Source organism: Castanea sativa, chromosome 4 (genome assembly GCF_040712315.1).
Source record: "Castanea sativa cultivar Marrone di Chiusa Pesio chromosome 4, ASM4071231v1".
Taxonomy (NCBI): domain Eukaryota; kingdom Viridiplantae; phylum Streptophyta; class Magnoliopsida; order Fagales; family Fagaceae; genus Castanea; species Castanea sativa.
In genome coordinates this window covers 50,140,593-50,200,306 of record NC_134016.1, presented here as the reverse complement: position 1 = coordinate 50,200,306, position 59,714 = coordinate 50,140,593, and the positions used below count along the sequence as shown (strand labels likewise).

The following is a 59,714-nucleotide window of genomic DNA, read 5'->3' as shown; positions in this document are numbered from 1 at the left end:
AATTATTTTTTATAAAAATTGTAATTTTTTTTTTTAATTTGATGGAGCAAACAATATCCAATTTAATTTATTCAATTGAATTTGCCAACTTGGCCAACTTACTTAGTTGAAACTATTTAAATTTTCATCCAACCCACCGAATTTATATATTGGTCGGCATCGAATTAGAATTTTCCAAATTCGTCATTGTCAATTTGGTTAAAAATAATGCCCTTTACCGGCTCAACCCAACTTGAGCACACCTAAACGACTAGCTATGTTCTATCCATAAAATGTGTAGTGAAAATGAGAATGTTAACGTGGATAACTGGGAATACACAAAGTAATTAAGTCAATGCAAGTTGAGAAAACAAAAAAAGTTAGAAACAAAAAAATAAATAAAATTAGTAGAAGTAATAAAATTTTTTTAAAAAAAAAGACATGTGAATTAATTATAAGTTAGTAATAGAAAGCATGACTTTAGATACCACAAAATGGGGAAAAGTAATTCATGTGACCAACTCAATCTAATTTGACAAGAATCTTTCGCCGCCCTAAATTTTAAGACTAAGCGTTTGTTTTTCATCTTCTTTTTTTTATTTATTATTTATTTTTATATAATAGCGTTTGTTTTGCTGGGAGTAAAATAAGGAAAATAAAAAATAGAAGAGCGAAAATTGATTTTATGGGTGTGGTTGGAAAGAAGAGGAGGATAGATAATTGTTAGGGCTTAGATGTTTTCTCCTCTAACGGCCTAACCCACCAAAATTATCTCCCCTAATTTAAGGAGAAAATAAAGGAGAACTGAATAGTTGCGCTTAGTAGGGAGAAAATAGAGCAAAGATGAATAGTTGCCATTAATAACTAAACTACTGCAGCACTGCTTCCTCCTTTTACGACGTGTTGGTTACCTTTTTCTTTTTCTTTTTTTGACTTATTGGTTGCCATTTTTTTCTCTTTCCTGGACCGTGGTTTTCTTTTGTTTTGGTTTTCTTCTTTTATTTATTTATTTTTTTTTATACCTGTTGGTTTTCTTTTTTTCTGTCTTTCCTGGGCCGTGGCTTTCTTTTGTTTTGGTTTTCTTCTTCTTCTTCTTTTTTTTTTTTTTTTTCCTTTCTTCTTTTCTTATTGCTTGATTTTTATTTTTTAATAAATTTAGGTGATTCCCTTTAGTTTTTATATTTATTTTTGTTGTTGTTTGCCCACTCTTTTTTTTTTTTTTTTAATTGGACATATTATACAAACTCATTTTTTCAATCTATCAACTTTTCCACTTCCAACAAGTACAAATGAGAGAAATTAAAATCTCTATTATCTACCTATTTTTTCATCTCTCCAACCAAACAGACCTTTAAGTCTTTGTTATTGTTATTGGTTGTTGGTGGGTTATACTCCGCCAAAGCCCAAGACTATTGACAATTTGATATCAATGGACAACACTAAACTATAGGAAATTGGGCCTCAGTCCACTTCAATTGTTTACCTTGGTTGAGTAAAATTTCTATGATAATAAGTGAATAACTCACCAATTCTTGAGCCAACACATTGTCAACTATGAATGCGTTTGGATAGGAGGCTGCGTCCACGTCTGGGCAGTTTTTTTTTTTTTTTTTTTTTTTTCCACGCGCATGTGTCACTGTTCATTGGCCATGAACAGTGATTTTAGGCCAATGAACAGTGATTTTAGGGATGAACAGTAATTTTTACACATTAAAAAATTATTTTTGTACAGTATTTTCAGTTTTCAGTTTTCAGTTTTCAGCAATAAGTTCTATCCAAACGGACTCTATATCTCTATTTCAACTTGTGAATGTGAAAACAGATTTGTTTGAATAAAACATTATTCTCTTGGCAATTGTTTGAGGCTTTTGTAATAATCTGTATAAGAGAAGGATGATATCAAGGAATTAGAATACATCAAAAATTCTTTAGGATGGATAACTTATCCTTATTAGGTGTTCTATCTTTGAGTAGAAGAAGCAGTTTGAATAGAAGACTTGTTATCCAAATCTGTAGCAGAGTTGGTCTTGGAATATGATTCTGCATAGATATCCTTAACAGTGAAGAACCAATCAACTCTCTCCCCCTAAACTCTCGTAGCTAGTGAGGAGGGCTGTGAGGTTGGAGAAGAGAAATGGACAGTGGAAAAAGAGAAGGAAAAAAAAAATAGTACGGAAGAAAGTAAAAAAAGAAGGAAAATAAATTGTATTATATAAATTATCATAAAAATAAAAATAAATAAATAAATAAAAACTAATGTGACTTAAATCGAGTCAAACCCACAACTCCTACGTAGTTAGGAAGCTTAAAAAAACTTAAAGACTGATAATCAATCATAATTTTAAGATCCCAAATAGTTTCATAATTTTTTTTTTTTGTCACAATTCTGACATAATAGAGAGGAAATAATTACTTACCACTTATACATTAACCTTCTTTTTTTTTTTTACTACTCACGCTAATCACAGTTGTGATAAAGAAATTGTAAAATAGTTCAAGTTCTATACTTTTTTTCTAATCATAAATGACAATATAATAGGAAAAAAAATGAAAAGAAGACCGATTGAAGTCCAAAAGTCTTGGTCATCCACTATGATTCCAGACTCTCTAGTCAGAGTTCCCTTTGGAAAAATGAAAAAGAAACCAAAGCTCTTTAAAACAATTTGACCCAAGCGGTCGAATCAGTGCGAAAAGCTGCACTTTCCGTACAGTCCTACGACCCTCTACTTTTCTCTCTCATCAACTTTGTTCTACTTCCTCGAGAAGTAAGCTAAGCTAGCTTCGTCACCCATATAGAGTTACATAAAGGGTTGTATTAGTATTACAAAATATGACACAATTTTATGCCACAATTTGTCATGTGTTGAGTTGTGATTAGTGAAAGAGTGTTTGTGGATTAAGTGGAGATACATCTTTACTAATTACAACTCGTCACGTGATAAGTTGTAGCACAAAATTGTGCCATTTTCGAGGAGCCTATCATTTTCCTCTTATATATATACACGTGTGTGCATTTCATACTCTCTCACACTTCTCTCTCTCTGAGGACGCAAAAGCAGAAATCTCTGGTTTTTCAGTTTTTTTGTGTATGTGTAGTTTTTAGGTACAGATATGGAGGCTGCAGCGAGAGAACACATTGAAGAGATACGCAGAACAAAGTTCTCCATTGGAGGGGAACAGAACCCATTAATAGAGGATCTTCACCAGGCTGTCAAGAACCTCTCTGCTGAGCTTTATGCCAAGGATGCACATTTTCTCATGGAACTCATTCAGGTTACTTTCTCAACTTCATTCATTCTTTCTTAATAGTGTATGCTTGTGTGTTTGTGTTTTTATTTTTGTTATTGGCTCTCAATGATGAATATGTTTGTGAATGTCAGAATGCCCATGTCATTGTTCTTCAAATTAAATGCTCAAATGGTTGAGTAATGGTTATCATACACTCGCTAAGGCACGCAATTATGTTTTCAAAAATACTATTTTTAAAAGAGTACTGTGTGCATGCACCATTAAGTTTATAACAAGATTTAACCTAAATGTTTGTTTTTACCAAAAAAATAAACCTAAATGTTTGTTAATACTTTCCACCACTTTTTTATATTTTACCATTTTTTCATAGACGTACGTGTCCGGAAGATTTTAGCTTCTGAGGTAGTATTTGGGTTGCGTTTCTCATGCGCTGCATTTGCATTTTTTCTCTTTTTGTTTAATTGAGAATTTGTTTAAATAAAGCTGAAAATTGAAAAATATTATAGCAAAATAATTTTTTAATGTATAAAAAATACTGTTCACTTCTAAAAAAATCACTGTTCATGGTCATGAACAGTGAGAGTAGCGCGTCCAGCAAAAAAAAATTTTGAGGCTGAAACATAGACGCTGGGCGTTTCAGCCCCATCCAAACATACACTGAGAAGCACGTGAACATGGGACAAAGACCTGCCAGTGGGTCCTATGCATTATGCACGGAACCCACTACCTCTTTGAACGTCCAAATTTTGCACTGAAATGTGTCACCTAATAGGTCCTGTGCACTGTTTACGAGATTCAAAAATATTTTTTTTCAACTTTTTTTCATTAAAAACTGGTCTCACGGCACTATGTACACATTTAAAAATTATTTTACTACAATATTTTAGTTTTCAATAAAATAAACGGTATCCAAATAGACCCTGATTATTATTTTTTTTTTCTTACTTTTTTTACTGAAGAAGTAACAAAATTAGTTCTCTTTTATTAATTTTTATATTTTGGACAAAACATAAGTACAGTAACTTAGGATATTTGGTTTCACTCAAACTCAATTCTCATGAGTCATAACTCATATCTTTAACTCTACTTTTTCACTCACTTCAGAAAATATTTGTTTGGTTTCATATTTTGGATGCATATCTCATTTCTAAAACTCAAATTTGTGCATAAAGTAGTGGGATCCATTGAAACACTTTACTCAAAATTTGGAAACATCTAAATTTTGTTTTCAATTTTCATAAATTAAAAAAAATCAACTAAAAAATCAATCCAAATAACTTCATTTTAAGTGAGGCTCATGTTTTTTTGAGTTTTCAGTTTTTATCAATCCAAACACTCTTATGTCTCCTCTTTTAAAAAATAAATTACTAGAAAATGTGGGATGTCAAGCTCACTCAAATGACAAATTATTATTTTTTCATGGGCCCACTAGGGGACACCACTTTGTTGAATGTTATTCACATATTTTATCTTAGAACTGTGTTTAGATGGAAGGGACATAGGATGTATTACATGTATTCGATGGGGCGTGCTACGATGTTTGTTTGTTTGGTTTTCTTTTTTCTTTTTTTTCTTTTTTTTTTCTTTTTTTTATGGATCTGCTGTTAGATAAAGACAAAAATATTTCCTTTAATTTTTTTTTAAAGGACTGGGTTTTATATTTTTTTCTTTTTTTGCATTTTTCTTTTTTGCATTTGCATTTTTATGGATCTGCTACTCTCACTGTTCATGTTTCTTTTTTTCTTTTTTTGGCTTTTATATTTTTTTTAAGATTTTAAATTTATAGTTTTTTTATACTCTTTAAAAGGAGGAAAATGTCAGAGTTATAAATCTTTTACAAATTGCTGATATGGTGAGTGATTATTGGTAAGTAAAAAATTAATATAAGTAAAAAATTAATTTAAGTAGTGGATCCAAATGCAAATCAATAAGAATTTGTTATATCAATAAATTGTAAAAAAGTTTATAGTTATAGCATTACTCTTAAAAGAACTAATGATATTGTTAAAGAGGGCATTAAAGTGTAATTTTATAGAATTGTCCCCAAGTCAAACTATGCCTTTGTGCCTGTGTACTCCATGTGAAATGGTGGATACATGTATTGGATACATGATAAATTTACTCAGGAGGGAAAGAGAAATAAAAGGAAGGGAATAGAGAAGGTTTAATTAATCTTTACTTCAAAATTAGAGAAAGTCTATGCTCACAAAATTTTCACAATAACCTTGATTTGAGTTGTGGTGGGTTTGGATGTAATCTTATTTTATATTATTTTATTCTGACTTACGCTAGACAGACACTTTGGCATGTGAAATTTTGTTGGGGCCATAGAAGAACTCTTAAAATTAGCAAAAGATAGTTATAATTGTTAATTTATATGATATTATTGTTTTCTCTCTTTCCAAATTAACATCCAAACAAAGTGGAGTACTTTTTTACTTAATTTTTAATTAAATGGGAAAAAATGCAACATTCTCTTGGCCTTCTCTCTCTCTCTCTCTCTCTCTCTCTCTCTCTCTCTCTCTCTCTCTCTCTCTCTCTCTCTCTCTCTCTCTCTCTCTCTCCAAACTTCTAAACATAGTTTCTGTGATAAAAGTTTCGTATATAAACTTAGTGTTAGATGTATTTATAGAGCAAAAGAATAGGGTTGACTTTTATTGACTTATGTATAATGTTGAATTGTTTTTGGTCAGAATGCTGAAGATAATAATTACTTGAAGGGAGTGGATCCATCCCTTGAGTTTGTAATCACTTCTGAGGACATTACAAACACAGGGGCTCCAGCAACATTGCTGATTTTCAACAATGAGAAAGGTTTCTCATCAAAAAACATTGATTCTATTTGTAGTGTTGGTCGGTCCACCAAGAAAGGCAACAGGAAACGTGGTTATATCGGAGAGAAAGGTACTTTACCTAGTTTCCTAGAATTACAGCTTATACTGGCCACTCTAGTCTAAGTATTGTTATGAGAACTAGTAACACTAAAAGTTGTTATATATGGTTTATTCAAAATGCTATTTTGTCAATAAGACTATTAATAATATTAATTGGGTTAACTTGGAAAGAAGTCAGGATAAGCATGACAGTTTTGATTTATTTGTTTAAGTCAAACATCAAAATTCTTGATCCACAATAAGAAGAAATTATTAGGTCATCTAGGAGAACCACTAAAGTGGTCCTCCCAACCAATGAGACGATGCCACCTATGGAAATGTGTGAGTGATCTTCTTAATCAGCACAATAAATAGAAAATAAAAAAGTACCAATTGATGTCACAATTGCATAAATAACAATATTTTATTGATTGGAAGGTTAGAGGGGCAGTCCTCCCTGTGGACTTAATAATTTCTCCACAAAAGAGCAACTTTCGCATATTATTCTCTTATGATAAATGCTAACTTAAGAGTCATATGAAATATGGGTTACAATAGTTGCTTGAATCAGGAATGAAATATTGTTGCCTTGGAAAGAGAGTTGAAAGCATAAAATCTAATAATCTATAAATAAATCTTCTTGCGTGATGAAATTTTGCAAAGTCAAAATATAGCTTATAGAAAACATGAACAAACAAATCAAGGTATGTAGGAATGTTAATATTCAACAATTTATTTTGATAGAGATAATGTGTATTAGTCTTTGGTATCTAAGCCAATGTATATTCTTAGTCACCAATAAGCTTTAGTTCAATTGACACTTTCTCGTGTAAAAATAGCTTCGTTCAATTTAGTCTTTCCGTTAGTCTTGTTAGAGTTTAGCTATTAAGGACCCCCCAATCCCTTCCCCCCCCCCCCAAAAAAAGAATGCAATTTTGTATTAAAAAAAGTTTTTTTTTTTAATAAAAAAACAAACAAAGTTGACAGAGATTAACTGGAGGACTGAATTGAACAAAATTGAAAGTTAGGGTATTGAATAAAGTGAAGTTAGAGGATTGAGATAAATTTTAGGCAAATTTAAAGTGTGTAATTTGTAATTTAGCCAAAAATTTTCCAAGACAATTGTTTGTTTTCCGGTATTTGGTTGTGTTTTTTAAAACTCTTTTCTATATTTTTATATAGATATTAACAACTTTAAATCACAACTTTTAAAATATTAATCAAAACAACTAAAATCAAACTTAAAAATAAGCATGAACAAAATAAAATTATTGAAAATTACACTAATAAGCTCAACTATTATCTAAGCTTACACATTCAAATCATAATTAAAAACATTTGAAACCTCCAAATTGACTTTAAATTTGTTTTTGTACGACTTTTAAAATTTTGAGGCGATTCCCAAAATTTTGAGGCCTATCATGGTTATTTTGAGGATTCATGAGATATTTTTGTAACTTCAATGTTTTAGAGATTTTTTTTCTTTGTATCATTTTGGTGGTTTTAGGGGGGTATTTTAATCACCAAGAGCATTGTAGCTCAATTGGCACCTCCTGATGTTTCCAATGGAGACGGATCAAATCCCCTCTCTCCCATTGTAACCATCTAATTATAAAAAAGAAAAAAAGTGAGAGGGTTTTAGTCATAGTGTGTTTTAAAGGTATTTTGTAAGTTTAGGGGTTTTTTGGTTATTATGTCAGTTTTGAGGGTAATTTGGTCTTTTGGAAGTTTTAAGGTTTCTTCTATTATTTTAGAGGTTTTCAAGAGTGTATTTTTATCATTTTATAGGTTTTCAGGTTATTTTTGTCATTTTGTAGATTCAAGGGAAATTTAAATTTTTTGAGGTTACTCTAGCCATTTTTGGAGTTTATGGGTATTTTTGTCATTCTAGATGATTCTAGGATATCTAAGTTATATTAGAGGTTTTCAGTGAATATTTGCATTATTTTAAAGGTTTAAAGGATGTTATGGTCATTTTGAATGTTTCAATAGCATTTTGGAGGTTCTAAGGGAAATTTTGTCATTTTATAGGTTTCGGAATACTTTTGTCATTTTAGAGCTTTTCGTTCTTTTAAGCCTAAAACATTTTCAGACCCTAAGAATGTGTTTTTCCTTATTAACAAAATATGATTTTAGTTTGACCCAATTTTTTAAGTTCCGTTTGGTATGCAAATTTAAATACATGTTTTCAGCTTTTAAACAACTTTACACGTATTTTCACACATTTTTTCACCCACACGTATTTCTAAAAAAACTGAAAACTGTTGTTTAAACACACATACCAGATGGATCCTCAGTCGTCCCAAATCCTCAAAAATGAGGAAAATATTTTTTGAGAAATGTTTTACATTGAGACAAACAAGTTGTTAGTCAAGGACATAAAGACAAAGTCAAATGATTAGAGCCAAAATTTGTTATAATTAAATCAAGATCCTTAAAACCAGGTTTGAAAAAGTAATCTTAGTGTTAAATTCAAATTTGAACCAATAACAACTAACCACCTGTAATTTGTTGTAAAAATATTATAGACATAATATTTCTCGTATTAAAATATTAAATAAAATGCTGATCTGTCTTAATTTTAGTGACCACTTGGCGCTTACCTGGCAAAAAAAGCCCCATCAGCTTTTTTTTAATAATTTTTTCACCAATTTTTTCGTTTCTTTGTTTTATCTTTTATTTTTCTTACAATTTCGTTAATGAAAGATAATTTCATTTTACTTTTACACAATGTTCTTCATTGTTCTTCCCCAGAACCCAGAATTTGCAGTTACTAACCAAACAAAATTTTTACCTCATCATTTACTCTACCAATTATTTTTTGGCTTAACACCATTCATTGTTCTTCTTCCCCAAACCCAGAATCTGTAGTTAGGGAGTTTAACCAAATCTAAACGTTCTCACAGATTATAAACTACAAACCCATCTTCAGCAACTTCATGGAGGAGCTTCAGCGTTTGAAGCAACAACCGTTGACATCTCATCAATCAGACATTTCGTTTAGTTTTTCTCTTGTTTTCTCAGCAAACAAATAGAGGCTCACTCAAATACACATCCAAATCAAACCCATAAATCAACCCAAACCAAACCCACAACCAAATCCAAAAAATCTTTTGTTGTAGTACCCAATAGATTCGTCATACGGCGTCGTGGCACTAGACTGTTTCTAAACTCCAAACACCAAGCGGTGCTTTTGGGATGGGCTTATACCCAATAGATTAGGGATGGGTTTCAATTGTTGGTTTGGGGCCTCTAGTTGATGAAAGTGTTAGTTGATGGTGGGATTTTTTATTCTAATTTTGTTTGAGAGAGTGGCTTAAGAAGAGGGAGATAAGATAACAACGAAGGAAGGAATTAATTGTGCTCTATTTCTTTAGGAGACAAGTGGGCTTTTTGGTTTCAACTTTTGACATATAAGACGTAAAGAAATTGAGAGATGGAGAGATGGAGATTAAAGAATGAGGAGACTGAGAGAGACGGAGGGCTCTCTTCAGTGTTTTTATTTTTTATTTATTTTTTATTTACTTAAGAAATTGTAAGAAATATAAATTAAAAAATAAATAGTTATATTTAAAAAGCTGACGTGGCTTTTTTTTATGAATAAGGGCTGAGGTGGCCACTAAAATTCAGACATATCAGCATTTTATTTAATATTTTAATATTAGACATGCCAACAATGTAATCCGTTTGCCACGTAGGCATTTTTCATAAGTGAGTTAACGGTAGGGACCAAATTAATTGCAAATTGAAAATAAGATGGACAAAATTGACCGCTACCAAAATGTTTGGATCAAAATAATGTTTCCCCTTTATTCTTTTGCTTAAAAAATCCTCACTTAATCGCTTAAATATAAGATATGTGTTCCAAAAGCTTGCTGTACTTATAAAACCTGTGATATTCTTGTAGAAACTACAATGAAAAAATGCCGTTAAAAGTTGATACCTTTTTTAAAAATAAATTACAATAACCAATGGAATTGACAGCCCCTAAGAGCTCTCTCTCTCTCTCTCTCTCTCTCTTAAAGCTTGTGAACTGACTTCTATTCTAATCTTAAGATGTCAATGTAGAGTATTATGTGTTATATACTCAATTATAGTGAAAGAAAGTGATAATTGCTGGACAGGATAATTTAGTTGTTCTCTTATTGCTCTAATTAGTTTATTCTACTGTTAATATGCAGGAATTGGATTTAAGAGCGTCTTTCTGGTTAGTTCTCAGCCATGCATATTCAGCAATGGATATCAAATACGATTCAATGAAGATCCTTGCCCACATTGCAATCTCGGGTACATAGTTCCTGAATGGGTTGAGGAGAGTCCAACTCTTTCTGACATCAAAAAAATATATGGTTCTGGGACTACTCTTCCAACAACAACAATAGTCTTACCTCTGAAGTTCGATAAGGTCAAACCTGTGAAGGAGCAGCTCTCAAATGTTCATCCTGAAGTTCTATTGTTCCTATCAAAGATTAGGCAACTTTCAATTAGGGAACATAACAAGGATCCTAGGCTGAATACAGTAAGTGCAATAGCAATTACAAGTGAGACTGAATTGGTGGAAAGGAAGAACATTGATGCTGTGTCCTACACAGTCCATCTCTCTGCTGATGAAAAGGATAAGGAGTATGAGGGAGAATGCAGGTACTTTATGTGGAAGCAAAAGTTTCCTGTTAGGCAAGAAAACAAAGTGGAAAGGAGAATGGAAGTTGAAGAGTTGGTGATCACATTGGCTTTTCCTTTTGATGAGCGCCTCCACAGGGGAATGAGCTCACCTGGGATCTATGCATTTCTTCCCACAGAGATGGTTACTAACTTTCCCTTCATAATTCAGGCAGATTTTCTTCTTGCCTCATCAAGGGAAACAATTCTCTTGGACAGTAAGTGGAACCAGGGGATTCTTGACTGCGTGCCCTCTGCTTTTATCGATGCTTTTGATTCGCTAGTTATAAATTCTGTGAATGCGCCAGTGTCTAGCTTGGCTCCCATGTTCAGGTTCATTCCCATCAACAGCTCTTCTTATCAAGAGTTGAATGTTGTCAGGGAGTCCATCAAATCAAAGCTTCTCGAAAAAAATATTCTTCCAAGTGAGTCATACACGGAGCAGAAGTCCTTTCATCAACCTCGTGAAGTTGGTAGGCTTATGCCTGCTTTTTGGACCATTCTGGAAAAGGCAAGGGAGCAAAAGGTGAGCTTGGTTCATCTTTCATCACATGGAAAGCACATTTTGAGCTCCTCATTTGATAGAACAGAATATGATAACATATTGAATTTCTTGGGTGTGGAACTAGTCAACAACGAATGGTACGCAGAGTGCATCCAAAGTTCTAAACTTGTTAAAGGAGTGTCAGAGGACGTGTACTTGGAGCTTTTACTGTTTATTTCTGATAACTGGAGGTTCAAATTTGAATTAACCAAAATCAAGGACATTCCACTAATAAAATATGTGGATCTTTATGGCGATGTGTCTTTGTGCAGCATAAATGAATCCAAGCAGTTGACTCGTAACAGAGTGGTGTCCTTATCCCGTCATTCTAATCATATCTCATGGCTGATTGACTGGAACAAGGAATTCAAATGTCCAGCCAATTACTTTTTTTGGCCGAAAAGCACACAAGAAGCTATTCGGGTCTTCTCTAAGAGGGATACAGTCTTGAAGTGGCTACAAGATCATGTGAAGGTTGGTGGTATGAGCGTCTATGAATATGCAATTCACCTAAATAATTATCTCAGTAGTTGCCAGAAGCGTGCTATTGCCTTTGTTCACTTTTTGTACCACTCCCTTCGAAAGTCTTTTCTTTCCCAAGGGGAGGTTGGTGTTTTATGTCATTCTGTGCCACTTGTGGATAACTATGGAAATCTAAAGAGTCAAAGAAAAGGGGTTCTTGTCCCTGCCAAGGGAAGCAAATGGGTGGGATTGATTGGTTCAAATCCATGGAAAAATGAAGGCTACGTTGAGTTAGCCGAAGAATACTTGCAACCAGGCTATTTTGCTGGTGAATATGCTTCCGGAGAAAGACTCTTGGAGTTCCTTAAAACTCATGTTGTAGCTTCTGATATCCCTGATATATCTCCTCCTAATGCTGCAATTCCTACAGTATCATCACCACTCACCAAGAAAAATGCATTCTTGCTGTTGGGCTGGATTAGAAAGATGAAACGTAAAGAAATTGACATTCCCAAGAAGTTCTTGAAATGCATAAAGGAAGGTAGCTGGCTGAAAATTACTACTAGTGGCTGTCATGGTTACCGGCCACCTTTGGAGTCATTCATGCTTTCCTCTTTGTTGGGAAACATTTTGCAGAACGGATCCGTGCTTGTTGATATTCCGTTGCTTGATCTAAGTTTTTATGGTGATGAAATAAATGAGTATAAGGAGGAGCTGAAGAAAATTGGAGTCATGTCTGAGTATGGAGAAGCATGTGAATTTATTGCAAAGCATCTTATGTCTTTCACAGAATACTCCACTTTAAGTAGAGACCAAGTGCTGTCTGTACTAAATTTCATCAGATTTTTGAGGAAAAAGTTTCTTCCTCAGGATGAGTTCATCAACAGTATCAAGGATAAGAGATGGCTAAAGACATGGTGTGGTGTCAGGTCTCCAGTTGAATCTGTTTTGTTTGATGAGGAATGGAAAACTGCATCACAAATCAGTAGCATCCCCTTCATCGATCAAAATTACTTTGGAGAGGAAATCCTTTCTTTTAGAGAGGAACTCAAGTTGCTTGGTGTGGTAATTGGTTTCAATGATCGTTATCAGCTCGTTGTAGACAACTTCAAATTACCTTCAAGCTCATCTCTGAAACCTGAGGCTGTTCTTTTGATACTTGAATGTATGCGAAGTCTAGGATCATCTAACAAACTTGTTCAGGCATTGAGAGGTGTGAAATGCTTCAAGACGAATCTTGGGTACAAGCCTCCGGGAGAATGTTTCTTGTTTGACCCTCAATGGGTTTGCATTCTACAGGTTTTTGAAGGTTTTGCATTGATTGATCATGATTTTTATGGATGCAGTATCTTCTCTTACAGAAACGAGTTGAAGCAAACTGGAGTGAAGGTGGATTTTGAGGTGGCGGTAAAAGAATTTGCTGACAAATTCAAGCGGGAGGCATCTTCCATGACTAAAGAACGTGTTCTCTCTTTTCTTTCATGTCGTAGACAGCTAAAAGATAATGCATATGTGTTTCCTCTAGATCTTATCATAAACATACGTGGCCTTAAGTGGTTGCAAACTAGGTGTGGTGATAAGAGATCTCCGAGAGATTGCATTCTGTTTGGGCCAGATTGGCAGTCAATTTTACCAATTACTGTTGACCTCCCTTTCTTAGATGATAGTGACAGCTATTATGGCAAGGACATTCATAAATACAAGGAAGAGCTGAAGAACATGGGGGTTATTGTTGAATTCAAAGATGGTGCGAAGTTTGTAGCAGCTGGTCTTCACTTTCCCATATTTCCTTCCCACATAACTAATGAAAATGTGTTTTCATTGCTGCAATGCATACGGATTTTAAATGAACGAGTGAATTACTCCTTTCCAGATCCTTTCCTAAAACAAATTTCTCGGAAATGGTTGAAGACCACTAAAGGTTATAGGCCTCCAGAAAATTGCTTATTATTCGATCCTAGGTGGGGCTCTTATTTGAGGCGGACAGATGGACCTTTTATTGATGAAAATTTTTATGGTTCTAATATTACACTGTACAAAGAAGAGCTCAAGACAATAGGAGTCATCCTTGATGTTAAAGAAGGATGCTCATTGATTGCCAGCCACCTTGAGCTCCATGTTCAGTTGCCTACCATAGTTCGAATATATAATTACTTGAGTCTATTTAATTGGGATCCAGACAGTGAAGTTGCAAAAGGGATATGGATCCCGTATGGAAGTCAGAATGGAGAGTGGGTCAGCCCCTGTGAATGTGTTCTGCATGATAAGGATGGTCTCTTCAGTTCGCAGCTGAAAGTTCTTGACAAATATTATGCGCAAAAGTTACTTAACTTCTTCTCACATGCTTTCCGTGTTAAATGCAATCCTTCAGTTGCTGATTACTGTAAGCTTTGGGAGGTTTGGGAAAGTTCAGGACGTCGATTGTCACATGATGACTGTCTTAAGTTCTGGGGTTATATTTTGAAGCACTGGGGTGAAAAGACTGAGAAAACTCTCACTGAGAAGCTGGTGAAATTGCCAGTTGCTTCTGGCTCAGATGAAGTTTTGCTGTTCAACAAGCATGATGTTTTTATAGCTGATGATCTTCAGCTGCAAGATCTTTTCAAACAGTTTTCTGCTCAATCTCTATTTGTCTGGTACCCTCGACCAAGCAAGCCTTCTTTACCTCAGATGAAGTTGTTTGACATTTACAGGAAGATAGGTGTTCGCACTATATCCGAGTCTGTAGAGAAGAAAGAATCAAACACAGTGGATGTTGCTCAACTCAATCAGGTGAATCCAAAGGAGAATTTGATTACAAAAGATCTGATTATGCTCATCCTTGGTTTTCTTGCAAATCCTGTGATGAAAATGGAAGCAGAAAGGAGGCATGAAATTATCCGAGGGCTTCTGAATATTACTTTCCTTGAGATAGTTGAACCGATAACTATAAACTACAGTTTATCACTTTCTTCAGGGGAGATCATGAATGCGAGAGCAAGCCGGATGATATGCTGGGATAGAGAGTCTTCAAAGTTTTTCACACAGAAGTTGGACAGGTCTAGTGGATATAAGAATCAAATGGAATATGCTACATATTTTTCTGAAGCAATATCTGAGGGTGTGTTATGGGAAAACAGTGATCATATTGGTGCACTCTCTGAACTGATCAAGCTGGCCTTCATGGTGGAATTTAATGAGGAAGCAGTAAGGTTTTTAATGAAGTTCAAGAATTTGCAAATTTTCTTGGAGGACGAGGAGTTCCTTGCATCTGTCTTCCCTTCTGACTAGTTAGATATATACCATGAATTGTTAATATTTGTAAGTGTTTCTTTCATATATTTCTTGTGTGTTTCTAACTGTGTTTTTGGCGTAAATGTCAAAAAGAATGAATTAGCGGCTGCTTTTCTGATTATATTGGTCAGTCATATAGTGTTAACCTTATATTGTTTTGTCCTAGGTTTTCCTTTGTTTGTATTTCTATTTTGGGGTGAAACTATTGTAATATTTTTGTTATTGGCATTTATATATATTTTACGATGGATTAGTTGCTACTTGCTACATTGCTGGTTCTGATAGTCTAGAAATAATGTTGTTCTGCATCTCTTTTCTTTCTTATGTGCGATTGTTATTTTTTAATAATATGTTTGAAGATTATGCTCTAATGTTAGTCATCCGAATCCTGCATGTGATGTTTGTTGCTATTTAGATCGAGGAATTAACTAATATAAGATTGGAAAATATGAAAGATATGTTTAGATAATTTTGTGTCATTCTTTTTTCTTTTTGGCTCAATTTTGACTACTTCAAACCTTGTCCTCAGCCCAATCAACAATACACCATCTTGATTTTGCATTTAAGCTTTCTTTTCATGTTAAATTTGAACTCCAGTATTTGTTATATTCAATTTTCTTCATGAAACTTGTTGGATGGAGAAATCTTACGTATGGAAGATGTAGGGGAATTGCTGGCAAATGTGCTAGTACTAAAATTAATGTAGCACTTAAATTCATGGAGAATAAATATAATCAGGTTACATCCTATCACTGACTGTTGATAGAGTGACTCAATCTTTGATTACATATACAATCCTATCTTCTGATCTAAAGAACTTGATTCATGACCAAGAACTACAGAGGAAATCCTGAAAATCCTATAAAGTTAGAAAAAAGCAGAAACAAATTAAAAAGCTGTCTTCATTCTTCCCTAGAGTGTAATCAAGCTTTTTCTGCAAGAAGACGAGCTCTTTCATTTCCAGAGCAACTCGGGTAGTAGCATGATTTCACATTCAACAAATTCTTTACAGGTCCACTCCTTCGGATGGCTTTTGTGAATCGCGTTCCTCTATGTGTTTTCTTCTTTGTCTTTGTCTCCTGGGCCTAAAGTACACCATTGCAAGAAAATGTGGTTACAAAAATCCTTATCATTACTATTTTTGTAATCAGTGTGCGTGAGAGAGAGAGAGAGAGAGAGAGAGAGAGAGAGAGAGAGCTCATAATACATACCTCATCAGAAGTCACTGATACAACGCTCTCTGCACTCTCAGCACTCTCACCACTGAGACGTTTTGTGTACAAGCTGTCCTCCTTACCTGCACACATTATAACACCCGTTTGTATTGCCTTCCCAAATTTCATAGACAAAACATGAGTGTCGACTCAAAGATTCAAGAATACTTACCCTCCTCCTCGTTATTTTCTTCATATGGGACACAATATACCCTAAAACTTGGTGATCCAGGGGATACGTATCTAACCTTATCATTCTCATCCTCCTCATCTTCTTCCTCTTCCTCACCTGCCATTGTTTGTTCCACCACCACAACCTTATCCTCTATAACCACAGTCTTCTCAACCACCTTGTCCTCTTCGTTTTCTTCTTTTCCGTCTTTACAATCCTTTCCACCCTTTTTTGCATATTTCTCATCTTTATGCTCCTTAGGCTTCTTACTTGTGTCAGGTTCAAACTCAGACTCCGGCACGGGTGACACTTCCAATTTCTTTTCCTCTACCGGGGTTTCCTTTGAAATTGGTACAGTCTCATTCAATGAAGAGGTGTTGCTCTTGCTCTCCTCTTCAGGTAGAAAACAAGTCTTGGGTGTTTCCTTTGTTATTGGCACAGTCTCATTCAATGAAGAGTTTGTGCTCTTTCTCTCCTTGTCTTGTAGAGATTGAGCCTGGGAATTTTCATCGTCTACCACCTCTTCTTTAAGTAGTTCTTTCTTGGACATGTCAGCATGTCTACGTCGTCTCATCTGCTCAAAAAAGCGGCGAATGATAGGACGGAGTTTGGTTGGTACTGCCTCCTTTTCTGGATTGAGCTTTGAACCCCCTATCCCCATTGCTTATCAGAACAAAATGTAGGAAAAGACAAGGGGGTTTGTAAAAACTAAGGGTTGGGTATGAAGAAGTTTTGATAGAAAAATGATGATGTTAAGAGTTTGAGAATTTGAAAGCATGGTTCAAAGATGGGATTTGCTATAAATAGCAACATTGAAAATATTGGTTCGTTGTTCATTCTGTTTTTTCTACAGGTGTTGAGAGGACTAATATAGGAAAAGGATGAGTATTTGCAACTCAGCTTTGAAGGACAAGGACTATCTCCTTGACTTCCAAATTTAGAATTCTTTGCTTTCATGGCAATACCTGTGGAGAAAATGATCTTGCTTTACTGGTGGAAGGAGTCAATATATGCTAATTCATAACCCTTGTATGATAGAAACTGCCAACACCTGTATTAGGATATCTTTATCTTTAAAAATAAAATTGGTTAGGAACCTCATTTTATTCCCATGGGGAAATTAATGAGTGCTATTATACATCTAGATGCTGAAAATCTGGAAGAGCTACTATTGCCATTGGTACTTAGACATCTATATTCCAACCATTTGCAAAGTGAAGGATCTTATTTACTTTGAACTTAACCAAAACCCTCTTTATTACAAATGTAATTATTTCATGGTTTGGATTAGATATTACAAATTTATTCTCTGGAGGAGCTACTATAGCCATTGGTCCTTAGACATCTATATTCCAACCATTTGCAAGCAACAGATCTTATTTACTTTGAACTTAACCAAAACCCTCTTCATTACAAACAAAATTATTTCGTGGTTAGGAATAAATATTACAAATTTAAACATGTATTTAATATCGCAATCATTTAAAATTTTTAGGTAATGTGACAGGATGTACCCTTTTTTGTACCATCCGACTCTTATGGCTCATTTTGTATCACAGGCTATCCTTCTTGGAATATACTAAATTAAGAAGGTTTCAACATTTTTTTTTTCTTTTTGAAGGAAAAAAAAATTACTACTTGGCCCACAACCTGAAAAATGAAGTAAACGGCCATGGCCAATGAGAGAGGAATACAGCAGACCTCGATAAACTTGTTATTGGACCTTGACAACATAGCTCCGTGTCATGACTGGATATCCATAGCAGACATGGAGGATAACAGAGAATACACTGCTTGATCACAATCCAAAAACCATTAAAATTTGAATGTTTTAAAATTGTGTGCAAAGCAAAGTGCTTGAGGTCTAGGGAGAAAAGAGTTTGAGTTGTAAAATTAGCAACATTATTATAAATAGCTATAGAAAAAAAAAATTATGTGCATTGGATATTTTTTTCCCCTCTTTTTAAGGAAGACAAAACAACTGTGTATAAATGTATACTTTTTGTGGCGCCTAATATCCTAGAAAATAACCAACTGCTTTATAGTTTAACCGGTAGTCTGGTACCTCTTGATGTTCAAAACAAGGATGTCCAAATTCAAATCCTCACTCCTCCATTATTATTATAGAACTAGCTACAGGCTCATGTAGGTTGTAAACGAGCTGAGCTTTGTCGAGTAGTGCATGTTCAAGCTTAGCTCGTCAGGAAAAATCAAAAGCTCAAGCTTGGCTTGAGTTTGTGACAAACCTAAAAATAGTATTTGAGCTTGAGCTCGTGGGAAAGCCAAAAATCTTAAACTTGGCTTAGCTTAGCTTGATTAATTAGTCAAGCTAAACTCAAGCTTAATATCAAGCTCAAACTTGTGCTCAGATCAAGTTTTTGAGTTTGAGATCTAAAAATATTACATTATTAAATGCCTAAATCTCTAAAATTAAGAAAAAAAAAATAGTATACTCATTTTATCACGCATTTAGTCTTACTTATGATTAGCTATTATTCAAATTAATAATTTACATAATTAAATTCATTCATTTATTATTTCTTGTCTACAATTTTAGCAATTATTCGAAATACAATTTTTTCATTCACGTTAGATGGTGAAGGACTAGAAAAATACTTGTTTGTAACTATTATGAATGAGAAAATACTAACATGTTTCATAATTTTACTTTAGATGATTGATAGGGAAGGATCATATGTGACCTACTTAATTATTTATTTATTTTTAAATGTAACTATAGTCTAAAGTGGTTCTTGATCAGTTTAAAGGGAATGAAAAAATTAAGGTAACATAGGTAGAGGTCTCATGTAGGTCATGTTATTATTAAGATATATGTAATGAATATATTTAGCTAACATGTATTAACTTATAAATGAGTCTATGCTTGAATTGTTGTATATCAAGCCTAATAGCTCATGAGCATGTTTGTGAACAATATTTTTTGCTTGGGCTCGGCTTGTTTATTAAACAAGCCTAAAATTAAGGCTCAAACTTGGTTTATTTATAAACAAATAAACATGAACAAAATTTTTATCGAGTCGAGCCCGAGTTGTTCATGATTGGCTTGGTTCATTTATAGCCCTAGGCCCACCCACGCTATGCGTGGGAATATATAAATATTACATAATGAGGTATAATATATAAAAAGTAGCAATTACTTCAAGTTTTTTTTTTTAATAAAGATTTCTACAAGTATTTTTTATCTTTTTATCTCTACAAAGTACAAATGTATCATACTATTATATTTTGTAAAAGCTCGGATTTGTGTTAAAAACACAAGAGCTGTTTAGACCCCAAAATTAAAAATTACGGCTCGGTTGATTTTACTCTAACTTATCTAAGTGGGGAAACAAGAGTAAATGAAGCACAATCAACTGATACTACTCTAGTGCATAAATATGAACAACAAACAATAAAATTAAAGCACAAAAGTAAGGGAATAGAGATGCAAACACAAGATAATACGCCGATGTGTTATCGAAGAGGAAACCGAAAAACTCGGCGAAAAACCTCTCCACTGCTCTCCAAGCGGCAAATCGATCCATTAGAGAATAAAGTTGGAGTACATGAATAACAAAAGACCCTCCAAGCCTAGTCTACCCAATGTACTTGAGCCCTCCAAGCTCCTGCTACCAACGGACTTCTCAGAGTCATGTCTTCTCTAACTTTCCGGATCCCGCAATACGCTCGATTGCATCCGCCAAGCCTCACCGGCTTCTCTTGGCAAATCCCCAAAACTTCCCAATCTCCAAAACACTCTCTACACTCTGAATATGTGTGGGTTGTGTTTGGGTACAAATCTCCTCTCAAGGTATGGCAATGAGAGAGGGAATGAGAAGAGGCTACAATGATTTCTCACTAAGAATGGGTAGCTCTCTCTCTAAAAGATGGGTGTGTGTGTGTGTGTGTGTGTTGTAGAAAACCTGTTTAGGGTTTTTCTCTCTGAATGGTCTCTCATACTTTCGTGGATAATGAGGGTATATATAGTATGGGTGAATGGTAAGAAAGTCACACTTAAAAATCCTCCAGGCAGAGAGTTTCACGGGTATCTTGCGAGAAGGCCTTACCACCGAGACACTCGCGAAATTGACAGCCTGACACGACTCTTTAACTTCCAGTCATGTGCTTCTCACACGCCCTTTTCACGGGATGACTAGTCGCGAAAAGCACTGATCTTCAATTAAGCTTGAGTCTTCACCAACTTAATATTAAACCCAATACAATAGAATCCCACAAAATACAATGAACAAAATAAAGCAAATACAACACTTTTTGTCAGGGAACACAGCCAACATAAAACATAGTTGTAATATCACAACTTTACATTTTGTATGTTTGATTAATATTTTTTTTAAATGAACTATATTTTTCTAACTTTTGTTATATTTGATATACATCTAAACTTTATAAGTTTCAAATGTATTATTCAAAATTTTCATCTCTTAAGGAATAATGAGATTATTATAATAATGATAATAATAATTCATCACAAAATTACAATGTTATCTTAACCAAAATTAAAACAAAACAAAAAGAATGAAATACAGATTTTATAATAATTTATTACTCAAAAAATTGGTAGGCATATTCAAATTCATATCCACTTAGATAATGTTTTGATATAAACTCAAATTCCTATTCCAAAAAAACTAAGTATTAACCCAAATCAAAATTCAACCAAAGCTATAAAAGGGAGAAAGAAGATTTTGTAATGGGAAATTAAAAAACACAATACCAAAGCACATATTTTTTATTTAAAAAAAACATCAACCTTAATCAAAATTATAAGAAACAATAAAAATCCACAAGACCATAGAGAGAGAGAGAGAGAGAGAGAGAGAGAGAGAGAGAGAGAGAGAGAGAGAGAGAGAGAGAGAGAGAGAGAGAGAGAGAGAGAGAGAGAGAGTACGCACAGTTTTTTGTGGGGAAAATATAAATTGAATGTGAGAAATAATATCGAATTTATACAAAATAAAATGGGGAAAAAGAAGAGTCAAAATATAAGAAAAAGAAAATGATGAATGAAGTGTAACATTAGAGTAGAAAGTAGTGAGAAGATAAAGAGACAAAGTAAAGAGTAATGAGGAGATAAAGAAGTAAAGATGGAAGGAAAAAGTTGAGAGAAGTGTAATAATAAATGTAGACTAAGAGTTTTTTTTTTATAATAGGGGAAAATTTTTAGAAAGAAAAAATAAGAGATAAGAAATAAGTGGATAATGTGACTGGTGATGTGGCTCAATAAGAGTGTAGCAACAATAAATAATATACTTCAACTTTTAGATATATATATATTATAATTGTGGGTACATGAATTCCAATAAGGTAATTGCGACACGTGTCATACCCATGGCCGAGAAGTGCCATTATCATGCCGAGGAGGTCATACCCTCGACCAGTAAGGTTACGACAAAAGCACGTCACTAGAGGAGCTCATACTGTAGATAAATAGTTTCAGGGAAGGGGTTAGCACTGACATGACTGAAGGGATGGTGACTGTCACCACATTTAATGCATCCCACCAAACCTCTTGTCTGCATTAATGTGGAAAAAACCCCTGAACAGTGCTGTCTTGGCTATCGTAACTCACAAGGGGTTTGGAGAAGGTATTTAGTGGGACAGACACTTAAGTAGTGGCTTAGATGATCAACAAATGGAGGACTCAGATCATCTAGGGGGAGCTATATAATGTAAGAAACCCTCCGGGGACAAGAGGGAAGGAGGGGAGAAGAAAACATTGTAGTGGCAAGAACTGTAAAAAAATCTGAGTTTAAAAGAAATATAGGCCAGGATCATTCTCCTAGGACATTGCTGAGGAGGATTTATTTTTTTTAAGAGCTTGTTCTCTTTATTTTCTTGCCATCTTTTATTTATTGTATGTATTCTTGGATCCCCTGAAGCCTAACTTTTAAGTCCGCTCTCTACAAATTAATTATATTAGACTCTTTGAGCCTTAATCCATTCATCCCTTGGGCTTAAGAACCAAAACTCGTTCCTACAATAATATATGTACATATATTCTTACGAATACTTACGCACAAAAAAAGGCATATTTTCATATTGGTCCCATGCAACTAGGTGGATTTGTGAGAAAAATGACGTACATCTTATAACGTGGAGCACTCAAGTTTCATGAAAACGATGTTATGCACTCCATTACGGATCTTGGTATCAAACATGTTTTGTTTGAAGGAGATTATAGTAATAATAATGCTATAAAGATAATGAAAAGTACATTTTGCAAAGGTACATTGGGCTATAAATAAAGACAATAAAAGGGATTTATCCGCACTGGATTTTTCGATTCATTTTTTGTACCTTGAGTTAAAGAGAATGGAATGTGAGATCCTATAAGGTGGCCCACTGGGTTGATGGTTGTAATGTGGAGGGGCCCATATCTCTCTCATTTTTGTCCACTAATGTATTTGTTTCTAAGGAGGGAGGTGGATTGGGCTTTTCTTCCTTATATTGTTTTAATTTATTTGAGTAATAATTCTTCTCCTTCTTTTTCTTTTTTTAATGTGGAACGCCAAAGTGTAGCAGAAACTCAAACAAATCTAATATTTTGAGAATGTGGGGCAGAATGATGTTTGGTTGATAAATTTTTTTATCAAATTGGAGACATCAGTTCACCTTGCTTCAATAAATTGAAGTAGAAGAGGATATTAAAAACTAGCCTTTATATAGAAGCTCTTCTAATTTTTTTTTTTTTATAGTTCAAAACTTTTCACCAAAATTCTAGGGGAATGATGAAAGTTTAAAAAGTGATAGAAAAATACTTTTTTCAAAGAAAAGATGATGTATAGTGAGATATGAAAGCTCGTGAAAACACTATTGCTTGTTTAGACCACCAATTTTTAATTGCGGCTTAATTAATTTTATGCTTAACACATTTAATGAGGAATATACATGATTAGCAAATTAATCAATCTAAGCACTCAACAATTGCACGGATGAACAAATAAGTGCAATACTAAAATGGAAATGGCAGTGGGTAAAAGAATAGCAAATACAAGATAACACCGAGATGTGTTATCAAAGAGAAAACGAAAAACTAGGCGAAAAATATTTTCGCAACCCTCTAAGTCAAAATGATCCACTAGTGAATAAGTTGGAGTACAACGATACCAAAAAATCCCTCCAAACTTAATCTATCCAACGTACTTGAGCCATCTAAACTCAAGCTACAAACAGACTTCTCGGAGTCTTGTCTTCACTAACTTCCTAGATCTTGCAATACCGCCTGATTGCACCGTTAAGCTTCACCGGCTTCTTTTGGTAAATACCCAATGCTTCCCAAGTTCCAAAATACTCTCTACCCTTTGAATAGGTGTGAGTTGTGTTTGGGTACAAATATCCTCTCAATGTATAACAATGGAAGAGAGGAGGAGAAGAGACTACAAGGATTTCTCTGTTGAGGATGTGTAATTCTTTCTAACAAGGTAGGTGTATTGTCGAAACTTTTCTAGGGTTTTCTTCTGAATAGATCCCTTTTCAATTTTATAGGTAATGGAGGTATATATAAAATGGGTGAAGGGTATAAGAGTCACACTTAAAATCTCAGTTGCAAGTGTTTTTCGCGGGTCATCTCGCGAGTTGGCCAAGTCACAAGATGAGTCGCAAAACTTATTGACTCTTCAGCTTCTGGCATGTACTCTTTATGTGACCTTCAACTGTCTTGATCAAATCTTTACCATTTAAGACTAAACTCATTACAATTAAATCCCACAAAATACAAGGAAATGAATTAATGAAATTACAACATTTTTTTTCATAGAATAAAGCCAACATAAATGTTATATGAAAAACCATAACTTAACAAGATAAAATTAGAGGAAATCAATGGAGTTGTAAGAAGAACCTAGAAAAGAGAGATAAAAGTTATGAAAAAAAATAGATAATAGGAAATTAAATCAAATATGAGATTAGTTCAAGGAAAAGGAAAATACAATAAAAAATACAAAGTAGTAATTAAAACAATATCAAAGGAAATGTACCTTTCTCAATGAAGAGATGGTGATAAATTGAAAAAAGAAATTGAGAAAATCAAAGTCTTTGTCCAAAGAAAGTAAAAACTAGAAAGTAAAATATATACAAATAGAGCAAGGATTTTAAAGCTCCTAGTGGCTGATAGCTATTTGTTTATTTATTTATATATTGGGATTAGATGGAAGAGTAAGAAATTTAAATTTAAATTTAAATAAAAATAGTGATCAACCATGTGTGTGCGCCTTAGATAATGAGGAGTTTAAAGTTGAACGTGGGTAAAAAGGTAGATGGATTTTCGGTGGTATTTTTTTCCCCCAAAAATAACATCGGTACATAGTTTTGTAGAGTTGATAAAAGTTTGGGTAAGTTTAAAAATTAGGAGATTAAGAGCAGTTTTTTTTTTAGGGTGCTTTTTCTTTTTTAATTGTGTGTTTCTGTTTTAGCTTTTTTTTTTTTTTTGGAAAAATAAAATTCCTCTTTTTGTTTAGATGAGGGATTAAGAAATTTGAATTCAATTAAAAGGTGATCAACGTGGTGTGTTGGATTGTAGAAATCTATTTCTAAATACTGATATAGAGAAAAAATTGAGATAAGGATAGAGATAAGAACTTTTATTTAAAGGATTAGTAGGCTAGGGCCTAGTATTTGAATTTAAATAGAACATAGATATTGAATTGGAATGAATTGTTAGGTAAATGATTTTTTTTAACATGTTTTTTATGGATTTGAATGTGTATTTGAAAATTGAAAGCGGTGCAGTGGGGTTAGTGGGTTTTTGTTTTACGTATTTGTCCCCAAGTTTGTCATAGCTTAATCTTAAGGTGTAGAGAGTATTTTTGAATCACATGAAAGTCGAGTCCAAAGAAGCGAATCATGTTATAGATCACTAGTCTTTGTTTTGAAGATATGAATTAGTAAAAGGGTGTCCTATTTTGTATGCATTAGAAGTAAAGTTAGAAATATATTTTTACCAGGTTGTCCTCAAGTTTTTACTTGTTAAATGTAATGTTTAAGGATATTTCTGAATCATATAAAAATCCAGTCCAAAGAAGGGAATTATCTTATAAATATTATAGATATAGATATAAAATAGATAAATAAAAGTAAATTGCAAAGTGCACCCCTGAAATTTGGGGTTGCTTGAGTTTTACACCTTGAAGTTTAAATTTTTTTATTTTATACCCTGAAGTTTGGTTAGCGAAACTCCACCCTCAGTTAGTTTTAGCTATTAAGTGACACATCATTGTGTTAACATTTTTTTTTGGCCAACTCAGCCCCAAATGACACCAATTCACTAAAAAAAATGGAAGAGTTGTCATCTCCAAACGTCAACACGATGATGAGTTGGCAAAAAACAAAACACGTCAACATGATGATGTGTCACTTAACAACCAAAACTAACTAAGGATGGAGTTTTGCTAACGGAACCAAACTTCAGGATATAAAATCTAAGCAACCCCAAACTTCAGAGGTATACTTTGCAATTTATCCTAAAATAAAAATAAAAACTCCCTTGACTTCTATTTTGATTTGCAAACTAATCCTTATGGTTTAATTTTTGTCAACTTATTCCCTTTGTCAGAATGAATCAATTTGGTCATTTCATTTAGATCTGTTAGCAAATATAGCCATTTAAAAAAAATTATTTTAAATAATGCATGCTTTCAGTTAAATTTTTAACTAAAAATAATTATCAAGCAACGTTTGCTAATAAATTTGGATGGAATGACTAAATTAACTTATTTTTACTAAATGGGAGATTAATTTGACATTTGAATTGTTTGTTTGGGAACACCTTATTTAGCTGAAATTAAAAACTTTTTGTTGAAATACTGTAAATAAGTTAAAATGTAGTTAAAATAGTACAGCGAGATTCATAAATAGTAACAAAAATAATCTAAGTAATAAAAAAAGCTGATTTTTTAAATCAATACCAAACGCATACGAAATAAAAATAAAGGGATTATTAATAGTGCTTGTGAATTGTTAGGAATCTTCTGTGAAGCCGTCATTGAAGGCCATATGAAACAGATGCGTGTCGTGGCTGTAACACACGTTTAATCAGATGATATGGCGGGGCCATTTCTAACTTCTTCCGAAGGTTTAAGAACATTTTCTCAAACCGTAACTCACTTGAGGTTGAGGGAAAATTATTAGGTACTCTCGGAGTACTATAAATGCGTACTCCCTCTTCTCACATGAATGATGAGTCCTATCATGAATTTAATTAGTGGGACCCACCATTCATGTGAGAGGAGGGAGTACGCATTTATGGTACTCCGGGAATACACAATAATTTTCCGAGGTTGAGGCCCATGAATTGGGCTTCTGGGACTATTAGTCCTTTATCACTGCCTCTGCTGATTACTAGCCTTATGGAACATTGTCGGCTTTAAGCACCCTAAAATATTTTAGGATGCTTAAAGCCGACAATGTTCCATTAAAAGATAATCTGTAAAGAAATAATTGAAGGACATCTCCAATTCCTAACTTGAATCTTGGTTGTAGGAAAAAAAAAAAAACTACATACACATAGGTATTTTTTTAAAATAAATAAATAAAATTGAGTGGTTTGACTTTTAAAGAAACATCATTTATGTCGTCTACTCATGATAATTAACCTATGACGTCTGCTCCTAACGATAGTTATTTATTATAGACCAAGACATATTAAAAAAACTATTTATATTAGTTAATGCCTATATGTGTATGCTCTTTATTATCAAACCAATACATATTAAGAAACTAGCTATATTAGCTAGTGCCTATATGTGTATGTACTAAATATCGTGTGAATATTATAGATTAGTGTTGCTATGAGATTTGGTTAGTTGTTACTGTTTCAGTTAGCTACATTGTTAAGTGTCCGTTTGGCAAAAATCATTTCTGCCAACTTATTTTACTATTTAGCTTATTTTTGGTATTATTCATGGGTTTCACTGCACTTTTTGGTACTATTCATGGGTCTTACTATACTATTTCGGCTAATCTTTACTTTTATCTAAAACACTTTCAGTAAAAAGTTTTCAATTTCAGTAAAATAATCAGATCCCAAATGGACCCCAAGTCAGTTATTGTTGAGAATGATATGAAGCTCTTTATTATCAGACCAAGACATATTTAAAAACTAGCTATATTAACTGATGCCTATATGTGTATGCTCTTTATTATCAAACCAATACATATTAGGAAACTAGCTATATTAGCTAGTGCCTATATGTGCGTGTACTAAAATATCATGTGAGTATTATAGATTAGTGCTGCTATGAGATTCAGTTAGTTACACTACTAAGTCAATTACTGTTGAAACTGATATGCAGTTAGTTAGTGGTTAGCTTTTGGGGGGGGGGGGGGATATAATAGCTAAAAGGATCAATGAGAGGTTATGAAAGAAATTAGCTGAACACTGTTCTAATCCTTCCCCATATTTTGGAGGCTTGCTACCCTCGAATGTAACTATCTTCTTCTTCCTCATTTCTTCTCTTACCACTTAGTTCTAGTATATCCAAGAATTTAACAAGACACCAGTCAATTTTTTGTGTAAGCAGGTATTGAGTCCCAAATTTCTTATTCAGTCATTAGAAACTTTACCAGTTAAGTTAACTTGAACCCACACATCTAGAAGAGATTTAGACAAGAAATTATCAATAGATTGTAATACACCTTAAAGCATTGCTTGAACTTTGGGTAGGGTAGCAAAATTCCTTGTCCCACTCCAAATTACCCAACATAGATTTTATCTACCCAAAAAAGGGATGGGATAAGAATGGATTTTGTCTAACCCACCCCAAGGGTGAATAGAATTTAATTTATTTATACATATCATAATATCATAAGAGGTCGAACTTAGTGCAATGGTAAGTGTCTTTCACCAAAAGTAATAGGTCACAAGTTCGAGTCCGGATAGCGCCAAAGTAAAACATTTTGTTAGGTCCATATGTTAATGTGTTGGCAAATCGTGTCAAATTGTAACTCAAACTATAAGTCTTGTGTGTTAAAGATGTGCATTCTAAGATCAAGTTGAAGAAACAAGAACTTCTCAAGAGAAATGATGTTTCTATCTTTGGCGATAGCAACCTCAATAGAGTCCCGATTGATCTTGAATCATGAATTTTGTTTTGATCGTATTTGTTTTACATTGAGTCGGCTATTAAGGTGAGTTATTGTAATTCTAATTAGAGTGCCTATATAAAGATCCATTAAGCATGATTCTTAGAAGTTTGGAGAGGCAAAAAAAGCTTGTGCTATAAATAGAGAAAACCCTAGCCTCCACCTATTTAATCTATGAGTTCAAAAGCAAATAGAGAACCATCTTTTATAGTATCATTGTTGGCATAATGCAAACCAAGGCTAAAGCCACAAAGTCATCCAAGGATTTTCTTTTTTTATTATTTATGGTTATCAAATCCTTAAGAGATTCTTGGAATCATGAACTTGATTGATGAAGGAAATCCATGGTAGAAGAATCCAACCAAGTTAGAGCAATATCTGATCACATAAGTTACTACTAAAGGTAGCAATAAAGATATGATTGATTTTTGTTATAAGAACTTCAATTCTTAATAGTGGATTTTCTTTAAGGTTGGTGGTTAACCCCTATAGTGGTTTGTTTTTCTTGGATTGTTGTTCTTGAGTTTTCCGCTTCCTTACCATATTGTTTTAGGGGAAATTAACGGGTAACGAATCTAAATTTATAATTGGTTAATTTGTTAAATTGCTCTCTCTCTCTCTCTCTCTCTCTCTCTCTCTCTCTCTCTCTCTCTCTCTCTCTCTCTCTCTCTCTCTCTCTCTCATTAGCACCAATGCCACCTCATAATGAATGCAATATGCTTCCATCCCACCCTGACCTATGGCCATTCCTTTACCATACAAATTTTCCCATCCTTAGAGACGGAATGAAGCACCATGATCCAATCTCACTCCACCTTGTTGTGATATCTAACTTTGACTTTAAGGTGTATAAAGCAAAAGACACCGAACAAAATACCTAATGGGTATTTAATTTTCCAAGGTATCTTTTGTTAGAGACAGGATATATAAGGCGCGCGAGAAGTTGAAGTGAAACCCATGTGCAAAGCTTCTAGTTCTTATTCTAGGTATGGTCCTTACAAAAGAATTTCTTTATACAAAGTTGATATACGCGTTATATTCTTTTTTCCATCCTTTTTATTTTATATCACTATCTTTAGAAAATTAATTACCTTTTAATATGAAAAGTTAGATTCCTAGAATTGCAACAAGGCCTAACTCTCCTGTATATTTTAATTAATAAATTAATATTCATCCCAAAAGTTTAAACATATAAAAGATGCAAATTAACTTAATTAATAGTCTGGCAGTCTTCTTCACATATGGAATTAAACTCTCTCAAGTGAATGTACGTAGCCTATTATATGGAATATCATACACTCTAATAATCATGACAAATTATTATATATATCTACTGAGAGTCTTTAGATTAATTAGATAGTACTCTCTTGTGCTTCCAACGGACACATTACGAATTCAAATACCTCCACTTAACTATTGAGTTTTAAAATTTTTTTAAAAAAAGTATTATATATCCAAAAGCTCTCTCCAGTAAATAATAAATTTAATTATTTAAACATTAATATTTGTAGGGAATCCAGAGCCCATTACGTTGCATGATTGCATGAATGGTAATGATCAAGAGAATAGGTTGAAGGAGATCAAGCTTTTTTCTTAAGAGTGTGATATAAGTTAAGCTCCTTCAGTTTAGGAGTAAGGATGTCATTGCATTACGTTTAGGAGTTGGTCAGGGTGTTGGATGTGTCTCTCTCTCAACAACCAATCCCATTGGGTAGAAGAGCCAATTGGCTATTTTTGTTATAAAAAAAAAAAAAAATTTAATTTTTTCTCTCTTCCCAACTCCTCTCTCTCAATTGTTCTAGGAGATAGGTCAAAAACAGCTTCATAAAACAAAGGAACATATATCATATTATAATAACAGGCATAAGCATACTATTGTTTAGATACATATATAGTGGAAGCAATTAGTTAATTAGCTTCATTTAAGTTGAATGGCAAATCAGCCATTTCTTACTCCTGACTAATCTCTCCTCCATCAAAGTACTAGCTTCTTTGGATATGTTTTTCTTCAACAAGATTCATTTAGCACAAACAAATTAATAGAGTTACTTGCTCTTTTCTAGTTGAAAGATCAATAAGTGGTGCGGGCACTAGTGCTTTCTTCATGATCTGCACCACTAGAAGAGACCTCAGTCGTAGTACTGGAACTTGAAGATGATGACGAAGAAGTTGAAGAAGCAAGAGGCAAACTAGACTTGTATCCCAACATAAAATTAAAGAATCTAGGTTGTGCCACCCCAACATTCTCGATTTTGTTGTTTGAGCTAGTTTGACTAATCAGCATGTCATTGTTTTTCATGACACTTCCTTTCTTCAAATAAATGCGACAAAGAACCCAATTTTCCATTTGGACCAAAGAGTTCTGCCAGAAGTCAAACCAAAGTTTTAATAAATTCACACAAGTGATAAAAATGTGTAAGGGATGTTTCTATATAGTGGATTGACTAAAATATGAGTAACTCTATATATATATATATATATATATATATATATATATATAAGTATGTATGTAAGCTTTGTGCAAACTTTTCAAGAGTTGATCTGCCTACCAATCATCTCTCACAAACCTTGTAGTATAGGAGTGGGATTTTTGTGCACTAAGTACAATTTTGCTAGGTATGTATGCATATATAAAGAAGAATGTGTGGATGGAACTCACCTGGATTGAGTTATGTGTCTGTGGGAAAGTGCACCCTGTAGTTTCTGCATAGACAAGACGATATTCATGCATGATCCAATCAGTTCTAGATCCATGGGGAGGTTTCCCTTTGTAAAAAACCAAAGTCTTTTTCATTCCCACAATATGATTTCTTCTTGGAGATCCAATTTTTTTGTCTGTCCCAGTTGTCTTCCAATAACCAGAATTGGTTGTCCTTTTGATTCGGTTTCCATTAGGATATTTTGCTTCCTTTTGGCTGAAAAAGTACCTCTCTTGCTCGAGTTCACCTACACATACATATAAACTCCATGATTTAATTCTATATTACAAGTGTCATGGAATGCCTTGCACATTTTCATACGTACCATGTAGGAGTAAATAAACAACCATATATTATTACTTACAAGGTCAAGATAATATGTAAACCCATGCATGCATGCAACCTTGCAAATGGTGCGAAGTTCAATAACTTTTAACATGCTTTTTTATTACAAGCTATACATACATACATACATACATACATACATATATATATATATATATATATATATATGATTTTTTATTACAAACTAGCAATACTATATATATATATATATATATATATATATATATATATATATATATAACAATTAACGAACAACTTACAAATTATTTGACAAATCACTGGTCATTCTTATGGGATTATTATTTAATCACTTGTATTATTATGTATCAATTACAATATGCTACTCGGCAGTTGGGAAAATAAATGTGCAAAATTTTGTGTCCCTAGAGCTATTGTTTTATTACTGGTTAGTGAGTTTATGAGCAGTGAGCTTACACCTATAAAGCTGAGAAAATAGTTTAAAAGTCAAAAACTATTTTATTATCAAAAATAAAAATAAAAATTAGAATGATAATGTTTTTCACTAACCCGGCAATAATTCCCATGGATCAAACTTGCAAACGTTGATCTCAGGAATGACTGAAGCAGGCAATGGGCATGAGAAAACCTTGCATTTTAAGTACTGGAATACAAGCTCTTCATCAGTGGGCTGGAAGCGAAAACCAGGAGGCAATATTCTGGTTACACCTTCCTGAGTAAAACTCAACTTATCCATATGATCAAGACCTCTCTTTAGTCTTTACTACTTGGCCTCAGTCAACACAAATGAGTTGAAATCAAGCAAGCCTTGTTGTGCTTTTATAGCCATGAGAGGGTGAGAATGAGAGAGATGGGTGGCTGGGGTTGTTGAAGAAAAGAGATGCTTCTTTATCACAATAGTAACCAGATATCATTTGTATATTATGTTTGACAATTAAAGAAAGCTCATATCTCTTCCTTTTCATTTTTCAATAAGCAATGCTAAGGCCAATTTCTTTCACAACAGCTGGTATTTATTTATTTTTATTAAAATAAAATTACTTTCACTTAAATTTAATCAATTTTTTTCACATCTAGCCGTCAATATTTATTTATTATATTTGGAATAACATTACTTTTACTTTCTTTATGCATCAGCATCAACCAAAACAAACTATATTAACAATTGTAAAAATGTTATATATCTCTAAGCTTATTGTTTTTCAATGCCTAATATTGTATGATAAAACAAGTTATTAAGTAAATTGTCATTGGCAGAATTTATTAATTGTCTTCATGGTAGTTCAAAGCACATCTTACTAAAACCTCTCTGACGCGTAAACAATCAGTCAAAGATAATTGGCAGTAGCATTTCTGTATTATATATTTGATTGGTTGGAGGACCTTGGAAAAGACTTTGATGAAGGATTGTTTATCAAAGTTCATATATCCAAAATTCAACTGATAGTTCAATATGGGTTGTTGCCATGTTGGATAGAAGTAGACTAGCAGAATAGTACAACTAAGTTGAGGTCAGCTGTTGTCATGCTTACCTGCTGATCTCTTTGCAGTAAAAAAAAAAAAAAAATACACATTAAATTAACCTCAAGCAAAATTGTGCGACTAGAATGAGATGTGCCTATCTAAAGAGAGGTTATATATGCAGTTGCAAATGTGGTTTAGCTGCAAACTTTGAGTTCTGAGTACCTCCAGCATAAGAAATTATTGGGTGCATTAAGCCTTCCCCCTCATAAATATGGGTCTTATGCAGTGGAACACATATTTGAAACTTCCTTATATGTGAGAAGAATGTCTGATTTGACTAATTACACATTACAAAAACCTTAATCACTCTGTTATTTTTGGCCTAATTTGACTAACACACCAAACCTGAATCTGGATTGTACCGACTGATTCTATGCTTGAGAAACTGTGCTGAGTCATATAATATATATATATATATATATATATATATATATATATATATATATATATATATATATATTAACAGCAATTATATTACAAAGTTAAAGGCCAGATAGATCTGCTTTTTAGATGCATGTCATACTTGCACTTATAATCGTGTTATGAGTAGTTCTAGTATCACAAATTTAGTTACAACTTTTTTTACAATTTTCCTACATGACAGATTATGACTGGCTGTCTGTCATTTTCACATGAATTCGTCACTTTTTTTCTACCACTCACAGCAAACTATGCAAAAGAGTTGTGATTAAATTTATGCCACTAGATTTTTTGGTGTATTATATAAAGCTTTGGTAGTGTTTTAAATTTGAAAAGGCAATTTATGTTTGAAGGGGGAGAGGGGCAAGAATTGAACCCTTCTCTCCTTTCCCGTCCAAACATAGGGAAGGGAATTTTTTTTATCACATTTGAGTCCAAAGTCATACAGTGACTAAGTTATCAAAACGTACAGTGACTCGTAACTTTCTTTACTTTCATGTTTTCTTCCTTCAAAATTTCCTTTTTGAATAAATAATAATAATCATAACAATAATAATAAGCTGTAACTTTACTCCCACCAAAAAAAGAAGAAGAAGCTATATATAGCTTTAGATCATGAATGGATGGGTGACTCATAAAGGTTTGTAACCAGCACCTTAGCCCCACGAGTAAGCGATTTATAGAGCAACGTTTTTTTTATTTTTTAATATTTCTTATAATCAATTTTACCTTGATTTTTTGTTTTTGTTTTGCTGAACGTTGATTATTTATTTTTAAATGATTTGTTTAGAAGGAAAAGCCATAAAAGTAAGGGAAACCCATACAATTGCAAAGCCAAGAAGAGTCAACTACTTTTCTTAGTTGTGAAGATGTTGCCTTTTTTTCTCTCTCCATATGTAAGATAGCCAATTTGTTTACATGGTTTGCAAGTATTGCTTAAGACCACACAGCAACAAAAGTAATGTCTTTATGACCTTTTGGGCACAATTATTTTCAATTATCTCTCATGTCATGTCACATCTCAACACCTTTTTTTTTTTTTTTTTGGAGAAAACATATCTCAGCACTCATGAATGTCCTTTTTCACTTATATGTGTAATGCTTTTGAATAAAACTACGGGCACAGCAAAATCTAGTTGTCAAGCTACTAATAGCGAATAAAAAAAAGTTATATTAATAGTGAATTCAACCTATAACTAATAACAATTTATTATTTATGTTTTATCGTTAAATTATTGTGCCCATATCACTATTCAATTATTTTACAAATGGTCACTCTCGAATCTTCCCCACTCTCTGCAAGGAAAGTAGCCATTGGATATGACTCTCAAGATTCATCTTTTTATTTTCTTTCCTCCTCCATCCTGAAAAGACAGACTACTCAAGTTAAAGGTTGATAGTAGACAAGAAATGGAGCCTTCCTGACAATTATTCACAATATTATAAAATAAACTTGTGTTTCCTTTAGGCCTATCACGGTTCATGTGCTCATAATTTACTATATATCATGGTCTAAGAAAAAGCAAGTTTCATGCTTAATGCATAAGTAAGTTTGTGAATGGTTTTGGGACTTGTGAGTTGTGACCTGTACTGAAATCGTCTAGATCAAGTTGTTCATCAAGGTGAACTTATGCTTTGAGCATCTTTATAAATAAAGTGTCAGACATTAAGAGTGCGTTCGAATACTGTTTATTTTGCTAAAAATTGAAAATATTGTAGCAAAATAATTTTTAAATATGTGAATAGTACCGTGAATCCTATTTTTAATAAAAAAGTTGCTGAAAAAAAAAGGTATGTGGGTCCCATGAACAGTGCATGAGACCAACAAAAAAAGGCTGAAACATGCTTTTCCAAAAAAAAAAAAAAGAAGTAAACGCAGACGTTAGATACGCGTGAAACACATATCCAAATGCATAATAAGACTTGGTTTTCTTAATCGTCTTTGCTATAACCAATCATGAGGGAGAAAAAGAAGTCCAATACATATCTCCAAAAAAAAAATCACAAATGTTTTAATTTTCAACATTGCAAGAAATATTGTATGATTTGTATCATCCCACATCATTTTTAGGATCTAACCATAAATCTTCATGCATCTTTTAGGATTTAAGATCAAAATCCTTATACATATTTGACATTTTGAAACGCTCTATTTTTTGTTTTAACTATTCCTAATCTATGTTTGAATGGGAAAAGATAGGAGGACGAGAGAGAAAAGACTCTAACCCTAACATAATGCTCTGTGTTTCTTTCTCTTGTCCTCTCCTCCCCCTTCCCTCCGTCTCTCTTTGTTCGAAACATACATTAATGATTGTTGTTTATAAATCATCAAAGCAAATTGTTGTTTCAACCATATAAGGAAAAAGTTAACGAATACCTAAAAGTATTGGTTTATGAAATATTTTTAAAAATATTTTATGGAAAAAATTATTATTATTTTTTAATGGCTTTTTATTTATCCCATAAAAATGATGTCAAAACTTTCTTAAAATTATTTTTTTAAAATTATCCTAAAAGCACTTATTAACAGGACTCATCATATAACTACCATGTCACCAAATATGTATAAACAAATAAGGAATTTATACCTTAGACATTTTCGTTGTAAACACTATATATATATATAAAAGATAATTCTCCACTTTCAACTGAACTTTTATGTAGTTCAAAAATATCCCCATTAATTAAGCGTAACTTTATTTAAAAATATAGTCATAAATGTCAAATAACAAATTTCATTTTGACTTAAATAAAAAAAAAAAAAAAACTCCTAAAATTTAGGATTTTTTTTTTCCTTCACCTTCAAAAATGAAATTACAATAACTGTTTATCTCTAAAATTTATCATTTTTATTTGTTTGAAAAATAAAATATATATATTTCTAAATTATAAAATATACAAATTATTAGTTCTTATCCAAAAAAAATAGAAGAGTCTCTGAGCACGCACTCAATTCAATACACGATGCAACAAGAATTCATTATTTACTTGTGGATATAAACAATAATGATTATTGATTAATAACCAGAAGTTTTAAATGGTAACTTACAATTAATAGGGTCTGCCATTGTAGTAAAGTCCAATGGGCCTATATGTAAACTCCTACTAGGCTGTGTCAATGTAAAGCCCAATGGGCCAAGATGTACACTTACTAGGCTGTGTCAATGTAAATCTAATGGGCCTTGCCCTGGGCCCATATAAACACTCACAAATTTGATGGAAACTGGGCCCATTTCATTCGGCCCATTATCCCATCTTCCTTAGCCACCGCGTTCTTTGTATTTAGGGTTTTAGAATCAAAAGCTTTTAGGTTTTCTCAGATTTGAGGGTTTTAGTAACTGATCAAAAATCCAATCTTTCTCTTTCTCTCTCTCTTTCAATGGATCCTTCACAAGTCCAATCCGCTGAATTTGCTCAATTTCTCGCTGTAAGTTTTTTTTTTTTTTTTTTTTTTTTGTGTTTGGTCTCTCAGAAAGCTGAGGAAAATAAAACAGAAAATCTGAGGATTGAAAATATATATATTATGTTTTTAAGGATTTTGTTAAAATAGACAAAAGTCTCTTATGTTGTTTGGTAACTGGAATGTATAGTCATGTGATTTTTTGAGTGTTCTGTTTAGCTGTTCTAAACTAGGATGTCTTGTTTGCAATTATTGATTTAATATCTTTTAGTATTTAAGCTTTAACTGTTTTCAGTTGCCCATTACACTACTACTACAAACATGCACTTAGGAGGTTCTGAACCTGTGATCTTTACCATTTTTCTTCCATTAATTCATGTTGGAGGAGTGAGTGTCATTTGAGTCGGGGTCAGGTTTTATAATAAACTGGGTTATATAAGTGATTATGAGAAGTCCCAAATGAACTTGACTAGTTCTATTAGGCGCGTATGTGGCTAGCGATTTCATAGGTTTGAAGAAATGGTATCAGAACAATGTTCTACTTGTTACTTGTTAGTAGAGCCGCCATGTATGTCATGAGCTGTATGTATGGAAGGGAAAATGTGTGCAGGAGCATGGTGGAGTGCCACATGAACTAGTGACGGAGAGGTTGTAAAAATGTTGGACGGGCCTTACCACATTGGGCTAGCCTTTTTTGGAATAGAAGGACTTGGAATGTTACAATATTCAGTTTTGGATGGTTTAAACATTAATGTTACCTACTGGCTTCAGACCTATGGGCAATGATATTTTTCTTATTTGGTCTCTTGGGTCATGCCCTTAATGGTGCGTGATGTGTTAGAGGGCATGGAAGGAAGGGTGAGTTGGCAGGGGAGGTAGTGGGACGATATGGCGAATTTTTCCATTGTGTCTAATCTGGTGCCTCTGGTGAGAGAGGAATGCTCGGTGCTTTGAGGGAGCTGAAATCAGTGTGGTTAATTTGAAATATCTCTTTCTGAAGACATATATGAGTGGACTTCACCAACTTCTTTGTTTTCTGCAGAAGGGTTTCTAGATTTTCTGGACTCCACTAATTATCTTTTGTTGTTCATGCTCCTTTTGTTTTCGCATTGCCTCTTGTGTACAGCCTGTTCTTGGGTAGTTCTCTTTTTTACTTTTCTTTTTTAATGAATTACTTATCAAAAAGTCATTGATGTTGCCTCTTTGTCTATAGCCGTTCTTATTTAAGATGCTAGATGCTGAGACTTGCAGGTGGTTAAGTACAATTTTTGTACACTCTGCAACTTACTAGACAGTTCAATATAATTTTCAAGTAATAAATTTAATAGCATTACCCATATGAAAAGGAACTAATGACTTGTTATCAATAAAAATCTTCAATTTATTCAAAGAACTATTTGGCCATTTGTCACCCAACTTACCCCATGCTCCTGCATCATAAGATATGTCGGTATTGTTTTAGGACTTAACTTTAACTTGCTTGACTTTTGGACACTGATTTAGCCTGTCATAGAATTGACTTTTTTAACAATTCATGGTGGTAGGGGTGGTAGTCATTATTTTGTTGATAATATTAGGTCGTGTTAGTAGCAAGATTTATGTTCAATTTATGTGATTTGACTGAATCAGTTTGTAATGCCTTTGCAGCAAGAAGAGCAAAGAGCCAAGGTTGGCGAGATGGTGATAAAGATCACAAATGTCTGCTGGGACAAATGCATCACTAGTACACCAGGGAGCAAGTTCAGTTCCAGTGAATCTAGTTGCCTTTCAAACTGTGCTCGGCGTTATATGGATATGAGCCTCCTTATTGTGAAACGTGTCCAGAACATGCAGTGAAGGTCTAGGAGCATTGATGTGCTAACTCAATCACAAGATGTTGTTTTTGCCTATGTCCTCAGTTAAATTTTGTTGAAGATGTTTTATTTTCCTCTTATTTTTTCTTCTTTTTTCGGAAGTAGATCTTTTTCCATGTTATTGAAGCTATTTTATTAAGATGTTCTATTAACTTTATTGCACTCTAGAATCAATTCCCAAACATTTTATGATGAATAAATTTGTTAATTTGTATGGTTGTGAACAGTTGCATGAGTTTTCTGTTTAAGCCTTTCTGCAGCTTGATGGTTTGGTGGTCTTACTAAGAAGCTATAAAAATATAATATATAGTTGTGAATATGAACATTAGTATGTCTGACTTAAAAGGCAGTGACATAAATGGAGATCCCTCAAAATTTAACACAGCGACTATCTTCATGATTAATTAGGAGTGCCTTATTGTTTGTGGCACAAATCTATTGTATTTTCAGCAGAACCCCAAAGACCTCGTCCAATTTTCCTGTTGCTCAGCATTTACAATCAGGAAACAATTATAAAATCTTGAATACAAGAGGTCTTTTGGAACTGTCCGCTAAAGATGCCCCCTTGATTAATTGCAGTGACCCTTCCAATGGCTTCAAAGATGAAAAAGTTTACTAATTAGATTCCTCAGTTTCCTTGTATGATTAAGCTGCGAAATGACATTCCATCTTGTCTAGTAACTTACATGTTTGAATCACATTTTTCCATTTGAAAACAAAGACCAACATAAAACTCCAGATTTGACATGATCCTGTGTAAATATTAGGTTTTCATGTCCCCAATATTTTCATGCAATAATTTTTTCTACTAATGTATATGGTCATGTGGTACTGTCTTAATTTTCTGCTGCTAATAGGGTTTTTGTTTGTTGTAATAAGCACTCTTCCTCCTGTTGTTTTGGAGGGATGTTTGCTTTCTTTCTATCAAATGAAAATCGTGACTTATTAAAAGAAAAAATGGTTATGCAGTACTTTTATTTCTTTCAAAGAGGTTGGGAGTTTGGTCATGTAGTACTTTTCTACTGGTATTTTTGGGGCTAAAGTTAAAGGCTTATTATTATCACTTGGGGCGTAAGCCTCGTAACCTTCCACTTGAAGACAGACAGTAGCTAGCTCCCACAGTTGGACATATGACAGAAGAGTTGCTGACAAGAGGGAGTTGAAAAAAAGAAATAGGTCCTTGATGGGAAAATGGTGTTATTGGTTCGAAGAAAACACAACAGCAAGTTGGCCTTGGTTTGCACCAAGCAAACAGTGTGAAAACTGGCACTTGTGTGGCCCAAATAGTTGCAACAAAAGACCATCACTAACCAAAAAAGGCCCCTGCTAACTAAATAACAACACATTTGCACACCTGTTAATGGATGAAAACTACAAGTTGCTAACCATATGTTAACATGCCAGATACTTGGCTACAAAAACTCAAAAAGATTAATAGTAGTACTTAAGTAGTAGCCAAGCAAACATCAACAAGGCTCACAAACATAGTTACAGGTTATAACCAAACATATGCAAATGGAGTATCACTAACACTAAGATATTGGTCCAAGATAATCTTCTTTTAAACTAACCAACGCTTGAAATTCTCTCTCTACCTCAAAGCCACTTCATTCCAATCACAATGAAACGGATCACAACATCTTCTTCAATCTTTGACAGCTTGTCATTCAAGAAGACAGGGTACTCCCCAGCCACACACCAGTAAAGCAATGTTTTTCACAGATCCACAACACAAGAAGACCCCATGCTTCAGCACCTTGTGTGCAACGCCCTCTAAAATATCTCCTTGGAAAAGCTTGAAGTTGATGCAGCTAAAAAACAACCGGGAACAGTACATATCTAGTGTGCTGTCTCTACCCTCTCCTATGCTCTCCAGAGCAGTGACAGCAAGAAAATATCCAAGCTCCTTAGTGGCCTTCCTTATACAAGGTTTCCCATCAGGGGTACAGTAATTGACCGCTGAAGCAGCAATCCTTTTGCATCCAGATTTTCAGTAGGGATTATCACATTTTAGGGCAACTCTACTTTGAGAAACATTTTTTTTCCTACACCTTTCATAAACCAAAAGAATAATACGATAACCATGAGTGTGCAAACTCAATTTAAATTTTGCGAAGTGTCCCACTCTCTGATAATACAGTCATCAAAATAAAATAAACAGTTGCAAGGATGGACCATACAAATATGCAATAGCTGAAAGAAACCATTGTATTAAAAATTCACAAGACTATATGGGAAATCACCAAAAGATCATAAGCAAATATTTGAGGACTTCATGTATCATATAACATTTTTTTTTTTAATTTATTTATTTTTATCCATTGAAGTAAAGACGGTGGATTTTACAGAGAACAGAAAAGCTGCAACATTTACCAAGCAGCTGTTTCCACAACCATGAGAAAGATCAGTAAAACTAATTAGAAAGATAGGACTTGCCAACATGTATCATATAACATGTTATAAACCAATTATAAAAAAAGAAAAAAAAAATCATCTAGCATGTTATCAACTATTTGAGTTTTTCAGCATTGTATAGACAGAAGCACACAACAGCTTAAACAGGGCAAGGTGGTGGTGGTGGTGGTGGTGGTGGTGTGAATGAGGTGGAGCAGTAAACAAGTGGTAGAGCAGAATTGGTAAGAAATAACATCTATGGTCATAAATGAAGTGTGGCTTTGTAATTTTGTTACAGTGAGGCAATGCCATGTGGATGATGCTGATGATTTGCTTGTTCTTGTAACAATAGTGATGTTTATATTGGTGAAGGGAGGGGGAATGTGTGATTCGTACTAGTGACTCCACTTCACGAGACAAGATCCACATCCTATGGTCTTGGCCGATATGAAAACATATGCTAATAATTAATAACTAAATTATAGCTGAAAATTTATCATTTGAGTTTAGATAAACTAATTTTCACTTGAGAACTATAAAAATAAGATTCACCATCATTGTATAGTCAAAAACAAGTATGGAATTTTTACTGCAAATGGACTATTTCTGTTATCAATAAATTACAACATGTTAATTTGATATCTTATGAACTTATTTACAAACTTGCACAATCCAATCTCAAGTATATATAAGCACATTTCTATACATTTTTACATATAAAATATAACATTAAATATACTCAAATCAAGTCTCATACTCATGAGTTTTTTCATGAACAAATTATAATATTTGGGCTTGGATTTTTTTTATTTATAAGTAAATAATGTTCAATTCAAAAAAAGTTGAAAGAATACAAAAACCAGAGCACATAGGCAGTGTGCTAAGGTCCTACTCCTAAGGACCCATCAAAAAGACAAACTATAAAGCATGGAAAGTACAACTATCTAGCAACTCAGGCAAAAAAGGAAAAATAAAAAACTTACAAAGTATTTGTCCACTCAAACAAAATCTGGAAACAATCCAATCACAAGTATATATAAGTACATTTCAATACATTTTTACATATAAACTATAACATTACATATACTCAAATCAAGTCTCATACTCATGAGTTTTTTCATGAACAAATTATAATACTTGGGCTTGGATTTTTTTATTTATAAGTAAATAATGTTCAATTCAAAAAAAAAAGTTGAAAGAATACAAAAACCAGAGCACATAGGCAGTGTGCTAAGGTCCTACTCCTAAGGACCCATCAAAAAGACAAACTATAAAGCATGGAAAGTACAACTATCTAGCAGCTCAGGCAAAAAAGGAAAAATAAAAAACTTACAAGGTATTTGTCCACTCAAACAAAATCTGGAAACAATCCAATCTCAAGTATATATAAGTACATTTCTATACATTTTTACATATAAAATATAACATTACATATACTCAAATCAAGTCTCATACTCATGAGTTTTTTCATGAACAAATTATAAATATTTGGGATTGGATTTTTTTTGTTTTTTTATAAGTAAATAATGTTCGATTCAAAAAAAAAGTTGAAAGAATACAAAAACCAGAGCACATAGGCAGTGTGCTAAGGTCCTACTCCTAAGGACCCATCAAAAAGACAAACTATAAAGCATGGAAAGTACAACTATCTAGCAACTCAGGCAAAAAAGGAAAAATAAAAACTTACAAAGCATTTGTCCACTCAAACAAAATCTGGAAGAGAGAAAGCTTCAAGTCCCGAGCTTGAATTTTTTAATGGCCAAGCCTAAAACCAAGCTTGAGTTTGCCTCATTTTGATAAATAAACAAACATAAAGAAGCTTTTTCCTGAGCCAAAAAGCACTAAGCACTACTAATGACTCTCATTAAAATACCTACAACATAGCTTTCATTTCTGTGAAACACCCATGAAAACCAGAAAAATACAAACTTTGTCTACCAAAAAAGAACCCCATTCTTTTTTCTTTTTCTTTTTTTTGGTGAAAAGACAATATCATAAAAAACTAAGCAACAAGACAAGGTTCAGGACAAATCTTGTTAGAGTACATCCCATTGAGGTCTCCCTCAAAAACATCTAACATGTCCACAGGCGGACTATCATAAAAAAGAAAATCAGCATTCATCCTAAAGCTCATCCTAGCTAAACCATCAGCACGTTGATTCGCTTGCTGAAGCTTTTTCCTAAGCCAAAAGGCACTAAGCACTACTAATGACTCTCATTAAAATACCTACAACAAAGCTTTCATTTCTGTAAAACACCCATGAAAACCAGAAAAATACAAAACTTTGTCTACCAAAAAAGAACCCCATTCTTTTTTCTTTTTTTTGGTGAAAAGACAATATCATAAAAAACTAAGCAACAAAAGGTTCAGGACAAATCTTGTTAGAGTACATCCCATCGAGGTCTCCCTCAAAAACATCTAATATGTCCACAGGCGGACTATCATAAAAAAGAAAATCAGCATTCATCCTAAAGCTCATCCTAGCTAAACCATCAGCATATTGATTCGCTTGCTAGAAGCAGTGCTTAATACGAACTTGATAGAACCGTCCAAAATAGGGAAAATAATGTTATTTACATAAGATAAATTCCCTAGAACATCTACAATGGACTTGGCATCCAGCTCAATTTCAAGACATTGAATATTTAAATTGCAGCAAAGTGTAAGGCCCTCTCTAAGCCCCCACAACTCAGCGGCAAAACTGCTAGTGACCCCAATCCGCTTGCTGAACCCAACTACCCACTGCCCATTATCATCCCTGACCACCCCTCCGCAACCAGCTAGGCCGTAAGAACCCCATTCCAACTCTAGCTAATAAGATATTTTCTCATGGGGTTATTTTTAGACTTGCAGAAAATAGAAGCAGCAAAGGAAAATTTCAGTCTCATGCCCATTAAGAAAAAAACTAAAATGTTTTAGTACAAGCATGTAACTCAATCATTGAGCTGGATCTCGAAGACCCACTTGCTCTAAACATATAAAAATGCAGACTTTATTCACAAAAGCCTCAAACCCTTGTAGTTTCAAACACATAGTAAATTTTAACATTGGCATTATGGCATTTCTGAATAAATGGATGCTTACCCATGTAAATGCATGTTAAATAAAACTCTTTCACATACAAAAGGAACTAACTTTTATAATATTACAGGGAATAATCCAAAGCATAAAAATAAAAATAAAAAATAAAAAATAAAAAAAACTTACTCATATTTCTAATTTCATATATAAGACCCAGTAACTTCAATCAAATATGAAACAACTTCACAAGCTTTGTTCTAAAGGAACAAAAAATATTGAGAAAAGAAATCAGTTTTGGGGTGAAGAAGAACACAGACAGGAACAAAACATGGGCCTTGCTTTGTTATTTGTTTGAGACTGAACCAGTGTTTTAAAAAGAAGCCCGTTTTTTAGACCAAAATCTATTTGATGGCCCCAAAAAGCAAAATGAAAAGTGAAAGGACAAAAGGAGGTCCTACCGGGAGTCGAACCCAGGTCGCTGGATTCAAAGTCCAGAGTGCTAACCACTACACCATAGAACCCTTGTTGAGATGAGATAAGAAATTTTATTATTTAGCAGCTAGCAATGGTAGTCCCAATATGGATTTTCTTTTTTATTTATTTTTTCCTGATCTGCCCAATACCGAATTTTAAAGTCTACAATAAGAATGCAAACATAAATTCATTCAGCAAATAATCCAGTTCGATAATTTGCTATTCATACTCATTTATTTAATGCCAAATTCAACTTTAAGTTCTAACTTAATCATTAACTAGTCATTAACCCGTGCGATGCACAGGAAAACTATTGATTGTGGAAAAAAAAAATCCAATAATGAATAAAGAATTTAAGCTATTACTTTTAAAAAAAAAAAAAAAAAACAATGAATGAAGAGTTTGAGCTATCACCTATGCAATTTGTTTTGTGCATTTCAGTTAGACTTTAGACAATAATAATATGGTTATTACTTCTACTATTTTTGGGCTGAAATAAGTTTTTTTTTTTCTTGAATTGAAATAAAGTTATTTGTTTACTATTTTTTTATGTCGGAATTTATTTACTATCATTGTTAAGCTAAAATATTTAAAAATGATTATCTGATTATTTATTTTAAAAAAATATTTTTATAAAATGATGTAATGGCAGTTTTTTGAATAAAAAGGCATGTGATGGCATTGTAAAGGGAACTTCCTAGAAACTTCCTTTCTACCCCTCCCAAGTGTCATAAATGTCATCTCATTTATTTTTTTTTAACTCTTTTCATTCCTCTTCTCAAACTACTCAAGCGTCTACAAATCTATAACACTCCTCCTTCGTCTCATCTTTTTCACTTAGCTTTTTTTTTTTTTTTTTTTAATCGGTTTTCTTTTCTAACGTCCACACCATCAAATCCAAAAGAAACTACTCAGTGAAACCACATTCTTCATTTAGCACAAAAATTCATATTCTGTTCGGAATGACGAAATTTCAGCCGGAACGCCAGTACATGCCGAATTTTGGAACGTAATAGAATAGTGGGGTTACCTATACCGAAACGAAAGATTCCAACTAGAACAGAACGGTATTTAAAACATTGATCCTGTACTGTGTTTGAAGAAATTTATGGAATAAGGAGGAAGATGACAAAGAGGGAGATGAGATTATTTTGGTTTTTTTTTTTTTTTTTGGAGAAACTTTTGGTTTGGGTTTGTGCTCATGTTTACTATTTTGGTTTGGTTTTGGATTGTGCTGCGCTTGTGATACAAAGGAAGATGGGAGGAGAAAGAGTTGATCGGGTTTTTATAAGGAAGGAGAAGGAGTATCAGGGAGAAATAGTTATTAAAATCAGAATTTTTGTTTTATAATGCTGATGTTTTAAAAATAATGATGATGTGAAAAATTGTGGGAGTTTCAAAGGCTTTGGTTTTATATATATATATATAGATAAGTTATACCAAAATATAATAATGTGTCCATTAACATAAGGCTAGATTTAAATACTTATATATACTTTAGATTGAATTGTACACCGTCTTTATTATATATGAGAAAAAAAAATAAGTTAATTAAATAATTTGTAACATAAATTTGAGCTTGTTTAACCATAAAATGAAACAAAGTTGAACTTATAATTTAGTTTGTTAATGAGTGTAAACATGGCTTATGTTCCCCCCCAAAAAAAAAAGCATAATTTTAAGGGGTAATTACACATACCGAAACGAAAGATTCCGACTAGATTAGAACGGTATTCAAAACATTGATCCTGTACTGTGTTTGAAGAAATTTATGGAATAAGGAGGAAGATGACGAAGAGGGAGATGGGATTATTTTGGTTTTTTTTTTTTTTTTTTGGAGAAACTTTTGGTTTGGGTTTGTGCTCATGTTTACTATTTTGGTTTGGTTTTGGATTGTGCTGCGCTTGTGATACAAAGGAAGATGGGAGGAGAAATAGTTGATCGGGTTTTTATAAGGAAGGAGAAGGAGTATCGGGAAGAAATAGTTATTAAAATCAGAATTTTTGTTTTATAATGCTAATGTTTTAAAAATAATGATGATGTGAAAAATTGTGGGAGTTTCAAATGCTTTGGTTATATATATATATATATATAAGTTAAACCGAAATATAATCATGTGTCCATTAACATAAGGCTAGATTTAAATACTTATATATACTTTAGATTGAATTGTACACTGTCTTTATTATATATGAGAAAAAAAATAAGTTAATTAAATAATTTGTAACATAAATTTGAGCTTGTTTAACCATAAAATGAAACAAAGTTGAACTTATAATTTAGTTTGTTAATGAGTGTAAACATGTCTAATGTTCCCCCCCAAAAAAAAAAGCATAATTTTAAGGGGTAATTACACATAACCCGCCTGTGGTTGGGGCGAAATTCACTTTCCCTACCCGTAATTTGAAAAGTATCACTTAACCCACCTATGATATGTTCCGTTTGTTTTCTGTAACCCACTCTGTTAAAATCAAGGATAAATAGGTATTTTTGCTCAAATTTTATGTCTCTCTCCTTTCAAAACAAAAAATAGAGCAAAAATGAAAGAGAAATAAGATCAAAAAGTGGTATTTGTCTCTCTCTCTCCATTCACACAAATTTTGAACATGAATAACATGAAGAACATCCCCAAAAAAATAAAAAGTCTAAGCCCCATTGCCTCCCTCAACCCTTTTGCTAACTTCATCACAAACAGAAAATGAAAAAGAACCAATACAAATCAGAATAGACCAATAATTTTCAGCTTAAGTTTTAACTCTAAAAGTCCAATGTCTCACATTGCAAGACAATCTAAAAAACACCTTCCCCCAATTAATCTCTAATTTATGCTTTTCTCTACTCTCATTTTCTCAAAACCCAAACAATTCACAAACTAATTTTCATACTCCTTTCCTTTCTCAGCAAACATTAAAATCTGTGAAAAATTCAAAATCCCATAATGGTTTTTTTTTCCCAAGAAACAAACAACAAAAAATATTTCTTCATCTCTCACCAGTCTTTTAGATTGATGACGTGGCAAAAAATCGTTTATGTGTTTACACTCTAAACCTTCACAGATCACAAACTCTTCAGAGTTCAATCTTCGATTCTACGCTCTCAGCTTTCTAAGGCACATAGCCCACAGATTTGCAGAGCTCAAAAGATCGTTTGGAACACAGGCTTCACTGCATGGCTCTCAATCTCCACCAAAAGCAAACAAGTACCTCTCATTCTCTCTCTCTGGATCTACTTCTTGTTTTAGATCTTTTTTTCCAATCTAAGAAATTGAATTGAAATTCCAACAATTAAACGAAAACCCATTTCGTTTCTGAGATTTTTAGCTTATATTCACTTAATTACATCCATAAAGTTTGTATTTTTTTTTTTTAGATTCAAAAAAGAGGCTGAAATGGGTTTTTTTTCTCCTTGCTTAATGTCTGATTGGGTCTTAGAATTTTGGTTCAGAATTTTGGTCTGATTAGGTTTTTTTGCTTAATGGACTTTTAATTTTTCAGAGAGGTCAAGGAAGGAGGAGAGGAGGGCGGTGATGTTGATAGCTAAGGTTGAGGAGGGTGGTGATGGAGTTAGCCAAAGGGTTGAGGGAGGCAATGGGGCTTAGACTTTTTATTTTTTTGGGTATGTTCTTCATGTTCAAAATTTGTGTGAATAGAGAGAGAGAGACAAATACCACTTTTTGATCTTATTTCTCTTACATTTTTGCTCTATTTTTTGTTTTGGGAGGAGAGAGATATAAAATTTGAGCAAAAATACTTATTTACTCCTGATTTTAATAAAAGTGGGTTACAGAAAATAAACGGAACATACCACATGTGAGTTAAGTGATACTTTTCAAACCACGGGTAGGCAAAATGATTTTCGCCCAAACCATAGGTGGGTTATGTGTAATTACCCCTAATTTTAAACTTTTAATACACAACTTAGTTCATTTACAACCCTACTAAAGAGATAAATTAGTGATACGATTTGTTTGACAATTTAACTCAAAAAAATAAGATAGCATTGTTTGACATGACATGATTTGTTTTGGGTAAAATTTTAGTATAAATAGCTTCATGTCTCACTCCTTATCCGTGTCCACTTGGGTTAGCCTTCTCTTTTCTTAACTAACGAATCCAATCCTAGAGGCATACTTTACAAGAAATAGACACAAGTGGTAGAGAGAGGTCCCCTACTTTGATTATGCCATCCTAACCTAAAGGAGGTGATGGGAAGCTGCTAGTTCAATTGATTGAGGGAAAGTTGCTTCTTGGCTTGTACAAAATTGAAGAGTCAATGGTTGGGGCAATCACTTTTTAGATCATGACTTGTAATCTTGGAGTCTTTCCATTTATAATTGAGCTTGCTTAAATATGGGAATGGATAGGAAAAGAACTCGAAAGCAATAATTGTAATATTGACATAACATATTTCAAAACTAGGATGAAAGATTGATCGCCCTAAAAAGATGAAAGACTTCATTTTTTTTTCAAATTGGATTAATGGATCCACTCATATTAAAAATAATAATTGTGTGGGCGTGTTTGGCTACCCGAGGACCCAAAGGTTGGGAACTTGGACCTTGGGTACGGTCCCACAACAATTAATTGTTTAGAGATGGGAATGGCAAACCAACTAGTGGATTCTTAGGCCTAGAGTCTAACCCAAGAAAAACAAGCCCAACAAAAAGATTAAAAAAAAAGGAGAGAGAGAGAGAGAGAGAAGGGAAGCCAAAAAGAAAGCAACAAGATTAAGCGAAGAGAAGATAGTCTTTTATTAATGTTCCTCGACTTGACCAAGAAAGGTATTCCAAGCTCAACAACACGAGTCTCAGTAGTTCTCTCTCTCTCTCTCTCTCTCTCCTCCCCATTAATGGGATTTTCCCTTCATTTTATAATAATCTGTCCTTAATCCTGGTATATCATTTTTTTTTTTATTTGCTCTTTCACTGCGAAGGGGCTAAGTAAAAAAAGAAATATTGTTTGTCCAAAACAAAAAAAAAGAAACCTATAATTTTGTTTTTTTTTCATTCAAAAGATTTCTTTTCTTTGGTTATACATTCTTATCCCGAAATAATGAATTGCGTTCGTATAGGCATTTTGGATGCCGCTATTGAAATAGCCTTTCTGGCTACATTTTCTGCTACTCCACCCATTTCATAAAGTATTCTACCCGGTTTAACGATAGCTACCCAATATTCGGGAGATCCTTTACCGGAACCCATACGCGTTGGGAAGCTGCTTCCGTTGATGAATGGTTATACAATGGCGGTCCTTATGAGCTAATTGTTCTACACTTCTTACTTGGTGTAGCTTGTTATATGGGTCGTGAGTGGGAACTTAGTTTCCGTCTGGGTATGCGCCCTTGGATTCTTTGTTGCATATTCGGCTCCGGTTATTCTTCTGCCGTTTTCTTGATATATCCCATTGGTCAAGGAAGCTTTTATGACGGTATGCCTCTAGGGATTTCTGGTACTCTATAGGTTGATGGTTGTTCATTAGATACTTGTCCCATCCCCCCTTTGAGGGAAGTGCTAAATGAGTTACAAACTATCCAAGTACAATTCAGGCATCACTTCCTCCACTAATGCAACCGTCCTAGTTGGTGCAGGACATTTAACGCAGGGATAATAGGTGCTTTCTCAACATGCCTCCCCCCTTTTCTCCTTTGAGGCCTACCCATGGCTATCAACTTTGGCTTATATCCCTAGGTATGGTGGTAGCTTGTCTCACTTTTCTTGGAGTGCAAGGGGATCTCCCTCAGTCGGCCAAATACTTCACCTGTTGGGCCTGTACGGCCCTCAAGCCTGATTCAATATCAATTTTGTCCTCACCCCGCCCCCCCACCCCCACAATAACAATAATTCATTTTCCCCTTTCTCTAAAAGGTTAGCTTGTTCCACCCTTTGACAAATTCTTTTACAACAACTTGAACTTAACCCAGGCTATCAATGTGAACCAAAGCAAGTTAAATGAATGGGTCAATTATGTATTGGTCAGCTTAACTCATAACAACTTGAAAATGACAAAGTCATAAACGAGGCAATCTGCCTTGACATAAGTTTGATAAATCCATATAATATAAGTCATTTTATTTAACATTTTTAATTTTAAATATAGAATTGAGTATTTAAAATAATTTTATGGTCATATTGAAAAAAAAAATCTATATTGAAGCTCTAAAGTCCTTAATCCTTTTTTCAAAATAATAAAATAAAATAAAATACTCTCATTTCATTATTATTTTTTCTTAAATTGCATTTTTTTTATTTTTAAAATTGGGTGGAATTTCATCGGGTTGAAAAATATGAATTTTTAGATTGTGTGCCATTACTTTTTTATTTGATTTTATTATGCAATAAATTTCTGTATAAAATTTATTTGTTTGTAATTATTATAATTTTTGTGTTTATAACATATAAAAATATGTTTATCATTTTGGGTCATTTATTTTAGATGGGTTGAAATTGGTTGTACCTATATCAACCCAACACAACTTATTTATTAAATGTGCTACATGATTGTATTGTGTCAACTTATTTAATAAACAAGTTGTTTTAGATTTTAGGAACTTTTAAATAATTATTAAATGGATCGTATTTAGGTTCATCAATGTATAGTTGTGAAAGCTCAGATTTGTGTTAAAAACACAAGAACTGTTTAGACCCAAAAATTGAAAATTACGGCTTGATTGATTTTACTTTAACTTAAACTAAATACGGAATAGAGTAAATGCAAGTAAACAAACAATACAACTACTCTAAGCCATATTCAATAAAACACAGTAGTAAAATGAAAGCTAAAACAGTAGGGAAGAGAGATGCAAATACAAGATAACACGCCGATGTGTTATCAAAGAGGAAACCGAAGAACTCAGCGAAAAACCTCTCCGCCGCCCTCCAAGCGGTAAATTGATCCACTAGACAATACATTGGGATACACAAATAGCAAAAGACCCTCCAATTCTCGTCTACCCAATGCACCTAAGCCCTCCAAGCTCCTACTCCAACAAGGCTTCTCGGAACCGTGTCTTGTCTAGCTTTCCGAATCCCGCAATGCGCCTGATTGCATCCGCCAAAGCTTGGCTTCTTCCAATACTTCCCAGCAATACCAAAAACTCACTGGACACTCAATATGAGTGTGGTAAGTATTTGGGCTATCAACCTCTCAAGGATATAGAAATGGAGAAGTAGGAGTAGAAGGAAACCACAATAGGTGGTATGTAGAATTGTGGGTATGACAATCTCACACTCTCAAGGGTTTGAGGCTAGAGTTTTCTCTTCTAAAAAGCTCTCTACTCAATATGTGGGTAATAATGTTATATATAATGTATATGGCGAGATAGTGGAGCAGATAGGACAAAATAGCAAAACAGATTATTTCGCGGATATCTCGCAGGAAGGCCTTACCCGCGAGACACTCACGAAAACCAATTGTCACCATCTGTCATGACTCTTCTCATTCCAGTCATGTGCAAGGCACATGCATCACTTCGCAAGATACTTAGTCGCGAGCTACCCACGAAAACTCTTTTGTCTTCAAATGCTTGAGTCTTCACACTCTCTCTCTCTATCACACAACCCTTACAATATAATCCCACAATAAATACAGGGTATAAAAGATTGAATAAAATTATAATCAAATTTGGCACGGAATTAAAACCAACACAAAATAGTTGTAAATCACAACTTTACAAGTTGAATATCTTTATATACACAAATACAATCTAGCAGAACAGAATTGTCACCTCTAAGTAGATGAGGATCATATTAATAAGTAGAATAATAAAGCAAAAGTAATAGCAATATGAATTGTCACTTCTAATAGATGAGGATCATATCCAATCCGTAATTAGAAAATTAAAGCAAGAATTTTCAAAAAATTTCCTTAAATGTTATCCTAAAAGATGGTTCCAAATCCAAGCTACTATCAAACAAGGTACAGACCAAATAAAAGTAAGTTAATGGTGCCTAACTAATTTCATCGTATTCTAATCTTTTATCACCCAAAAAATAATAATAATAAAGAAAAAACTAATTTCATCGTACATGTCTGCCATAAACACCCAATCAAAGTTCATAGATGCAGCGTCTCCATCTAGAACTCTTTCAATCATTTGATTTGGTATTTTGGTGGTATCATAATCCTCAAAGTAAATCTGCCCTGGACTATTCTTATTTCTTAAGCCTATGAAGTTTGTGGCATCGACCCTAAAAACTTTAGTTGACAACACATCATAACGCACAAGAATTTGATTACTAGGTGAGTCAGTCATGGACAAAAAATGTTTTAAACCAAAAGAACTATACCTAGATTGCTCAATCTCATCTCTTGGACCCTAGCCGTCTAAACTTAATCTAACCATAACCATAAGCTTATATAAAACCTTCCTGGTTATTCGAATCTTGCATTTCCGTATGTTATCCCACCTACCACTATATATTACTTCCAACATGATAATGACAAAATAGTAGATGTTCTTGTAGAAGCACTTCAAAAGAACATTAATATATTAATGTTAAAGATTTTTTTTTTCATAACTATTAACATACCTTGTTATGATTAGTGTAATGTCACTTTTACCTAGGTCCACCTCTATCATCAAATCTTTTATACACTAACCATGATCTATACCAAAATAATGTCAAAAATTGTAAAAGAAGTTTGTGTTCTTAAAATTATTGATATATGTACAAAGTTTGGCGTCAAACATATTTGGAACTTTGGACTCTAACTACTAATAGCAGATGTTCTTGTAGAAGCACTTCAAAAGAAAATAAATATATTAATGTTAAAGATTTTTTTTTCATAACTATTAACATGACTTATTATGATTAGAGCAACATCACTTTTACCTGGGTCCACCTCTGACACCAAATCTTTTATACACTAACCATGATCTATACCAAAATTATGTAAAAAATTGTAAAAAGAAGTTTGTGTTCTTAAAATTATTGATATATACAAAGTTTGGCGTCAAACATATTTGGAACTTTGGACTCGAACTACTAATAGCAGACGTTCTTGTAGAAGCACTTCAAAAGAAGATAAATATATTAATGTTAAAGATTTTTTTTTCATAACTATTAACATGACTTGTTATGATTAGAGCAACGTCACTTTTACCTGGGTCCACCTCTGACACCAAATCTTTTATACACTAACCATGATCCATACCAAAATAATGTCTAAAATTGTAAAAGAAGTATGTGTTCTTAAAATTATTGATATATGTACAAAGTTTGGCATCAAATATATTTGGAACTTTGGACTTGAACTACTAATAGGGAGACGACATTTGTTCTTATCATGTATAATGCACATAACTCACTTAACTCAATTAGCCAAATAAGTCATATATATTGCAAATAATGAAATACATGCTCTTTTTATTGGTTATTGAAGCCAAACATTAATATTTTTCTCAATATATAATAGGACTTGAGGGAGCCGTAATAGTTGTGATGACCACTGAATTTATGTAGAAAATAATTGTCATGTATTTAAGAAAGTGAAAGATGTTCCAACAAGAGCCTGTAATACTCAAACGACCAGTTCAATAATGATATAATATAAGATGAAAGGTGTAGAACGATAGCAAGAAAGTTTTGGAGAATATTGAAGCTGCCTGCCTATATATGTGGTTAAGCTAATTCGTTCCGTTTAGAATGTTTAGGAACATGCAAATTGGTCCAGACTCCCACCCAAAAGTGATGATAATGATGTATTCAGAAATCAGAATATGCTTGACCAAAATAACCAACAAAAATGCATGGAAGCCTCTTGATGATTAACGAGGTCCAAGCAATTCAATATAATGGTTCATCAAAAAAAAAAAAAAAGCAATTCAATATAAATTAATAAGTTGCTCTCTTTTTCTTTCTGTAGCTTTTTTTCTTTTTGCCTTTTAAATAATAACTTAAAAGTTTACAACAACTACTCCTAATATTATAATGTCTAGGCAGCTGTACGGTTCACACACATACAGAAATATGTTGCTTTTTTTTCTTTTTTTCTTTTTTTTTTTACATATAAATGAGGTAGTTAATTAAGTGTTAAAGTTACGCATTGGAATTATATATATAAAAAAAAAGTGTATCACCGCACACTCTTGGTGTGGTAGTTACTATACAAGTACCTTCTCAAAAAAAAAAAAAAAAAAAAAAAAAGTTACTATACAAGTATAAATACTTGTGGGGTGTAAAGGAGGCAAGAACCAGGATTCAAGTCTCCAGGAAGGAGTTTCGCACAAATATACATGCACTTAGATTAGGCTAGAGTAGTCATTTTATCTTGTATCCCAAAAAAAAATCTCACATAAAATAATAAATACAAAAGTGAATAATTAATATGACACAATATTAGACTTAAATTTATAGATTTAAGTTTTTGGGTCTCTATATCTTATTTTTCCCAAAAAATTAATTTTGTAATGTCTCTTGAATCATACCGTGGGACTAATGAGTAATGAAATAGATATAGTTCAATAACATTGTTCATGACCATATAGTCTTTTGGCACGTCTCTCTCATCTGTAAGTTGAAATTTAGGGGTTGAATGAGGGAACTTAAATCCCCTCCATTTTCAATTAGCAAAAAAGATAAATGACTCAGTTCATCAAAAGATATATATATATATATATATATATATATATATATATATATATATATATATATATATATATATATATATATATATATATATATATAGTTATTATTTTTTTTTTTTTTTGTAGCTGGACCTTTCTTTCAAAACCTTAAGCCCCTTTTTTCTCCAATCAGCTTAGCTAGTTTAACCCAAATAGTAACTATTCAACCTAAAAACTTAACAAAAACAGTAAAAACATTCATAATGGTGATTGTAGTTTAACAAAAAAAAAAAAACTATTTTACCACCAAAGAACCAAAAAATCATGTGTTATAGGAGAAGCTAAAGTTAAATTTTTTGCAACTACAGTAAACTGATATAAATACTAGTTGACTATAACAAATTGTTAAAAATATAATACAATATTTTATTAAGATTATATATTTTCCTTTAATTAAAAAACTCAAATTTTCTCTCTTCCTTTATTATTTTAATGAGTTGTTTATATTATTTTAAATGAACTAATAAAAAAAATAGAACATTTGATATTGGGTGTATTGTAAAGTGAGGTGGTAAAATAGATAAAATAGTTTTTTAATGTGCTAAAAGCTAAAATTTTTAGCACCACCACTATGAATACTCTAACTTCAACTAAAAAAAAAAAAAAATTCCCACCCAATCTAGCATTAATTTTTTTTTTTTTTTTTTTTTTTTGTCTTTGTTGGTATATGGTTGCATCTTAATGTATTTAGAAATAATGATTTTGAATATTTATAATTTTTTAATACTATATAGATGCCTATTTGGAGTTTTTTCTCTCTTTATACTTAGGCCTCCCCTAGCTTAGAACCCTAAATCTGTCTCTATTATTACTCAACTTTCGTTAACCTACTTAAGCATTTCTCATACAGTATCAGACTAGAGTCCATTCACCATTGTTGTTTGACAAATCTAAATTAATTCAACATATAAATTTTTAATTAATACAAAACAAAAGCCCTATATAGCTTAAGTAAATCAAATCATCAAATTCTTAAAATATATTAACTACTCCTGATGTTTAAGCTAATGCTAACCAAGTTCAAGATATTTAACTCGCTTGGTCCCTAAATGGCTAAATGATGTTACTTACTCTCTTCTCTCTCATTCCTTTCTCTTTCACCAAACCCTAGTCAATAGCAAAACCCATAAGCTCAGTCACCAACGAAAACAATAACAATGGCAAAACCCATAACCTCTCGTTGTTAGGAAATTTGGCCATATATAAACCAAGTTGGTTAGTTTTAAAATATTTTAGACCTGGTTAGCATTAGTTTAAACTTCATGAGTAGTTAATGTATTTTTTTAAAAAAATTATAAATAAATTTAAGAAAACTTTTAATCTATACAAAATTATAGACAATAAATATGCAAAAATAAAATAAATTATCTTTAAAAAAAATTCAAAATCTAAGTCCTAACACATCTCTAAACTAGTCAAACTAATCTAATATGACAAGATTAACGAAGAAGATCTAAATTACCATAAAAATAACATAAATAAAAAGTTTTATAATTCAGCTAGCAGATCTTAGTATGTCTAATAGATTTTTTAAATCTTATACTTCCTAATATCTATTTATAAAAGAATAACAAAAATAGAATGCATATAACAAAAATAGAATAGATAATGATCATGATTAGCTTCATGTCACATTATAATAATTAATTGTTTTGAGGAGAAAATTAATTCCAAATTTTTTGGATAATCTATCTTTTCCAGCTTTCATAATACAGATTACAGAGTGAACGTGAAAGACTACAAAAATAGAAAAGCCATTGATCATGATTAGCTTCATGTGACATCATACATTATTAATTGTTTGAAAAAGAGAAAATTTAATTCCAAAACGCTTGGTATAATATCTGTCTTGTCAAACTTTAATTCGTACTATAGATTACAAAGTGAACATGAAAGACAAAAAAATAGAAATGCTAATGATCATAGCTTCATGTGACGTCTTAAATCATTAATGGTTTGGAAAAAATAATAATAATAATTCCAAAACGTTTGGGATAATCTGCCTTATCCAACTTTAATAAGTAAAACAGATTACAAAGTGAACGTGAAAGACAACAAAAATAGAAAAGCTGGTGATCATGATTAGCTTCATGTCACGTCTTATTACATTATAAATTGTTTCGAAGAAAGAAAATTAATTCCAAATGTTGGAGATAATCTTTGTCTTGTACTTAATTAACACATTTTTATGCACAAAGCTTAAGAATATAAGAATTCAAGTTATGAGGTTAGTAGTAAATTGTAACTTTCTTCTTAAAAAAAATTACACAGTAAATAGGAATGAGATACGTGGTTCTGCAATGAGGTTGACACAAGGGTTATCGCTTATCTCAACTGAGAGGTGTCTAGCTATAAGCAATGGGGCCAATTTCTGGAAAATGTTGTGTACAGCAGTCTTCCAATTGTCAAAAACCCTCTATTTCGATGGTGACTGATAACAATTTCTCTAGAATCTCTATCTGGCCTTGCTATTTTTCTCTCCTACATAATAAATTTTGCAAACCACCCCTTTCCGTTGAAGATAAATTGGAACCAGTAGGGACAAGATTCGCAATAATTCATCACACATGCCTGCCATCTTTGTGGATTGACAATGTTCATAATTCATACATGCTGGAAGCTTCTAATTTTATTATGAGAACGAAATGTTGTCGATATGTATATGAATTGTTTTATGATTCTATGTTTCTGGATTTTTCCGTATTCACTAGTTACAACAAGAAACAACTATTAATGTCTCTAGGAGCTTTGTTTGTTTGTTGTTTGTACTTTATGTTGTTGGGTTCCAGCTTGTTCTCAATGAATTACTTGATTATAAAAAATAAAAATAGAAAATAGAAACCACCACCAATGTTTGGTGTAGCACCTGCATTTTGATGCATTATTCTTTCTTTCTTAGGTCTTAGTTAAGAGATAAATAATACTTCTACAAAAGTTGTGCATAATATAAGTTATGACCAGTAGAATATCACTTTTACATCGAGCATGTCCTAATAACAATGGTATTTTTTTTTCCATGCCACAAATGCTTATTGTTTAACTATCACATGATTTTCTACGATTTTTCTTCCCAATAAAGTACTGAATCCCCCTTAGCGTATCTAGGTCAGGCAGCATTGTGAACATCAAAATGTGAGAGATAGTTGCGTAATCACAAAGGAAAACAATTATTTGTTATATACATCTGTCCGATTGGACTGATCTACTGCTATAGAAAAGATTATTAATTAGGGACAATAACTTTGAATCATCAGGTCATACACCACCAAAAAAAAGATAGGACCCTTATACGACTATTCTCATTAATCATTCACACCTACCATGCATTATGAAGTTGCATTGATTTGCAAACTAGGCCACGTACATTTAGTTGTTGATATGGACTTTTCAAATTCAATTAGGCAAAGAATTTAGAAAGGTAAGGTACAAAACGTTGAGCCTCTAGCCTCCACAAATCTGAACTAGTTGCAATATTATAGATGAAAAGTTTCCTTTTTGTAGTTGCCACAACCTAAAATTATTATACTAGCTATATGAATAGTTTCGTTACTGTAGTTACCACTTACCACAACCTAAACATAAGTTAAGTAGCAAAGTTAAGTTTGGTCTATTAGGCTCATTAATGATTAATCATAATGAAAAGTTTCGTTATTGTATGGTTACCACAACCTAAAAATAGGTTAAATACCTAGCAAAGTTAAATTTGGTCAATTGGCATCATTAATAATTAATCATAATGCATTCAAATCACAACATAAATATGGGTTAAGTGGCAAATTAGTTAAACTTGGTCAATGTTGGATTTTGTGGAGCTTAGTTGTGTTTGATTCAGATGACAACCCAACTCGAAATAATGTTACGTGATTTTTAATGGGAAATTTTCAGAGACTTAATTTATGGAGTGGAGACTTATGCCGATAGGCCCACTGGAAAAAAAAAATTGGCCCGTTTTGTAACTTATTGTGAATCCTATGCACAAGATATAGAAACCGTTGTTTTTGGTAATTAGGGTTTCTTGATGTTGTTTTTTAGAGAGAAAAAAAACTGTATTGCCGCACTTTATATTTTTCCCTAATAATAGTGAAATCTCTACAACTTCATAGATGTAGGCAAATTGCCGAACTATGTAACTACTGTCTTGTGTTTATAATTATTTTTCTTTGACGTGTATTTTCTCTATCTTGTTTCTCACATATTTGAAAATTTCGTGTTAATTTCCTACTGTAAATTAATTGGACTCACTAAAAGTTAATCAAGAAGCCTTTAAGTGCTAATACCACATCGCGAATCTCCAAACTTATGCATAAAAGACACGTGCAGAGATCATTGTCAATCTTCTAAGATATTGTGATGAAAATATCTCACATTATATATTTTTAAATTTAATGCATTATAATTATACTAATGGTCTTCTCAAAAAAAATTATTATACTAATGATTTGGGATCGGCTTTGCTAATC

At 33.0% G+C, this 59,714-nt stretch overlaps 3 protein-coding genes, 1 non-coding gene and 1 pseudogene across 4 annotated transcripts; 2 read left to right on the top strand and 3 right to left on the bottom strand.

Annotated features, from left to right (window-relative positions):
- The first annotated feature begins 3,030 nt into the window (after positions 1 to 3,030).
- On the top strand, positions 3,031 to 15,299 carry LOC142630816 (uncharacterized). The gene is made up of 3 exons (XM_075804868.1): positions 3,031 to 3,252; positions 5,922 to 6,132; positions 10,283 to 15,299. Exons 1-3 carry the CDS (start codon positions 3,091 to 3,093, stop codon positions 15,034 to 15,036), a joined length of 5,127 nt encoding a protein of 1,708 aa, XP_075660983.1. The 5' UTR covers positions 3,031 to 3,090; the 3' UTR covers positions 15,037 to 15,299.
- A 15,049-nt stretch (positions 15,300 to 30,348) lies between these two features.
- On the bottom strand, positions 30,349 to 32,337 carry LOC142632167 (NAC domain-containing protein 83-like). The gene is made up of 3 exons (XM_075806579.1): positions 32,094 to 32,337; positions 31,181 to 31,467; positions 30,349 to 30,883 (listed from the first exon to the last, which is right to left on the bottom strand). Exons 1-3 carry the CDS (start codon positions 32,278 to 32,280, stop codon positions 30,593 to 30,595), a joined length of 765 nt encoding a protein of 254 aa, XP_075662694.1. The 5' UTR covers positions 32,281 to 32,337; the 3' UTR covers positions 30,349 to 30,592.
- A 4,424-nt stretch (positions 32,338 to 36,761) lies between these two features.
- Positions 36,762 to 38,967, top strand: LOC142631606 (mitochondrial import inner membrane translocase subunit TIM8). Its single transcript, XM_075805811.1, has 2 exons — positions 36,762 to 36,915; positions 38,536 to 38,967. The coding sequence occupies exons 1-2, from the start codon at positions 36,868 to 36,870 to the stop codon at positions 38,722 to 38,724; spliced, it is 237 nt and encodes a 78-aa protein (XP_075661926.1). The 5' UTR covers positions 36,762 to 36,867; the 3' UTR covers positions 38,725 to 38,967.
- A 1,131-nt stretch (positions 38,968 to 40,098) lies between these two features.
- LOC142630915 (DNA-directed RNA polymerase V subunit 7-like) lies at positions 40,099 to 40,940 on the bottom strand (annotated as a pseudogene).
- A 3,666-nt stretch (positions 40,941 to 44,606) lies between these two features.
- Positions 44,607 to 44,678, bottom strand: TRNAQ-UUG (transfer RNA glutamine (anticodon UUG)). Its single transcript has one exon. It is a non-coding gene; the product is annotated as a tRNA-Gln (tRNA).
- Positions 44,679 to 59,714: the final 15,036 nt, after the last annotated feature.

What these genes read in the sequence shown, in the direction of transcription:
- LOC142630816 (XM_075804868.1), top strand. Translation starts at nt 3,091, where the DNA reads ATGGAGGCTGCAGCGAGAGAACACATTGAAGAGATACGCAGAACAAAG. An exon ending in TTCTCATGGAACTCATTCAG is followed by an intron (nt 3,253 to 5,921) that starts GTTACTTTCTCA and finishes GTTTTTGGTCAG; the next exon opens with AATGCTGAAGATAATAATTA. An exon ending in TGGTTATATCGGAGAGAAAG is followed by an intron (nt 6,133 to 10,282) that starts GTACTTTACCTA and finishes GTTAATATGCAG; the next exon opens with GAATTGGATTTAAGAGCGTC.
- LOC142632167 (XM_075806579.1), bottom strand. Translation starts at nt 32,280, where the DNA reads ATGGATAAGTTGAGTTTTACTCAGGAAGGTGTAACCAGAATATTGCCT. An exon ending in TCCATGGGAATTATTGCCGG is followed by an intron (nt 31,468 to 32,093) that starts GTTAGTGAAAAA and finishes ATGTATGTGTAG; the next exon opens with GTGAACTCGAGCAAGAGAGG. An exon ending in AGACACATAACTCAATCCAG is followed by an intron (nt 30,884 to 31,180) that starts GTGAGTTCCATC and finishes GACTTCTGGCAG; the next exon opens with AACTCTTTGGTCCAAATGGA.
- LOC142631606 (XM_075805811.1), top strand. Translation starts at nt 36,868, where the DNA reads ATGGATCCTTCACAAGTCCAATCCGCTGAATTTGCTCAATTTCTCGCT. An exon ending in AATTTGCTCAATTTCTCGCT is followed by an intron (nt 36,916 to 38,535) that starts GTAAGTTTTTTT and finishes ATGCCTTTGCAG; the next exon opens with CAAGAAGAGCAAAGAGCCAA.